The sequence below is a fragment of the Gossypium raimondii genome, chromosome 1 (genome assembly GCF_025698545.1).
Source record: "Gossypium raimondii isolate GPD5lz chromosome 1, ASM2569854v1, whole genome shotgun sequence".
In the NCBI taxonomy this organism is placed as follows: domain Eukaryota; kingdom Viridiplantae; phylum Streptophyta; class Magnoliopsida; order Malvales; family Malvaceae; genus Gossypium; species Gossypium raimondii.
This window is the reverse complement of record NC_068565.1, coordinates 8,204,845-8,276,933: the sequence shown is the minus strand read 5'-3', so window position 1 is coordinate 8,276,933 and position 72,089 is coordinate 8,204,845. Positions and strand designations below refer to the sequence as shown.

Genomic DNA, 72,089 nt, shown 5'->3' with positions numbered 1-72,089 from the left:
ATGTCAGAACTTTGCTCTTTGAATTTATTTGAAATATCGATGGATACACAGGTAGTACACTCGAAGTGTACAAAACTGTAAATCTGTCAATTCATATCTGGGGGTACTCATTAGAGCACATAATTAGGAAGCACTCTCTCGAGCCATATAACAGGAAGCTCATGTGAGCCATGTAACGGGAAGATTATCCGGGCTTAATAATAGGAAACTCATAAGAGTTTGAAACAGAAAGCTTATGTGAGCTTAACAGGTAACTCCGAAAAACTTTTATTAGGAAGCTCCGGATAGTCATATATCAGGAAGTTCAAGCGAGCCATATCAGGAAGCTCATTAAAAGCCTTATATCGGGACGCTCATAAAGAGCTGCGGTATGTCCTTAATATATGCAGGATCAATATCGATCATATAACAGGACGCTCATAAAGAGTTGCAGTATATTCGCAACACATGCAAGATCAATACCGATCGGGATGCTCACAGGAACCATGTAACAGGATGCTCGAGAGGCTTATAACAGAACGCTCTTCTGAGCTATGGTGTGTCCACAACATATTCAAAACCACAACCAATACGGAAAATCCTGTATCCATCGAATTTCATTTATTCAAACGAGACTTATTATTTATAGGGCATAATCGGACATGTGATCAATTTCATATATAAGACATTTATACAATTCACATATAAAACATTCAATTCAAGCATATAAATATACACAATTTAGTTACACGAACTTACCTCGACACTTTTTCGTATACGAGAATCTATTAATCCGATACTTTTTCTTTTCCTCGATCTAACTCCTTATTTAATCTTTTCAGATCTATATAAATGAATTTAACATCAATTTAACACATTTCATATCCAATTCAATCCAATTTACATCTTATACAAAAGTACCATTTTGCTCCTATACTTTTTATTGATTAATTCCAATTTCATCCCTAGGCTCGGAAAATGAAATTCATGCAATTTAATCCTTATTCCAAGCCTAACCAAAATTTTCATATAATATTTACAGCCCATGTATTTCAAAAATTTAGAAATTTTCCATGAATTTTACATCTTTTAATTTAGTCCTAAAATCACAATTTCATGAAAATTTCCTTTACAAAAGTTGTTTATCTATCAATCACCTTTCATTTTCTACCATGAATTTCAAAATTTCAGCATACTCATCCATGGAAAAAATTTTATACTTTGATAACTTTGCAAATTGATCCCCCAAAATAGATAGATTAGGTTATTATGATCTCGAGAATATAAAAATTACTAAAAACGGGATAAGAATTCATACCTAATTGAGCCAAAAAAACTTGCTTGAACTCACTTTCTCTTAGCTAGAGTTTTCATGTTTTTTTTTTGGGAAGATAATGAAAATAAGATGATATTAACTTATTTCCATCTTTAATTAATTTAATTTCTAATTTAGTCCTTTTCTTTTCTAATTTTTCTTGGATGAGTCATCATAAATATCTACTAACTCTATTTAATGGTCTAATTGCCATATAAGGACCTCAAATTTTGAATTCTATAGCTATTTAATCCTTTTAGCTACTAGAACTCAACTTTTGCATTTTATACAATTTGGTCCTTTCATTATTAAACATGTAATCGGTAAAATTTTCGCAACAAAATTTTCATACGTTATTTCTATCATATTGTAGACCATGCAATAATATAAAAATAATTTTTCTTTCTAACTCGAATTTGTGGTTCCGAAACTACTGTTACGATTTCACTGAAAACGAGCTGTTATAGAAAGTAAATTGATTAATTATAAATGTTATACGAAAACATTATTATTTGTCAGTGAAAGCTTTAGTTGCATACCGTTTGCCCTAACCATTCATGAAAAGATTTTGTGAATAACTTATGAATCTCTCGATGTTGTAATCTTCGGGAGCGTGAATGAGATCTCAAGACTTGTTTGTACTCACTATGTTAAAAAGTGGATTACTTGGTTAAAAGATAAACAAATTAAAAAGATGAATATTTATCAAATTCTAAAACTTACTTGCGTAATGGTTCAATTGAATCGTGGTGAAAAAGAACATATCGATGTGCTTGTACCCAAGATCTATCATCTAAGTGTGCAATTTCAACTTTACCGATTGGTTCTCCATAACTTCAAAATAGATAAGTTTCGGCTAAGTTATGATTAGTGAGCCCAACATTTGTACTTGGTCTATTCAGTCTTGTTTCAACATCTTCTAAATATCTAGAGCAGAAAGTCATACACTCATCTGCCAAGTAACCTTCAGCAATTGATCTTTCTTGATAACGCTTATTTCGAAAATAAGACTTCAATTTGCATAGGAACCTAAACACGATATACAATATTCGCAAAAGTTGTAACTAAAGGTATATTCATGAATGAATGAAAACTTTACAAATAAATTAGCACCTCTCTATAGGATACATCCACCGATAGAAAACCGGTCCACCAAGTTTTGCTTCATGAGGGAGATGAATTAGCAAGTGCACTATAATTGTGAAGAAGGAGGGTGGAAAAATCTTCTCCAAATTGCATAAAGTCAAGGCGGCTCGATCTTGTACTTTTTCAAGTTCTTCAACAATCAAAACTTTGCCACAAATAGCTTTCATTATATTGGATAGTTCAATTATAAGACGTCACCTTTTTTTACATACAACACCGTAAAGCAACTAGCAGTAAATCTTGCATCAAGATGTGATAATCATGTGATTTTAGGGAATATAGTCTTCGATCTTTAAGACTCACACATTGAGATATACTTGATGCATACGCATTTGGGACATTTATATCCTTCAACACCGTGCAAAACACTTCTTTTTCTTTCTTCGACATTGCAAAAATAGAAGGCAGCAACTGAGATTTTCCATTCAAAAGTAATTGGGGATGAAGATCACACCGAATTCCTATGTCAACTAGATTAAGTCGACTCTAAAGATTGTCTTTCGATTTTCTATAACATTCAGAATTGTCCCAATGATGTTCTCGCAAACATTTTTTTTCAATATGCATGACATCAAGATTGTGTCGCAAAATGTGATGCTCTCAATAAGGCAACTAAAAAAAAATTCTTTTGTTCCACAAGTCCGCCTCATTAGGATCATCCTCTTCATCAGATTCATCATCAATCTATCGGTCAACATCGTCAACATACACCTCCCTCGGTCTTCTATTTGTTTACGTGTTGGGTGGTTATTCATCTTCCCATAACTGAAATTGATATCTTTTAACATGAACAAGATTTTAGATCCAATGGTCTGTTCAGGAGCTTCTCTGAACTCTTCAGTACCATCAAATAGAGTCCTCTGAAATCTAAATCTATGATTTTTATCTAACCACCGGCAATGCCCCATATAAGAGAACTTCTTCCTATTATATAACTACTTCGAACATGTTTGTGCTGCACAATAAGGACAAGCATTACGTCCTTTAGTACTCCAACCAGATAAATTGGCATAAGACAGGAAATCATTAATAGTCCACAACAAAACTGCACGTAAATAAAAGTTCTCCGTTCGCAAGACATCATATGTTTCAACACCCGCCCATAATTGTTTCAACTCTTCAATAAATGACTACATATAAATGTCAATATCATTTCCGAAACCTTTCTCTCAAGGGATAATCATAGATAGGATAAAATAATATTGTTTCATACAAATCCACGGAGACAAATTGTAAGGAACAAGCACTATAGGCCAAGTACTGTACGAAGTACTCATGATTTTAAAAGGATTAAATCTATCAAATGCTAGCCCAAGCCTCACATTCCAAGGACCACTTGCAAAGCTTGAAAATTTACTGTCAAATGATTTCCATGCTAAAGAATCCGTAAGATGCCTTAATAATCCATCATCGGTTCATTGATCATGATGCCTCTTATAGACTCGACTGTCTTTGACGACATGAAAAGCCTTTAAAGCCTTGGTATTAGTGGAAAATATCGCAAAATATTTATTGGCTTCTTTCTTGACTATGCCTCACCTTCATCCTTGTTCACATCTTCTGTATTCCTATTCATCCAACGAGATTTACCGCAAACATGACAAGACTGTTGGTTTTTTCGATCACCCCAATACAACATGCAGCCATTTGGGCAACTATGAATTATATGAATGAGGATTTTTGTAAATGGAAACATATCTCTCAAAAAATCTAACAATAGTGTCAAAGGGTTTCCGGTCTACCCTCCCAAACATTTTAAGTGAAAAAGACGAATGTAGAAGGACAATTTTGAAAATTTTGATCCCTCATAAAGTTCTTCATTCATTTCATTAAGTAACTCTTCATCATGTACACTTCTTCCCGTTTCGGTAAAAGTATTTCCACCAATATCACAATTATCGAATGCAATAATTTCATGTGGAAATGATTACAAACCATGACTACGCATATTAAATGCATCTCGTAACATACCTTCCATGTCATCTTCTCTAATAGACTGATGGTAAGCATTATGAGGATAAGCCAGATTAACGTTGAAGAGGTTCTACGAGGTGTACACTCTCCATGGAAAATCTATTTTTTATACCCCCAAATAAAGCCATCAACAATTAAATGTTCGTATACAACTTCACGAATATGCCAATTAATGTTGCCACACTTCTTACACGGGTAAAGAATCATATTCTCTTAGCTTGCATTTTGAAATACAAAATTTAGAAAATTTTGTACTCCATTTCAATAGTCGTTGCTTACCCTTGACAAATTCATCCAACTCTTATCCATTTCGTAGTTCTTGAAGTCTAAAGTTAACAATAAATTACGGTTACTTAAGTGTACTAAATTGATTTAAATCATGCCATTATACTAAAATAGATAATACATATCAAGTATCAAGTATCAAGTATCTAATGGGTGTAAACTAATTCGTAAGTTGTTTATTTATAAGTATAATCAAGAATAGGGAAAAACAATAGTGTTGCCCAAATTTCTATGACTTTTATATATTTTGATCCAAAGTTTTATGTAAGTTATGTAAGTTATGATATGATATATATTTATGTATTATGTAAGTTATGTAAGTTATGATCCAAAGTTTTTTTTTGTTCTTTAAATGTTTATGTAAGTTATGATTATCATCTTTAAATTTTAACTTTAAATTTTAACCCTTTAATTATACTCTTTTAATTTTTAAATTCGTGTTTTTATTACCTTTATGTTTACTATGCTTAAAAGACAAAAATTAATAAATTTGTTATAAAATAAAGAGAGATGGAGAACAAAGAAAATATGAAAGCAATAGAAAATGTACTTTATTGATCAAAAGGGTGATTACAATGCTTAATCAATGTCTCTATTTATAGGTATAAGAAGTAGAAAAGAAGTAGAAATTTAATTCTAATAACTATTACAATTTAAAGTACATTAAAACTTTATCTTGATCATGATGGACATCCACTTAATAAAATATTCATAACACTCCCCCTTGGATGTCCATTGGTAGATAATGTGCCTTGTTAAAACCTTATTAGGAAAAACCATGTGGGATAAAAACCTAATGAAGGAAAAAGAGTACACAATCTGTAATACGCATAATATGCTGCCTTATTAAAAACCTTACTAGGAAAACCCAATGGGACAAAATCTCAGTTAAGGAAAAAAGAGTGCAACACATATTTACTCCCTCTCATGAAAACATCACATATTTTCTCATATTCTACGTATTCAATCTTGAATATTAGTTTTTCAAATGACTATTTGAATGTATTTGATAAACATTTGTATTAACATTCTTTTAAAACTCATAAGTGAAGGAAAATTTTGGGAAATATATTTTGATCTCTTCAGAGTTTCAACAATAATCATAGTAAACTTTAAACATGATCCTTCTATAAAAATACAAATAGGTATTTTGGATCATTTTATAATCCTCTTTCAACTATTATTGACTAAGTCAAATTTACCACATATGTTCAATTATTTCAATTCATATAAATGATTAATTCGAGAATTTCAATATGCTTCTAGCATTCTAAATCCTTTAAGGATTTTAATATAAACTTTACCATGTAATGATTTATAAAGGTTGTAACAACAACCATTAGACGCAAGTTAAATCTTTTATGAATTGTCAATTTAATAATATATCTAAAGGTTATTACATCCACCACAAAATAACATTATATCTTTTCATAATCAATACCATTACTTAGCGAAAAACTTCATATTTTTATTCCGCTTTTGCAAAACTACTTCATTTGCACCCTTACTGACTTTATACCTTTAGATATTTGGACTACTGGTCCAAAAACTCCAGGAATTTAATTTTACTTGAGTTGCGTCTTTTTATTTTGATAAATTTATTCCATATCTATATTTCTTAATAGATTTATTCAAGATCCTCCTTTTATTTCATTATTTCAATAATAATATTGCATGCAAAATCATTGTCAACTACTTTTATTATTTAGTTCCACATTTTCTCGAATTGACATAACTTATTGAGATATCTTATTTTCATTATTTTAAAATTTAGTTTCAGGTACCTGAATCTCTTTTGGAGTTCTACTTATTAGTTATGTCTTGGGTTTCTTCTGGAACCCCCGCCTCCACTATACGACCATCTTGAATGTTTGCTCCTTTACTTTTACGAGAATTTTTATCTTTGGAACCGATCAGTCTTCCACGCTTCAAGCATGTCTTACTTTCTTTTACACTAAAAGTTTTCCCTATTAGGACATCAATTCGTATTGGAGCATTTTCAGCTAGTATGTGAGATTTAATGAATCTGGCAGTTGATTTGTAAAACGAATCATCTGTTGAACTTTTGGTTCACATTGATTTGTACGAGGATCTTAGACATTGATAATTCGTTTCAAATACTTTATTAATCCTGCTTTTTATTCTCTCCCCCTAATGTTGGGAAAACTGACAACTTATGTCATAACCAAATATCGAATTAATAGCTCAAAAATATTATAAGGAGACTCATATAAATATAGATTCCCAATCTCTTATGATGACCCATCTTTGTGCGTTGTGGTGCAGCAGTTGGAACATATACCGCACATCCAAAAATTATAAGATGGAAAATATTTGGTTCTTGACCAAAACTCAATTATAATGGGGAGTATTTATAATTTATTGGTTTGATGCGTACAACATGTAAATTAGTACAATCTCATGCTGAAATAGAAAGTTTTGTTATCATAAGTAATGATTTAGCTATTAGTTGGAGGCATTTGATAAACAATTCAGCTAAATTATTTTGTGTGAGAACATGAGCTACAGGATGTTCAAATTTTATCCCAATTGACATGCAATAATCATTGAAAACTTGGGATGTAAACTCACCAACATTAGCAAGATGAATTGTTTTAATTGCATAATCTGAAATTAATCATTTAAACAAGCAATCTCGCAAACGACAGGTTGCAAGTTGATAACGCATGTGATTATTTTGTAGATGCATCTACCAAAATCATAGAATATCAAAATCATCCACATGGTGGATGAATTGACACATATTCATTTCAGAAATGTAAGACATTAAATCTCAACTTTAGCTAGTGAGTTTCTAAGAATCAATTTTTATTGAGAACAAGCAACAAATGAGAATTTTTTTAATTTAAAGAATCTTCTGGTTCTTTAATGAATGTCCATATGAATTCTCAATTAATTTTCGCATCATATATGATCCGAATTATCTAACTGGTCACGCCAAGTAGTAAATGCATTTGTATTAGTAAACTTCTAGTTTACTTTAACATGTGTTTCAATTGTACTGAATTGTAATAAATTGATAATTTTATTATCATTCCTTTTAATTTGTATCCACATATAAGTACTATTGTGACATTTACTACTGGAAATATGTAAATCAATGTGAAGTCTAAAATGCCACTAAGTCAATAAATATAATTTCCAAACAATTATATGTAGTATTCGCTTCAGGGAATATGCCAAAATCTTCAAATGCCCAAAAATTTATTAATATCAAACTTTGAAAGTGGATCTTATTTTCCAGGTGTACAACAGGTACATAACCAATGACTTTTCATACAAAAGTTTTCTCTCTTGCAAGTTCTCATCAGTAATATTTTACCACGTAATTTTAATTGAGAACTTATTTCGAATACTGTAGAGTTATACTCACAGTTTTTAAAAAACTTGTAACTTTAGGTGCATCCAACTATAATAAGCTTTAGATAGAATTATCATATTCTATTACTCATAAGTAAATCTTTCACAGTCAAATATTTTTCTTTCAACCATTTAATGGGGATGATGACAAAAGAAGATCACAAATATTATAAAATAAATATAAATTAATAACTCAATCCTTTTTTATTTATATGAAATATAATATTTTCCTCATTTACAATCTCAATATGAGATCCATTACAAATATCTTTTAAAAGTAATGCATTAACCATCACAAATTTTGTGCTTTTTAGATAGTGATATATTAGCTCTTCCGGAGCTTTCAACTAATTTTGTACTATCAAATATTGGAATAATATTTGTTTGTTTCAGTACCAAATAGGATAAATATTTTCTATCTGTAATAATAAAATTCATTACTACATTTTCATATTATTCCTCAAAGAATATTAATGAAACAAAATATTTGAGCATACGCTACATATGTGCCAATAATCTTTCATATCACATTGATAACATAAGTTACTTTACCCTTTGAAAAGTTATATTGAGAACTTTCATTGTTCTCTTATTTATTACCATGTTCCCACTTTTAGTGGTCCATGAGTATATATTTTATTTTCTTTATGTTTACATTCACTTCGGGGAATGCAATAGATTTACTAAGACGAACTTATAAATGTCTCAATAGATTTTTTATTTCATAATCACTATCGCAAACATGCGTGGATTTTAAATTAGGATCTATCTATTCATGTTGTCATGATTAGTCTCCAATTATAATAAACATGATATAATAAATAAAATATAGTAAAATATCCTGAAGATCTTTAACATCATCGTCATCACCTTGACAAATCTATTCTTTACCCATGCTTGTACAATTATAAATCAAAGATCGGGAATAAGAACCACAATCTATTCTGAGATTGAATCTTTCAACATCCTGAAGATGAAGTTGTAAGGGAGAAAGTTTAAGGAGAAAAGGAATTTGATTTGTGGACGACTTTGAAAGATTTTGAAAAAATAGAGAATCATCGTGCTGATAACGTGTTATAAAATAAAGAGAGATGGAGAGAATAAAGAACAAAGAAAATATGAAAGCAATAGAGAATGTACTTTATTGATCAAAAGAGGTGATTACAATGCTCCATCAGAGTCTCTATTTATAGGCATAAGGAGTAGAAAAGAAGTAGAAATCTAATTTTAATAACTATTAGAATTTAAAGTATATTAAAACTTTATCTTTATCATGATGGACATCCACCTAATAAGATATTCATAACAAAATTAATAATTATATGTTAATAAAGTTAATATTAGTTAATCTTTCATCTATTTTGAGTTAACATTTAAATTAAATTTCCATGAACTTTTTAACTTTATACTACACATTAAAATCAATCAATTTATTTTTATGATAATATTTATGAAAAATATTAAATTAACTTTCACATTAAGATAAATATTATTTTCCTTTAAAAAATTTATTTTAATTAAATAATATTTATTTTTATAATAAATATTATATTATGTTTTATTTTTGAAATTTGAACTTTAAACTATATACTTTAGGCTAATTTACCAAAAAAAGCCTATTTTTTAAAAAAATTACAGAAATGGGCTGGTTTTTTAATTATTTACCGGAATGGGCCATTTTTCGAGAAATCGCGTCCATGTCGGTGTGATGCCAGTGCGTGACGGACATCGCGTCCACGTCGGCCATGACCTGCCGACGTGGGCGCGGCGTCCGTCACGCACTCGACATCACGCCGACGTGACGCGATTTTGACGCCGATACTCGCTTGGGTTTTCTGGCTTTTAGGGTTTAGGGTGCAGGCTTTTTAGGGGTTAGGGGTCCTGGAAAATTTTTTTTCGAGTTGACGTATCTGGTCAAATAGTGGGAAATCGCTTCTACTAGGATGCTATTTGAGAAGAAATTGTGAAATCGTGGCATCGTGGATGCGATTTCGCTATAGTGGTCATGTAAGAAATAATTTTTTTTGACGTTTTCTTAGCAAATAGTATAAAATCGCTGATACCAGGATGCTATATGAGAAGAAATTGTGAAATCGCGCCCTCGTGGACGCGATTTTGCTACAATTGGTCATGTAGGAAATAAATTTTTTTGACATTTTTGAGCAAATAGTGCCAAATCGCGCCCTCGTGAACGCGATTTTGCTACAGTAGCAAGTTTGGGCTGAGGCCATAAATTAGGCAGAAAATGTTCTTAGAATGCATAACTCACAGCAGAAACATTTTAGAGAGGCTAAGAAACTTAGAGTTTCAAAATGAGTGAACGTATTAGTGCTGTTATTTACTACGATGGTGAGGTTTGCCACACCGAGAATGGTGTTGTTTTTTTGTCGGAGAATACTGTGCGATTGTCATTTAGCCAAAACATAGATTTGACAGAACTTCGTAAAAGAATTAGGCGTAAAATCTTCGGAACGACGCCAATGAAAGTTCTGTCAATGACGTATCAATTTTGTTCTTCTGTTGATCCGGTGACATATGACTCGTTCGACATAAAAGGTGCTCGTAGCTTGGAGGCAATGGTGCAGACTCATCTTGCTAGCGGAGCAACTTATATTGAGTTATATGTACAATTTACGTCGCCAACTGATGTACTTTCGTCCAATTAAATTAGGTTAGGGTTTTTAACTAAATTAGGTTAGGGTTAGGGTTTTTAATTAAATTAAATGAGGTTAGGGTTTTTAACTAAATTAGGTTAGGGTTTTAATTAAATTAAATTAGGTTAGGGTTTTTAATTAAATTAAACTAGGTTAGGGTTTTTAATTAGGTTAAGTTAGGGTTTTTAATTAAAATAGGTTAGGTTAGGGTTTTTAATTAAGTTAAATTAGGTTAGGGTTAGGGTTTTTAATTAAATTAAATTAGGTTAGGGTTTTTAACTAAATTAGGTTAGGATTTTTAATCAAATAATGTCAAAATAACTCGGAAAAATTTCTATGTGTATTACATCGTCATAAACTTCTATTTTATTACATCAAATGGTTCCACTAGGCCTAAATGCAAGGAAATTCCACATATAAGGGCTAGGAAACATACCTGGCATCATAGGGAAAGGCGATTACGTGGGTATCATCTGTTGAATTGCTACGTCAGGTGACTGCGTCGATGCTCTCGTTGGGGACGGTGATTGCATGGCCGCTGATGATGAGCCGGGTGAATGTCTGGGCCTCGTTGATGGGTTGCCCTGATACTCTTGTCCCCTTGGATTTAGAGGCTCGCGCATTTCCCTTTCGACACGTATTTGCCGTTGCCTCTCCTCTGACGTAAGTAGATACGGCTTCCCATGGATCCTAAACCATGGCATGTATTCTGGAACGCACGCTAACTCGGGAACGATGATTTGTTCCCGAGTAGGTAGATATTCATGTCGATTTTCCTACATTTCCGTGTACTCTGACCAGTATCTAGGCCAATCCGTACCTAATAGCCGAAGGTCGATTTTGTGGTGCTCGTCAAACACCTCAGGGTCCGCAGGAATCGGTTGTCTACATCCAAACTGTCGTAGGACTTTGTCTGTCTGGTGGGGCTCCACGGTTGCATAGTTGATCAACACCACTTTCACGTGCCAAGCATTCGGATTTTGTAAAAACTCTTCCGGGATTACTTCCCAGATTGCCGGATCCTCGTATGGTGTCCATTGAAACTACAATACTTACTTTTGCTTCCGACCGTTGGTCCAATAGAAACCGTATATCTTCAAGTTCAGACGGTAATCCACGATAACTCGCCGGATGGTTCCACCTAATTAAATAAATTTTTAGCATGCTTTTATTCTTACAAAATCTACATAACAATTTCAAAATATAATATAAAATTTACCTCGTTACGAGTGGGAATGTATATGGATGGTTCACTCGAGGACGTAGAAATGGAAAGCGAAACCGTGCCCATGATTGCAGTAGTGACAGGCATCCTCTGATTTTTGCTCTCCTCGGTTTGGTCGCCTTGCACATCTCCCGATATAATGTTGCCAAGACGGCTGACCCCCAACTAAATTCACCGGCTGCTCTAAAATCAATGAGTTTTAGCAGCCACCTTAGATGTACACGGCTCCGTGACGTGTCGGCCATGAGATAGCCTCCAATTGTTTGAAGAATGTATGATCGAGCATATCGTATTCTTTCAATTTCAGTTGAATTTTCATTCAGATCGGGGAAGGTGGCACGTAACCAGCCCATCTCCACCTTACCTCCATCCATTTTATCCTAACAGCGCCAAAAGCTCAGAGCACACCGCCTCCCAATTGCTAGATTGGGCAGACCTGGTCACTGGGTGCCCGTCCATCGGCAATCCCAAATGCAGATGGACATCTTCTAGAGTGATAGTGCACTCTCCACATGGAAGATGAAATGTGTGCGTCTCAGGTTTCCACCTCTCGATCAACGCACTGATCAGTTTCGGCTCCAACTTGCATCCCCGGCCTACCGTCGCCACGTGCCAAAATCCCGCTTCCCGCATGTAGTTCTCTACTAACGGTGATGGAGGAGCATGCATATTCCTAATATTGCATTCCAATACCCGATCTTTAGCCTTTTATAATAAAAAACAATTTAATAAATATCTAAAAATACATAAATAAAAATATCTTAAATAAAATTTAAATTTTAAATTTAATACTTACCATGTTCATTTGCTCCACCGATATGTGATTCTTATCAAGATGAATCAATGATCCCGCCATTGTTGAAAATATTAAAAATTTTAAAATTATTTTTAAAAAAATAAAAAAAATTAAAATTTGCTTAAAATAATGAAATTTAATGGAAAAAGAAATTTAATATGGATTTGGAGATTTTTTGAAGGAAATTGAGAGGATTTTGGAAGGAATTTGAGAGTTTGAGAGAATTTTGGAAGGAATTTGAGAGAATTTTTGAAGGAAATTGATATTGAATTTGTTTGTGAAAATAAAAGGGGTGGGGGGTTTATATAGTAAAAAAAATTTGACCGTTGAGCCTTTGTTCACTGTGGCGTCCACATAGCGTCCCACGTCGGTAGCGACCTGGCGATGTGGACGCGATGTCTATCACGTACTCGACATCGCACGACGTGGACGCGATTTCGCGAAAAATGGTACATTCCGGTAAATAATTAAAAAACCGGCCCATTTCCGTAATTTTTTTAAAAAATGGGCTTTTTTTGGTAAATTAGCCTATACTTTAAGGATAAATAAAAAAATTAACTTTAAAACTAAATATAAAATTAATGAATTTAAATTTAGAATTTAAATTAATAAATTAATAACACGATTAAAATCCAAAAGTTAGAACTCAAGTTATATTAAATTTTAAAATAAAAATAAAAATTTAGAATCAAAACTAAAATAAATAATAAAATTGGATTAAATATAAAGGTATCAATAAAATTGATTATTCTATTTTTTATTAAAGATATTAAAGATTTGTTATTTCTTTTGTTTACTTCTTTTCATTTTGTTTATTATAATAATATTAATCATAATTTAAAATAATGATATTCCAGTAATTTAATTATTAAATTAATTAAAATTTTAATTTTACATCGATAGAAGTGGATATTTTTTATATACATTTTAGATAGTAAATTATATAAATCGATTCAGTGTTGAGTTTATTTCTTTACCAATTTTATTTAAACAATAAAGTAGGAAAATGCATTTTATAATTTAAAAATAAATCCAAGCGATGTCAAACACAAATTTTATTATTAGTATACAATACATGCCAAAACTTGAGATAAAAAAAATATTTTAAGGTAGAATAGATTTCCAAATTGGGATTCGCTTATTTAGGCTTTAAAAGGAAAAGTTTTAAAGAGAATCAAGTTCGGCTTTTAACACTTTTCCAAATCGCTTTTAAACCCAAAATGATTTCTTCTATTTCAATTTCCCAAATTCTTTTTAACAAAAATTGATTTATTTTTTCAAAAACAACATCCAAATATCCACCTCTTCCATCCCTAAAATGTCATCAATTAAAGAATGACTTTAAAAATATGTACATATCAATAACTAACCACAGTTCACTCTACAATATTTTAAATATAATTTTGACAATTTGTGGTGATGCAATGCTCCCCAGTTAACCATAGCTTCTTTACTAACTTAAAACTTCTGTGTTTTAAATCACTATCACATGAACTTATAAAAAGCTCAATAAATACTTAAGGCTCAAGTTATCTTATTCTTTTATTAATTTTGAGTCTCATAATTATGTCTATTCAAATTTATTATAATGTATATCGTATTATGTTTTGGTACCCAAAACATTCAGACAAACAGTTTGCAAGTATAGGACTAACGAAACAATAAAAAATTTCACAAACACATCTAAATGTCGCTATTTTAATCACATAATAAACTAAATAAGTGAACTGAAAACCAGTTACACCAAAGCTGTCACGACAACCAGCATAATAACACAATGTACTTAATTGAAACATCAATGAAAACCCAGAATTTAGATAAGAAAATTAAAAACAAAGAAAGAAAGGAAGCAGAACTGTCTTATCTGAGACAATGTGGATTGAAGCTATGCAAACACACCAAAAAACTATCTTCAGCTAAAATAGAAGAACAAGGTCTGTGAAAAAACTGAGAAAGAAAAGGGACAGGATTTTGTTAAATGAAATAATAAAAATTGAGCTAATAGAGACAAAATCAGAAAATAAAGGACTTCTAAATGCAATACTTCTAAACAAGAAAGCTGGATGGCAGATAAGAGATAACCGTGTAAATGTGCTTCTAGTAAAACACCTTGTTACATTTAACTATTTCCTATTTATGCTGCACAGAAAACTAAATATTCAAATACAACACTTCTAAACTTCTGATTATTTTAGTCAATATGGAAATGAAACTCTTCACTCAAGCATTAACAATGACAGTAAACAATTCAATGACCAATATTTGAAATGACAACCTTGCTGTAATTGAACACGATGTTAAGCTCACAAACAACATTCTAGAAGCATTTGTCCAACGTTTCACATTCATTTGGTATACTATATGATGATGAAAAGATTAAGAAAATATGAGCATTCAGAATCAATCAAGAATTTAACCCCATTATAGATATGGTAAACCCCTTGACTTAAAAGTTAATTAGACATATGCTTTCCATGCACGTTTGGGATTAAAAATAATTGTTTTCATATCCTATCTTTTCAAACTTTGAACCACCAAAAATAATGTTAGGACTAAATTTCTTCAAGGCATAGAAAAGCAACTAAAGGTAAAAAGAAAATCACCCCAAAAGAAAAATCTCTTTCTATGCGTTACTTTTCAAAACATCAAGTCCTTTGTTCATATGAACATCAAATCAATCTTACCACAATTATTCATCATTTAATAATATGAATATTCCCATTATTATTAACTTATATTTAAAAATAATAATTTATTTAAAAAACGAATCAAGGGTTTATAAAGCATCTTTGTATTATACATTTTTTGGTGATTTAATTCTACTATATGATTATTTCTAATCCTAGAAATGATAATTTACCAAATATAATTTTATCATTATTTCAATTTATAATTTCATAGAGACTATGTTTTTGGGGTCAAGACCCTTGTATCTACCCTCAAAAATTAAGTTTTGGGTATTACTAGAAATGTTCTTTTAAATCTCAATTAATGTCGAAGCAAATCACCTTTAAATCATCATGACCAAAGGGTTCTCATGTAATGATACCAAATAAGTTTTCATCCTCCTCATTTAACACTTTATGCATATTCTGCCTTGGGAGTAAAGCACAAAATCCATACAAAATAATATTATTATTATTAAAACAAAAAATAATTGAAAATAGTATTATTACGCTACATTTGGAAGTCAACAAACGACGAAACTATCCATATAATAACGAAAAAAACTGGAAGTCATATCAATTTCATAAACCCTAATTTGAGAAATATGGAAGAGACAAGAGGGAAAGTGGCATGTAAACGAAAGGAAAAAGTTTTAATGAACAAAAATAAAGTTAAACGATTAAGGGAAAAATAAAGAATAGAATATTTTACCTTTTGAAGCGGCGGCGGAGAGAAAGAGGCGAAGAATTTCCAGCCAAAAATTAGGCTCAAACAAAAAGTTAAATGATTTTGATAATTTGGAGGGATTGGGGAAGAAATAAAGGGATTTGGGAAATTGGGAATTTTGATCAGAAAGGGATTTGGGAAGTTGGGAAATTGGGGAAGAATAACTTAGGGATTTCGATCAGAAAGGGATTTGGGAAAAATTACTTAGGAATTTTGGGGAAATCTGATTTGGGGAAAAACTAAAGGAATTTCGGGGCTAACAAAATGACGCCTGTTGACACCATTTTTTTGATGAAAACGGGGTCGACTTGGATTTTGAAGAAAGAATGAAAACGGGAGTCGCCACCAATCTTTTTTGATGAGGTGTGATCGGGTCACCTCGAAAAGTGGTTGTTTTTAATAAACGATTTAATTTTTATTAAAACAACGATTTTGGTCTACCAAATTCAGAAAACGGGTTCGGGAGTCGGTTACGCACGAGGAAGGATTAGCACCCTCGATACGCCCAAAATTGGTACCTAGTTGATTAATTAGTGTCTTAGTGTCGAAAATTGAAAATTTAAAGAGTTTTAAAAAATACGATCCTTAAAAGAAACTCTGATCACGTGAATTGAAATATAAGATTCTCTTGTTTCGAAGGAATATCACATCCAGCACGTTAGGACACGACACTTTAAACCATCGAAACCAAGATCACCTTATAGTTTAACGAAACCATACTTTGAAGTTTTAAGAGGGTATTTGGCCATTTAGTCGAACAAGAAATCGAAACCAGCACGTTAGGGCACGTTTTCTTGATTTTTCAAACGCGAAATATTGCCTTATTTTAAAAGTTTAAAAAGGATATTTGGCTATTTGGTCGAACGAGAAATCGAAACCCAGCATGTTAGGGCATGTTTTCTCGATTTTCCAAACGCGAAATATTGCCTTATTTAGAAAAAACCTTCCTTTTGATGTTTGGTGTTAATGCATGACAAAACAATAACGAATACGACAAGGTAAGCATAATAATGTGAGTAACAACAATACAATAGGCAAAATGAAATGACGAGGCGATTACATAAACAAAGCAAACGAATAAATAAATAGAACTAACATTTTAGAAAAGTAAAAGTGTACATGAATAAATAAATAAATAAACACCAAATAACAATGATAATAAATGAAATAAATACAATTATGTAAAAATATGTATGCATGTATAATTTTAAGTTATGAAAATAAGAAATGCATATAAATTATAGAGTATAAAATGTATATAAATATATATATATATATTAAAAATCTGTAAGTATTATAAAATAAAAATGTAAGTATGTGTGTGTATATATATTTACAAATTGTAATAATATAAGAATATATGTATGTGAATTATAAAAAAATATTTTGAGAATATAAAGAATATATATAAGTATGTATATGAAGTAAAATATGTATACATATATGTAAGTATATAAGAATTATGAAATATGAAAATATATCTAAATATGTACAAGTACACACATATATATATATATGAATTAAAATGTGTATATTTATACCTATATCTATGTAAATGAAAATATGAAATATAAAATATAAATAGTATATATTTATAATAAATGAAAAGTGTGTACGTAAATATATATTATAAAATGTATGAACAATTTGAGATTGTTAATATTAAAATATTTTAACATAGATAATAATATATAAGATGATAATATATAAATTTAAACCAAATAAAAATAAAATAAGATAAAAACTTGAGATAAATACTAGTCAATCTAAAATGGTTTAAAATAAAACAATATACAAAAGAAAATCTTAAACAATAAAAGAAACAGTTTTTTTTAATATATAAAAATTTTAATTCAAAACAATTTCAAATAAATAATAAATATAAAGACTTAAAACAAATAATGATAAAATAGCATATAAAAAAATTAAAGTATTAAGGACGTGGTTGAAACAGAAAAAAAAAAAAAGGGTCTTAAACTACAAATATATGAAATAGGTGGTAAAGGGGTTGAAATAAAAGGCGCTGAGGACATGGGGGACCAATTGCGCAATATTCCCCGTCCCATATGCGCATTGATTTGCGCGGGACCAAATTGGAAAAGACGCGAAATTATATGGCCAAAATCGAGTAAAATAAAAAGTGCATTGAATGTGCCACAGAACTGGAGGGACTAATTGCGTAAGATACCCATTAGGGCAATAGTTTCAGCTCTCCAAGCTTTCAAACGGCACAGTTTAGAATCTTAGATAAATAGAAAAAATAAAACCCTAAAAAAGAGAAATCAGCCCCCATTTCTTTCTTAGGATCCCAAATCCCCTTAACCCCTTTTCTCAGCCGCTCCTAATCGCCGCCATGGCCGGTGGCGGCGTCATGTGACAGTATCTCCGATCCAGCGCATTTGAGGCATATTCAGCTTTGAACTTTGAAAAGGGAAGTCGAGGAGAAAACAAGCTCTTTGGCCCCCTCTCGAGCTCGAATCCGACAACGGCAAAGGACCATTGCCGGCCGGTCCAAGGGCCGATTCAGGTACTCTTTTCCTTTCTCTTTTTAATATTTATTTAATATGCGAAAATAAAATAAAAAAATCAAACAGAAAAAGAAAAGAAAAAAAATGAAATTTTCACCTTTGAAAATCGGTGTGTTTCTTTTTATTATTATTAATGTTTTGTCGAAAGCCGAAGAAGAAGATACAATTGCCTTATTTGGCCTTTTATAGCCGATTACAAAACGTTTAATCTCTGCCTCCTTTGTCATTTTCTATTTGTTTTCTCTATTTGTTGTTCTGTTGGTTGTCTTTTGCAGGTGGTGTCAGAGAGCGTCAGACGCATGGGTGGCCGGCGTGCGTTGGAGGCGTGGCAGACAAGGAGGTGGAGCGGCACACATGCGGCGCTTGGAGGCTAGGGTTTCCCTTGATAGCTGAAAAATTTTTAAGTTTTGTGGGTTAGGGTTTTTCTAATTTTGGGCCAGATTTTGGGTTTGGGCCACTGCTGTAAGGGACTGTTTTATTTTGGATTTTGGGTCTCTATTTTGCTGGTATGGGCCCAGGCAAAATTTGGGCCTTACAACGCCGTTTAAGTCAACTTTAATTAAAATTTGCAGTGTTTATGAAAAACGCCACTAATGTATAACCTTTGCGGTGTTTTAGTCCAAACGCCACTAAAAATGCTGCTGAAAACAACACCATTTTGTAAGATTTTAATATATATTCACGGCATTTTTGGTGCAAACGCCGCCATTGCGTTTGCACCATTTATAATAAAAACACCTCTATAACTCTAACATTTTGCGGCGTTTCCCAATTAGCGCCACTAATGTATAACTTTTGTGGCGTTTTTGGTCTAAACGCCGCTAAAACCTTAATTTCCTATAGTGAATACACCCCAAAGCTATCCTTAATGAAGACTTACATTATTTTACTTTGTACTTGGGTAGATAAGAGTGAATTAATAAGGGTAAAATTATATATTCTCACTACACCAATTACTAGCTTCTCCATTTGGTTGGATAAGCAATTCTTGAAAGTGCTTTTAGTTGAAAAAGAAATCTATTTGAGATTGTTGGTATTTTATCAGAAAAGAAAATTGAACAGATGAAGAAAGCTTAACTAATAAATATTATTCAGCAAGGTTCACAATTTATACTAAGTGAAAACAATAACCCACTAACAATATGTTCCTAAACTTAATCATCAAACATAAATTCAAATAACAAAACACCTAAAAATAGCAAACATTAAAAATAGCAAACACTCAAAATAGGAGTCCTAAACACATCAACTAACACTCTTCCTTGCTTTAGGAGCTGCAAACACCAAGTGTTGTTCTCAAAACTTCAAATTTGCTTACTGGGAGCGGCTTGGTGAAGATATCTGCAACCTGCTTCTCTGTTTTATAATGAACCAATATAATGTTACCTTCTTTTTGTACTTCCTTCAAAAAGAAAAGCTTAATGTTAAAATGCTTAATCTTTCCATGAAATACTAGATTGTGAGAAATTGCAATGGCAGCTTGATTATCAACAAAAAATCTTTGTGCTTTCCTTTTGTTCAAGGTTAAGATCACTTAATAATTTTTTAAACCACAAAGCTTGATTAACAACAGCTGCTACAACAACAAATTCTGCTTTAATAATGGATTGAGTCACAGTTTCTTGCTTCTTCGAGCTCCATGAGAAGACATCAGATCCAAAAGTAAAACAATAGCTTAATGTACTCCTTTTGTCATCAATGGAACCCCCCCAATCACTATCAGAGAAGCCAACAAGCTTGAACTCCTTGCTTCTTGTAAGTTTAACACCAAAATTACTCGTGCCTTTGATATAACGAACTAGTCTCTTGGCAGCCCTAAGATGCAATTCATTGGCACAATGCATAAATCGTGAGAAAATACTTATAGCATTTAAAATATCAGGATGTGTTGCTGTAAGATACATTAAGCAACCAATCAAACTTCTAAAATATCACTCATCAACTTTATCAGCTCCATCTTCTTTACACAACTTCTCCTTTTGATTCATAAAAGTACTCACTTCCTTACATTCTTCAAGTTTGAATTTCTTCAAGATTTCCTTGGCATACTTCTTCTGGTAGATGAATACTTCATGCTCAGCCTGTTTAATTTCCATTTAGAGAAAAAAAGACATCAATCCAAGATTTATCATCTAAAAAACCTTCATCATTTCCTACTTGAATGCCTCAAGCAACCGTGTATCATTTCCCATCATCAAAAGATCATCAACATAAAGAGAGACTATCAAAATATCATTATTCTGACATTTGACATAAAGAGTGGTCTTAGACATATTTTTTTCAAAACCCAAGCTCGAAAAATAATCATCTATCTTACTGTACCAAGCTCTTGGAGTTTGTTTCAGCCCATAAAGAGCCTTCTTGAGAAGAAACATCTTGTCTTCCTCTCCTTTCTTCACAAAACCTTCAGGCTGCTCAACGTAAATTTCTTCCTACAAAGTGCCATTTAAAAAAGATGATTTTACATTAAGCCGATACACTTTCTAATTGATTTGAGCAACTACAGCAAGTAAAAGTCTTATGGTGTCCAAACGAGCAACTGGTGCGAAGGTGTCTGAATAGTCCACGCCAAAAAATTGTGCATAATGTTTGACCACAAGTCTTGCTTTGTGCTTCTTGACTGAGCCATCAACATTAAGCTTGGTTCTATACACCCAATTGACTCCAATCACCTTCCTTTCATAGGGTCGATCAACCAACTCCCATGTTTTGTTTTTCTCAATCACGAACAACTCCTCCTTCATTGCAGCCACCCATTTTATGTCCTTCAGTGCCATGACAAAATCTGCAGGTTCACTTATAGCTATATTACATCTTGTATAAATGCTAGTGAGCAACCTAGTACCCCTTATTGGAGCATCAGCCACCAACTCATTCAGCCAATTTTTGTCTTTATATGTGGTTGAAACAGTAAACTTAAGCTTCAGATCTGTTGTGCTTTGGTCACTTTTCTCATCCTAGTTCCATTCTTCATCTTCCACGAAATGAACATCTCTGCTTGTAACGATTTTCCCAGACTGCAGTTGGAAAAATTTATAAGCTTTTGCAACAGTGCTATAGCCGATAAAGACTCTTGGAAGTGCCTTTTTGTCTAACTTGTCTATTTTGATCTGTGGAATGTGAGTGAAGCACAAACAACCAAAAATTTTGAGAAAATTTAAAGATGGTTTATGACCATACGAAGCCTCATAGGGTGTTTGATCCTTGACCACTTTTGTAGGCAGTCTATTCTACAGGAAAACTGTTGTATGAGTTGTTTCTGCCCAAAACTTTTTTGGTAAATTTTTCTAATGCAACATTCATCTAGTCATGTCTAAGATTTATTTGTTTCGCCTTTCACTAACTCCATTCTGTTGCAGAGTATAGGGAGCTGTTAACTGATGCTCAATGCCAGCTTCTTCACAAAATGCATTAAAATTTTCTAATGTATACTCGTTGATATTATCAAACCTTAATATTTGAATGTCATTACCACTTTGATTTTCCACAGTCTTCTTGAATTTTCAAAATACTCCAGCCACTTTTGACTTGAATTTTAAGAAGAAAACCCAACACATTTTTGTAAAATCATCGATAAAAGTAGCATAATATCAGCTACCCGTTAATAAAGAAGTTCTTTGAGGTCTAGAAATGTCTGTGTGAATCAATTGCAACTTACAAGTGGCTCTCCATGATGTCTTGGGAAATGACTTTCTATTTTGTTTTCCAAATTGACAAGCTTTACATGTCGGTATGTGATCAACAAATTTTGGAAAATCAATTGTAATCCTTTTAGACTTCATCTACAGAATCCTCTGATGGTGATTGTATTAGAGCCTTTTATGCCACAGTATTGTGATGTTTTCTTTGACTAGAAAAGCTTATTGCTCCTCGTACAATTGGATTGAGGGAAAAACTCATTCCTGTCATCTTAACTTCGAACATTTTTTGTCTTGTAGCATTCTCTATCACACATGTCTTTTCCATGAATTTCACTTTGAATCCCTTCTCTACTAATTGACCAACACTAGGTAGGTTTTGATCAATATCAGGTACGTAGAAACATCAGTAATGAACTTGGTATGTGAACAGCTTGTAATGGCTATAGTGCCATTTCTTTTAACTACAATGTAGTATTGTTCCCACTTCTGACCTTCTTGGACTCGGTACTTTTCAGTTCTTTGAACAACTCTTTTTCATGTGTCATATGATTAGTGCAACCACTGTCAATAAGCCAGCTTTCACCTATTTCGTGACTAATGAAACAAGTTGCAACAAAAAGCTGATTTCCTCTTCTTGATCTGCCACTTGCGCTTCATCTACTTGCTGCAGATTTTTGTACTTACAAATAATAGCTTCATGTCCCATTTGGTTACACTTACTACACTTTGCATCTGGTCTTCTCCAGCACTTGAAAGGAGGGTGACCTTTCTTGCCGCAATGTTGACATGGAGGATAATCCTTATTTACTCCTAATCTTCTATTTCTAGTTTTACTTTTGTTCCCAAATGTAGAGCTTTCTCCACTCGCAGTGTGAATCCTTTTGTTCTTTGGCCTTCTGTTATTTCCATCATCTTGATGTTTAACTAGTAGAGCACCTTCGACGGCCCCTTATTCCTCATTACACGCCTTTGCTCTTGTGCTTGTAAAGCACTTAAGAGTTCTACCAAAGTAATTTTTGACATATCCTTCGTGTTCTCTAAGGTGGTGATGGCAGCCTCAAACCTTTTAGGTACTGTTACAAGGATTTTCTCCACAATCCTTAAATATGCTTGAGATGAACCTAGCAATCTGACCTTCTTGGCTATGTTAAGGAGCCCTTCAGAATAGTCCTTGACTATCTCAGTCTCCTTTATCTTCTGTAGCTCAAAATCACATACAATATTCAATACTTGCATCCCGCGAATTCTCTCATCTCCCTCGTACTCAGTCTTGAGATAATGTCATATCTCCTTTGCTGACTTTAGAGACATAATTTGCGTGAAAATAGTTGATGAAACTACAACAAACAAACAGGATTTTGCCTTTGATTTCTTTATCTTTTTTTTCTTTGTGTTTTAATCTGTGCCACGGTGGGGTTGGTAGGCAATGTAGGAACCTCGTAGTCTTCTTCCATTGCTTCCTAAAGATCTATAGCCTCCAGGTAAATCTCCATTCGCACTGCCCAAATCTAATAATTATCTCCATAAAAAATAGGTGGTGCAATCGAAGAGAAATTAATTTCAGTTTCCATAATGTAGAAAACACTAACACAGGACCCTTAAGAAAAAAGCTTTGATACCAATTGTTGGTATTTTATCAAAAAAAAAAAAGAAAACTGAACTAATGAATATTATTCAGCAAGGTTCACAATTTATACTAAGGGTGAGTTTGGATGGGCGGTGCGTTTACTTGCGATTAGTGTAAAAACAGCGGTGGCGGTGAGATTAGATACTGTAGCGATACTGTAGCATGAGACAAAAAGTAAACTAAACACACCGCACCGCACCCAATCGCTCATCCAAACCCGCCCTAAGTGAAAACAACAACCCACTAACAATACGTTCCTAAACTTAAGCACCAAACATAAATTCAAATAACAAAACACTTAAAAATAGCAAACACTAAAAATAGCAGTCCTAAACACATCAACTAATAGAGATTGCTTTTCCCATCTAAAAGTGCTTTTAAACTTCTAAAAGCATTCTCGAATGGGCCCTAAGTCAGAGGCGAATTTAGGGGGGTTGGCAGGGGGCACAGCCTCCCTTAAAATGGAAATTTTACCATTTTGGCCCTTTAAATTTTAAAAAATTTTAAATTAATAAAAGTAAAATTACACTTTAGCCCCTTAAAATGATAAAAATTTAATTTAATTATTTAAAAACTATAAAGACAGACAATTTAATTTCAGCCCCCTTAATTTTTTTTCCTAGCTTCACCCCTGCCTTAAGTATGAGTTCTCTATGGTGGTGGAAAACTACTTTCAAGTCAAAAGTGTTTTTCCATCGCAGAAGTAATGAAGAACACATGGCTTTTAGAATTAAAAGTGTGTTTAAGAAGTATTTTTTCACCCAAATGCAAAAGTTGAAATTTAAATGCTTTTGACTTTTATATTTGGGAGTGAAAATTATTAAAATGCCTTATTTATATGAACTATATAAAATTTATATAAAAATTAGATTAATGTATATTTTATATACAATTATTTAAATTTTCATATATGATTAAATGAAATTATTTAAATATAGTTTATCATTATTTTAAATTATTTAAATCTCATTTATTATTATATTTAATTTTTAAAATATTTTATATATTATTAATTTTATAAATAATTTATATTAATTAATTACTTAAAATGTTTTTACACTTTGTATTTCATATATCATTATATTAAATATTTTAAATATCACATAACTAAATTTTTAGTTTCTACTATTATGTACTAATCGGTTTTTGGGGTTTTGGTTTAGTCGGGCAGGGTGGACTGGTCAGTCAACATAAGAACACTTCAATTGTTACAGAATAGTGGTTGCGTTGGATATTATAATAGAAAATACAGAAACGAACTTCATCTGTCAAAGTTTCTAACAGGACCCATTGCTCGTTCTTGCTATCTATCGTAATATATCTAGCTCTACGATGAGGTCTATAAAGATCCAAAAGGACCTAAAGTCGGAAGCCATCAACTTTCATCTTCAACTCTAAAGCTCCACCAAAAAGGTTATTGGACCTCTCCATAATACACTAGGCTTGCAATATGCATAGCGAAAATGGAGAAGAAGAAAATTTATCTAAGTTAGTCTCCAAAGACATATCTTTCAACACCACAACTTGGCATTCAAAAAACCAAGGACAACCTCTAAGCACCTTGTTTTTATCATCACATTTCTCAAACTTGATAGGGAATATAAGTTCGACTGTAAATCAATAGAAGGAAATTTTCCTTTGAGCTTCCAAAGTCTCTTTATACTATTTTTGAAGGCATCCCTAAGATAGTTTTTTATGAACCCATACCAAACAAAAGAGGAATAACCCTTCACCATCTTTAACCTACGAAAGTACTTCTATTGGTTCCATTGCAAGACAATCCAATTCCTCCTCCAACAACCTTCCCATGTCATGATCTGCCATAGAGAGAGAGAGAGGAGAAGAAACAAAGACATAGAAAATTAAAAAAAAAAAAAAAACCTACCAACCACTCTAGTCGCACCCCACCTCTGATAGTCAAAACAACCTTTAGAGCACCGAAACATACTTTGAAAAAGAAGAGTTTTAGTAGGGTTTTTTTTCATGAATCTCTCGAACATACTAAGACAACACTTAACCTTTGTTAGATAAGCCCAAATTTAAATAAAAATTTATCATACTGATAATATATAAAAATATATATATATTTCAATAGCAAAGATCTTTTTAAATAGTAAAAGATGGGAAGGTAGGATTGTTAGAACTTTAATTAGAATTTCTATCATATTAAAAATGTGAATCAATTGGGTTAACGTTGTAGTCTGCAACAAAAAAGTTATTCCAGTCAATAATTGCAGTTAGATTAATGAAAATACTACTGGGGTTAACTCAATATGATTCTGACCTTGATTCCTTTGGTTTGGTAAATAATGTTGGTGACTCTATTACAAACTTTTATGCAGCTTTATTACACTCGTGATACGAAAATAATTACCCAAAATGTGTTCAATTTGGGGATAAATTAATCTCCTTTATAAACAGCAAAAATTGAAGATTGATATCTTCAGACATGACAGGAAATCTTCCCATTGAAACTAATTGCCTTTGCCAGTTTTAATTTTGCTTTTTTTTTTCTCTCATTACCAAAGCAAAGGAAGTTACAACGTCATCTCGTCTATGTCTGTGGCTTTGTCTGAAATCTGAATACTTTTTCAAACCCTAGTTTCACTGGTTAACTCCTTACGCGATTTCCAGAAACAGGAAACAATTTTTTTTTAAAAGACAAAAGGTTTGGAGTTCCATCATCAATGGGAGCCCCAGTTTGAGTTTGCAGCTCCATACAAAAATAACATAAAATCGCTCTCATTCGAGTACAATGATCCGAACTTTAATATATATTGAACATATCCTTCTACCCGACGGCTACTTCATTTTGAAAGCTTACATTTGCAGAAATATATAATCCAACACTTAAAATTCCATGAACAAAGCAAAGTATCCCTCCAACAAATAGAAAATGGTGATGCAAAACCAGGCATGACCCTTTTAATTTGGCATTCTCCATCATTCCTACTACCAGTGATGGAAATCCGACTGCTACTACAATCCTGATAAATCACCACCATAACCCACATTTAATAATGGGATACTCTAAATAGACATGAGAATACCAACCAAGCATTTTAATGGCAGTCCAGAAGCTTAAACAAAAAAAAAAAAAAAGCACATACCAGGAAAGAACGAGACAGCCGAACCAGAATTTCCTGCTAGCAGATGACGTTTCAAGCTTTTCAGTACAGCACATACACAAACAGCCACCAAGCAATTTTGAAAAGATATGGGATGAAGCTAGTAGAACAACTGCTATCAACCCAAGCTTGAAGGCTTTATTATTTGGCTGTTCACACTCGAATCTCAACATTTAGTAAATTGTGATGAACTCAAATATCAAAGAAATGCATATGCATGTATGTACCTTGTCTTTGGTAATGTGTGCTTGGATGCTGAGAAAACCAGCAACAAAATCTAGAGTAACAATCAGCAGACAAACAAAAGCACCAGCTTTTGCCATTTTCCCACCTCTAATTAACCAAAGAGCAATGAGGATATCAGAAGGCCTTTATAGAAAATTTTGAATGAACGAGTTCACATGTAAAAAGGGGAGCTTAGAAGGGTAAAGTACTTAACTTCCCTTTCATCGCATGAAAATGGACTTAAGCGACGACAAAAGAATACCAACTTACTTTCCAACAGTTATATATTCTCTTCTTTGAACTATTGAATTTATTATCAGAAGAAAAACATAATATCTCCAACCTTATTACCAAAAAAGGTAATGTATTGTCTATTGATGACCTTGCACTCGTTCATTGTTTGGTCGTTATAATTTTTAGAAGCTGAGAAAATTTCTGTCACTGATTGTCCGAATTTGTTTGGACTTTAAGACTCTTCTGCACATGTAAATTTGGACCTTGATATATATCAACTCTGCTTTTTAAATCCCGAAACAGTCTGTCTCACACATGTGACTTCAATCATCACATCCTATTTTTCTTGGTAATGTAATGAGTGTTTAAAATATGAATAAATGCTTATTTAGTTCATCACTACTAAAATTGTTGTAATAAGGTTAAAATATGTTATTAGTCCCTATACTTGTATAGAATTTAAGATTTGGTCTATGTATTTTAAAAGATAAAAATTCAATCATTTTTAGTCCATTCATTCTCGTCATTAGTAGTTTCTATTAAAACTATCGATTTAACATGTTATTTTCATCAATCATATGCTATGTCCTATATTATGAAAATAGCCTAATCAAAATTCTAAGTTTGACAAATTTTAACAAAAATATTATTACTATTTTAATGCCTTGACTGATACTTTTAAATAAAAAAATAAGATTTAATTTTTAATTTTAAGCACAAAGATTAAATCTCAAATTCCATCTAAGTACATGGATTAATAACTTATTTTAACCTTATTAAAATAATTGCAATAACATTTATACCAAAAAAAAATAGAAACAGATTTGATAGCAATCATAACTCATGAGTGAACCTGTAGACTAACTCTTCAAAAAAATATATCACTTAGAAAATACAAAATTCAAATGGATTAAGTATAGATTTGCAAATAAAATTAAAGTAAAAGTAATTAATTAATATAATATATTTTCTGTTCGTGAATATTATGAAATTTATCATTTATAAATGGTATAATGATTTATTTGATCTTTCAATTTTATAAAATAAAAGTCATTTTAGCTCTCCGTTTAATTTTTCATTTCTTTTAGCCCTTAAACTTGTTTTATTTGTCAAATCACCCCAAAATGAATGAAAAAATTAACATCTGTTAACTTTGCTGATGTAACCTCGACGTGTATGCCCGTTAGCAATTAATTAATTTTTTAAAATTAAAAATATTCTTTATAATTCTTATAATTTTTTAATAATTTTAATTTTAATTTTTTTTAAATTAACCAATTGATGATGTGGCATCGATGTGTATGCCACGTCAGCAAAGTTAATAGATGTTAACTTTTCCATCCATTTAGGGGATGATTTGATAAATACCACAAGTTTAAGAGCAAAAGATATATTTACCAAATACATTATTTTTATATTCTTGTGAATAATTTTAATTCAAAAATATTTTTAAATGATAATATTTCATAAAATAAAATATTTTATAAAATGTAATTTTATAAGAATAAAAACTTTTAAAAAGAAATTGAAAATTATTATAAAATTAAAAATCAAAGAAGAAATAAAACTTATTGATGAAAAATAATGTTAATTTAAATTTTTTATCAAAAACACTTATGGAAATATAAAATGAACATGTAATTGCTTTTTTTCATGCTCATTAGTTAACTTATTTTATTATATTATTATTTACACAAACTAAAATACATTTTTTTCTCTAAAATGTTGGGCCTGAATTCAAACAAGATAGAGCCCAATTTTGAAGAATGAAATTGGGTTTAAGTCTTTAATTATGGGCCTTTTGGTTGAATCCTTTACATATTGGGAGTGAATGAATTTATTATGATTATTCAATTAACTCAATGGAATTAAAACAGAATAATGGACAATAATAAATCTGATTTGTATTTATTTTTAATAATTTGAATTTGATTCAAACTATTATATTTTTATGGTTACTGACTGCTGTCTGTTTTTGTCTTATTTTCTTTTTAATTCAGCCCTTAAATACTTATATTTGAATTTGCAATTTATGGTGAGTCAATGTTGTAATTAAAAAGGAATAATAACTTATTTGGCAATCGACAAATAATTTAAAATTTAAAAAAATTATCTATTTTAAGATAATTTAACAAAAAAAAACAAGAATTTAAGATAAAACTAAAATAATGTTTAATAAAAATGGAAAATGAAATAAATAATATAAGTGTAGGGCAAAATTAAAGCATGGTAATGGCATGTGCCAGCATTAAACACAGACCGACGCCTTAACCATTGACTTCTCTTTCCGTGGCTTTGCCTCACACATTATTTAGTTTTAAAAAAATAATAATAAGAAAAGAAACTCATTTTTTTAGAAAAAGAAAACTGGTATTTGGTGCCTCTTTTTCACAATCGAAAAGTTGCATAGAGATTAGTGTCCAAAGGTAATTATGAGTTACTCTCTTTTCTCAAAAATAATGCTATTACCAATACCAAACAATTGTATTTATAATGTAAATAATAATTATCATTAAAAAGCTTCTAGATTTCTGTAAAAAAGTTTCTACATTTAATATACCTAAATTTATTTTATTTTATAAAAGCCTTTAAAATAAAATTAATATTATTCTAAACTATGACTAAGATTGCATAACATTAATTACCAATCACCATAAAATCATTCAATTCCAGCCCCAAACTTTTTCCTTTTTACAAGTAAGTCCGTCGTTTAAAATTCATACTTACTTTTTGATATATAAAATTTTGTATGTACGTATCATCAATATTTTAAGTTTTATTTGATTATAAATATCATTTGCTAAAATGTTTCCATACGCTATTCATTAATTAATATTCTTTTATAAAAGATGTTTTTTAAACAAAATTCTCAAATAAAAAATTATAATCACAATCACATTTAATATATCCTATAATTATTATTAAAATGGATAAATAAATTAATTAAAATTAAAAAATCCCAACTTGAAATAGGTTAAATTATATTTCAAGTTTCCAACTATAAATTACTATACTGCTTATCAACTTATAATGCAAGAGTAATAATTACTATAAAAATAATTGCATAAGACTTACTTCTCATGTACCCAAATATTTCTAAATCTTATTACTTACTTCCAATCCATAACAAAACTTGATTATATTTCCTCAAATATAACATTATATTATATATTCATTCCTAAGCATGTCCATTATTATTCATGTTTAAAGTTTGTGATTATCCCCAATAACCTTATCTCTAAGGTTTGAATCTTAGTTCTCCCTTGATAATACAATGCGTATATTATCATTGCACCTAACTACTTACTATTATTATGTTAAAATTTTAATTTTTGTTTATTCAGCTTTTGACAATTTTAAAAATAAAAGATATATATGATTTTTTTTTGTCATTTTAATACATCAGTATCATTTTGTTATTAAGAATTATAGAGTTTGTTAGTATTCTTCGTAATGTTAGTAATTTGATATTTTCCAAGATCGTTTGATAATATAATGATCTAATTTATCAACTTAATTCATTTAGATGGATAAATTATTTTAACATGACATTTGGGAATGATGTCACATTAGTGGACATATAAAGGAGGTTTCTTAGGAAAATCCAAAATGAAAATACTAATAGGACATCCAATATGAAGTATAAATTGTGAGGTTCAGTAGAAAAGGTGTTTAGTATATGCAGTGGCTCTTAATAATGCTGATGTCGTGACAATGGTATTTGGACGCTGCCAAAGTGGTTTATCTTGCAGTTGAACTATTAGTGGATATTGAATCTGTACGATGGATATGGATTTTCTTTATTATTGTTCAAGCGATCAATAATCCTGATGATACAATATTCCCTCAATCTTTGTGAGGTTAATATTTAAGAATAGATTATGCTTGTATTACAGGAGTTGTGATGATGATGGATTCATCACTATTGAGCAAATTTTATTTGGTTGTAGCGTACCATCAAATATGCCTATAACTTCTGGTAAGAGATTGTCTTCCATAAAGTAAGTCCAAAATAAAATCGAGTCGTCTACTTGGGGTAAGATGTACTCTCCATTTGATTCATTCTGAGAAATGTCATGATGATGAAGTTGAAGAAATAAAAAATTTCACTAAATTACCTAAAGTCGAAGCCGATGTTGAAGCTGAGCTAAAGATGACATTGATTTTGGGGGGAAGGGCATTCCACCAATTGTCCCATTAAAGCACTATCTTCTTACATAGCAATCCTCAATATGTTACCAAATCATCGATATTAATATGACTCAAGGACATGAATTTCTCGAATATGCCCATGAAATGTTGGATTTGAATTTCCTTCCAGTTGAATTCATAGGTGAGCTCTTGGTTAGTTAATAATTTTCATCAAAAAAAGGTTATAGCTAGAAAAATCAAGGATTGAAATATTTGAGAGTCAGTAGATTACAAAATCATTGAATCTACGTCGATTATCTGTGGGGAAATGTATAAAATTTTGTGACAACTTCGAACATCATATTTAAAGAAGAAAAATATTTAAGAAATTTGTAAATATAATGGTTCACATACATGCACCATTACAAATATATCGTAGAAGTGTTTTAATTTGGGTTGCAACTTAATGTACAACTGTATCATTAAATTGGTAGAAGCAAATCTAGCGATATTCGATTCAAGTTTTGATGGTCGAAAATCATTCTAATTATCAATTTTTTTGTCTCATCCAATAAAGCATTGAAGGTGAAGTAAAAGGTAGTCGTACTACTCTTTGAAGATTGGGATAGATTATATAATGACCAGCTTAGGGGAAACACAGGCGAATTTAGGGGGCTGGCAGGGGCCTGGCCCCCCTAAAATGAAAATTTTCAATTTAGGCCATTTAAATTTTTTTAGTAAAGGTAAAATTGTACTTTGGTCCCCCTTAAAATTATAAAAATTTGATTTAACCTTTTAAAAATTATAAAAATATAAACTATAAAAAATTAAAATTTCATTCGACCCCTAAAAAATTGTTCTAGCTTCGCGCCTGGGAAACACATACTCTGTTGGCTATTATAAACAAAGTCGAAGGGTTTTCATATTACAATCTAATTGTTTAAGAAAATGTAACTTTTCTCCCACCTTTTGTTCTATTATTTCCAGCTTTCAGCAAGTAGACAAAACTTTGAACCTCATGCTTTCTCTCCAATCAAATCATTGGGAAAACTTTGTGGAGTGTTAGTAACTCTATTGAAATGAATAACAAAGAACAAAATGAGAAAAATTGAAATCACTGAAATGTTGCTTAGTATATTATCTACCTGGATGAGTACACTGATAGGATTTTTATACTTGTACAACTGCTGTTAACCATAATACTAACAACATACTAGATTGAGTAATAGATTAGTAACAAACTAATAGACTCTATATTCTAACATTCATCCATCTTTTCAATAGGTAAGACCAGAAGTAAAGTTTAAAATCGAGCAAAAGTGGAAACGGACAATGGTTTCGTGAGGATATCAGTGACTTGGTCACAGGCCGGCACTTCACCAACAATTAGGGAACCACAAGCTACCTTTTCGCGAACAAAAATTAAACAAGCTCGACATGTTTGAATTTGGAGTGTAAGACCGGATTGGTGGCAACTGCTACTGCACTGGAATTGTCACACCAAATAGCAGGTGGATCGAGAGAACAAATTTGTAATTCCGTTAGAAGAGAAACCAACCAAGTAATATCACTAGTAGCTGTAGCTAAGCTCAGATATTCAGCCTCAGTCGTGGATCGAGAAACAACTTGTTGCTTCTTAGAACACCATGAGACAAGTGTATGACCAAAGAAAACACAATAGCCTGTCGTAGATTAGCGGTCATCAAAATCTAGTCCCCAATTGGCATCAGCATAACCAACTAAAGATAGTCTGTTGGATGGACAAAAAGTTAACCCATGATTAATAGTACCATGTAAGTATTGTAATATTCGTTTTAACGCTACCATATGTACTGTAGTGGGTGTATGCATGAATTAACACACACGATTTACGGCATAAGCAATATCCGACCGAGTTAAGACCACATATTGAAAAGCACCGGCAAGGCTTCTATATTCAGTAGGATCAGCAAGACGATCTCCCTCATCTTTGGACAAAGCAGATGAACTGACCATTGGCGTGTGAACACTCTTTGCATTAGTCTAGGAACTCTTGTCAAGAAGATCCCAAATATATTTACGCTGGCATAAGTGGAGACTTCTAGTAGATGATCAAGTGACTTCAATACCTAAAAAATAATGAAGGTCGCCCATGTCTTTAAGAGAAAACTCGTTATGTAGTTGCTGAATAAAACTGTTTATTTTGTCAACAGAACTTTTAGTAACAATAATATCATCCACATAGACCAGAACTTAAATAATGGATTTGGTCGTAACTCGAACAAATAAGGACGCATCAGATTTAGGTAAAACAAAACTAGTGGAAGTAAGGAACTGTTTCAATTTGTCAAACCAGGCACGTGGAGCTTGCCATAATTCGTATAATGCCTGTCTAAAATGACACACTAAGGGTTTACTATTCGGTCCATACTGAACATATCCAGGAGGTTACTGCATGAATTCTTCGTCAGTGATATCACCATTTAAAAAAGTATTATTTACATCTACCTGACGGAGTTGCCAACCGTTCGAGATAGCAACAGATAATATGGTTCAGATAGTAGCAGGTTTGACCACTGGACTAAATGTTTCCTTGAAGTCACACTTGGGTACCTGTGAACAACCCTTTTCTACTAACCATACCTTACGCCGAACAATCGTTCCATCTGGATTTTTCTTGATTTTGAAAAGCCATTTGCACCCAATCATTTTTTGACCCGGAGGTAAAGGAACAAGATCCCAGGTAGAGTTCGCCATTAAAGCATGAAATTTTGCTTGGACAACTAAGTTTCATTCCTTATTAGCAAGTGTCTTCTCAACTGTGCGTGGTTCAAAGTCGATAGTTTCAATAGACAAAGCTTTAGGTTTAAAAATACCAGCCTTAGACCAAGTAACCATAGGATGAATATTCCCTGGGGGAATAGACGAAACATCTGAAGAAATAATGTTCGAACCAAATTGACTAGTCTTATCTGATGAGGTTAAAAGACGATGCTCTCTATGATCCGATCCTAACCCAGTCGACGAACTAATAGAGACAAACTGTATGGGACTAGAAGTAGCCGGTGGTTCAACTGATACAAACTGCAGAGGACTGTAATTTGGAGTAGAAGGTAAAGTTACAGTGGGCGAATGCACATTTGTTCTACTAGGTGCTGTTGTGGATCGGGAAGATGAAAGCTAAATGATAGGAATATATGTGGTGATATATAGACATGACTAAACAGTATCCGAAGTAGGTAAAGAAAATAAGAATCGACATTCATCAAAAACAACATTTCAAGAGACAATAATCTTACCATCTAGTGTGAGACAATGATAGCCTTTATGTTGGGAGCTGTACCCCAAAAATGTACATGGTTGTGAATGGAAATCTAACTTGTGACGCACAAATAGGCGCAAATACGAAAAACAACAACAACTGAACACCCTCAAGTGATCATATATAGGTTCACGACCATGACGGACTTGATACGGAGATTGACATTTCAGAACTGGAGTAGGTAGACGATTTATGAGATGAACGACATTGCAGAATGCATAACCCTAATAATCCATAGGTGGGTTGGCTTGGGCCAAGAGTGTAAGACCAGTCTCAACAATATGTCTGTGTTTACGCTCAGTAACACCGTTCTGTTTGGATGTATGTGGGCAAAAAAGTCGATGAAGAATCCTATGACTAGCCAGTATTGATGCAAAGGCACGAAATTCACCACCCAATCACTTTGAAATTTTTTAATATCCTTTCCAAACTGAGTTTTGACCATCTTTTGAAACTGAATAAAACACTCAACTACCTGAAATTTACGTCGAATCAGATAAATCCAAGTAAACCGACTACGCATGTCAATAAATGAAACATAATACAGAATTACTCCCACAGACAACAGAAGTTGGTCCCTATAAACCAGAAACAACCAAGTCAAAAAAATCCATATAATTAGTAGTAGAGTGTGAAAAAGACAATTTATGTGATTTACCTTTCTGACATGCAATACAGATATTATCAAGACATTTTTTATTTGAAACAATTTGACATTTATCAAGAACAAGTTTAACAACTGAGGCAGTCAGACGGATGACCAAGTCTTTTATGCCACAATGTAAAAACATCATCTTCTGAATGACAATCATGGATCTTGGTGTTGTGAGCAAAAGAAGCTATATGAGATGGAAGAGACGAACCGACTGAAAATTGATAGAGACCATCACGAGCTTAGCCCCGCAACAAAATTTCCTGTGTTTGGATGTCCTTAATAACATAATAAGATGGATGGAATTTAAAAAATACATTATTGTTATTAGTAAACTGAGAGACAGACATAAGATTCTTTCAGATACTTGGCACGCATAGGACATTAGACAAATGTAATAGTTTCTTCTTTGTAGGTAAAACAAAATTCCCAATAGACGAAATTTTAGTGGAGGCTCCATTACCCATAAAAAGAGAATATGTACCTGAGTATGGAACGGACTCATTTAAGCTAGAGGTATTTTAACAAACATGATGAGTAGCCCCTAAATCTGGATACCAGGACGAGGTCCCAACAGGCACAGGAACATAGGAATCATTATTATTAGAATTGGACCCATACTGCGTGGTATTAGTATTGGACCCAAAAGCAGCCGAAAAATCAGATGCATAAAAATTAGGAATACGGGGCAACCCAATACACGGTGAGGACTCAAAATTAATAACATGTGCTCATGGTTTAGTTAACCACGAAACCCCAGATCCATTATTTGGCATAGCAGCAGTGTGACCAAAACCTTGATCAGGTCCAAAAGAATCCTCAAGGTCAACAAAGTTAGCAGTTGACCCAAGAGAGTTTTGTCAATATTAGGACCAGCAGTGGCTTGCCCACCAGGAATAGGTAGCTCAATATTTTGACCTGCACCAAACGGCCTGTGAACACTAGTAGAAGGCCCAAGAGGATGCCGGCCAATATTGTATTGCATGGGTTGTCTGCCATATGGACTATAATATAGACCTGGTCCATCAGCAGACCCAATCTTATCACCTTATGGGCCACCAGTAGATCCAAATATATGACCAGCCTTATCAATGTTATTCGGAACAAAAGGATTTGGAGCCCTAGCTTGCGGCAGAGGGAAGCCAAAATTTTGTACTTGTGGCCACCTTCCTCACGAAGAGCCACTGGGAAATTGCGTTGGTACTGCTCCCGTCGAGCTAGCATGCTGCCCAGGCCTACCGAAACCAGCGAATCGCTAAAACATATCACCGTGCGTCCCCTGTCCATCATGAGCATAGGAGAATTAGGCCATGACCGGAGCAGATAGACTGTCGTAGTCGCGATTAACACGGTAGAAGCAACACTGCACCAGATGGCCATAACGACTGCAGATCTGACATTGTATCCAAGGTTAAAACCACGCCCACGTGAACTGCATGCAGAACAACCACCACGATCAGAGTCGGCCACTGTTGTAGTCGTAGAAACCTCAACCATATTGGCATGCAACGGCTCATCATGCACCGTACGTGTTTGACAATTTTTGAATTCCAAGAGAACATCGACTATTTTTTTGGAACGGAAGAGTTTCTGATGAAAACGATGCCAAAGTTATCACTTCATCATAGTCCGATGAGAGACCGACAAGAATAATCTCTACTTTTTCGACCTCCAAAACGATAGATCCAAATGCCTAGAGCAATGCACAGGTATTCTGTATCTTGGCAATGTATTCTTTGATAGTTAACGCTCCTTTCTTGATGGAGTGTAGATCATGCTTCATTCGAGACAGTTTAGTACCAGTGGCAGCAGCGAAGAGCCGATTCGCATTGCTCCACACTTCACAAGCTATTTTGGCAGTTGTAAAACAATATAGTAACGAGGCACTAATCGTAGAAAGTAACCAATAGGTGAGTAACTTATCTTGTTGAATAAAGAGAGACGCATCAGGATTCGGAGTCAAACTCCATCTGGAGATACCACAAAACGAGGCGGAACAAGTAATGTACCCTCTAAAAATCCTTACAGTTCATAACCTTTAATGATCAATCATACATATTGCTGTCATTGCACAAAATTTCTGTCATCTAACTTTATTGTATCATGATGAGGAAACGACTGAATCAAACGAGAGCTGGAAAAAGAAGCAGCGGAAGTAGAATCGATGGAATTTTCCATGAAAACGATAGAGGAAGCAGGTCCCAGGAAATCAGACAACTGATGCCATGTTAGTAACTCTATTGAAATGAATAACAAAGAAAAAAAATGAGAAAAACTGAAATCACTGAAATATTACTTAGTATATTATCTACCTGGATGAGTACACTGGTAGGATTTTTATACTTGTACAACTGCTAATAACCATAATACTAACAACATACCAGACGGAGTAACAGATTAGTAACAAACTAACAGACTCTATATTCTAACATGGAGCCAAGGTCTGACAAGATTAAACATTGTTAAAGTCGATACTTGAGATGTAGAAGGTGCAAACTTTCGAAAACTTATCCATCGACCAAATTTAACTATGGATGTATCCAATTCATCGCATTTGGGTTTAGTAGCAGGGGCATGAAAATGACAATAGGTTAGGCTAACTGGTGCAAATACAACATAAAAAGGGTAGTTAAAAAAGGCTATAAACTCTTTGGCAATGGTCTCCTAATTAAGAATTGGGTTAGGGTTTTTGAAGGTTAGAGGTGAAAGTAGTGGTGTCACAAGTGCAATATTTGAGATTTTGAGAGGAGGTAGTGTTGAAGGAATGTTGCTTTGAAGGAATGAAATGAGACTAGACAGATTCTAGAGATGAAATTGATGGCGTTTCCATTGAGTGATGGAAAGTGGAAAGTGCGTCGACCATACCTTGAACATTTTCCAACTGGCACACCAGACTCGACACTTTTGCTTCTACTGTCAACAAGCTCATCTTTTCCTCAAACTCTTTATTTTTTCCTTTCTTGTCTACTCTCTAAAACTTTTGTTTAATTCTTGGTTTATATATATATACATATATATATATATATATTGGTTGAAATTTTTGTGGGTATTGTTGAATTTCTAAGTTGAACAATTTGTAGGTTTAATTCTGTTACTGTCACTAGTTTTAACCATTAAAATGGGTTCTTTATTTATTGGGGATTATTGTGGAGTAAATGGAGCAATGAAGATGAGATAATGATGAAATTTTATTTGTTTAATGAAAAATTTGAGATAGTTGATGAGAAAAGAAAAAATAGTTGAAAATTTTAATTTTATTTTCATAATTTTGAATTTTAATGTATATTTTATTTATTGAAATATTTGTTTTATATTTTATAAATTGTTTACAATTTTTTATAAATTTATTTAATTTTTTGATGATGATGTCATTATGATCATGTGTTACAATCTTATACTGTCACTTACCCTAAACTCAACAGTGTTATAAAAAATTATCAAAATAGTTAACATAAAAAAGGTTCAAGTACCAATCTAAAAGAAAAAAAACATTAAAGGTCTATTTAGCTCGATGAATCTTAGATTATGTTTCGTAATAGGATTATGAGAATATAAGATTACAAGTGGAATGTGAGATTATATTGTTTAGTTTATTTGACTGGAATCTAAGATTTATGTGTTTGGTTGACAAATTGTACAATTACTTAGAAGTACATTTTACTCAATTGTTCTTATTATAGAATTTATTTTTTAACAAGCTTAAATTATAATTATAATCATAATTAATATATTAATAAATAAATTATTAAATAAAATGTAGTAATTGTAATTGTAATGTATGACATTTACTAGTTCATATTTAATAAAATATATATTTTTGTTTTAAGTAGTCTTAAATTTTATTTAAGAAACAAAATTTAAATTGATTAAAATAATAAAACAAAGGAAAAATTGATCTAAAATTTAAGATTACATCTCTAATCTAATATAACCTAAAAAAATGGGTCATAATGTGATCACACATTATATTACAATATTTTGACACTATCCCGTAATGTGAGATTAAAGGATGACTGGAATGATGGCAATCCAAACACCGTAATCTCATTTCGGAACGACGAATCAAATGCCCCCTAAGTATCATCTAGGAGGAAGTGCCAAGTTCATACGCCAAAAATGAATTTAAGCTTAAATAAGTTATGGTTAATTTTTTTTTAAATAGACCTCGATATTCATGGGATTAAAATATAGTTAAAATTTTTTAAAATATCTTTAACCTCGAAAAATTGAGTATTTAAAATGGAGATAGATTTGAATAATTTTTTACAAAAATGCATATTTTTAAGAAATAATCTCAAAACTACTTTAAATTTTTTTTAAAAGTTATTAAAAATATAATATTGCAATAATTCCACTAAATATTATCTTACTAATAGTGTGGTATATTTTGATAAGTTAAAAGGAAGTATATGCTCATTTTATTAAAAAATTGATTAAAAAATTAATTTGAAATGAGTCACGAGATGTATAGTAGAAGTGCTCTTACAATTAAATTAGGGGCCACTGACTTGGATTGGAAACCTTGAAATTTTCAAATTGGCCGCTTCCATTGAAATTATACTACTCTAAATATGTTCTGTTAGAGACCTTGTTTTAGTTTTCTTAATTTATAATTATAGCATATTAAGAAATAATGTCAACTCTAGGCAAACAATGTGAACATAATAGGTCTAAATATTTTAGATTGTTAGTTGTAAGCGTAAGAAGATCTACAATTTGATTGAAAACCATTTTCTAACCACTTTAATTTTAATTTAACATATCCATGTGTATTTGGACCAAATATAATTGTATTCTTTTTTGCATTTTAATAATTTATTTTAATTACATTTATAATTGTAATTATATAACAAAAAAATACAACTTGGAAACTTCAACATTAAAAGATAGAATTTGTTTAATTTTTCTTTTTAGTGTGTGATTAATTATATATATAAATATATATTACTAATCCTTGGCCTAGTGCTCATTGTTTTTTTTTTTTTTGTCTTGTTTTCCTCTTCTTACACGGACAACCAATTAATCAGAAAAAGCTGAAAAACATATTTTCATGGAATGATGGTTAGTGATGAGCTGAGTTTTCATGTAAGAACTACCATACAACAGCATGGTACATTAAGTGTTCGATTTATTTATTTATTCTTGTTTTTATTATTTAATCTGGGTGTTGTTTTGCAGTTCTATTTTTGATGATGCTTTTCTTCCACAGGACATTTTTCAGCTGTTGAGTTTATTTCGTTCCAAATATGGTAATGAAATTGCTGTCAATGCGAGTAAAAATACAAAGCTAGAAGAAACCCAACTTTTCATGGCCAAAAGTAAAGGTGGATTGCTAAAGAAGAAAGGTTGATTTTTTTTTGAAGAAGAAGAAGAAGAAAGAAGAGGAAACAAAAAAAAAAAAAACAATGCCAACAGTTTGGTTTTCATTGAAGAGATCTTTACACTGCAAATCAGAGCCATCAGATGTTCATGACCCAAAAACCAGGAAGCAATTGAGTACAATATTGACAAGGAAAGCAGGGAGGTCTGGTTGTTCAAGGTCTATAGCAAACCTCAAGGATGTCATTCATGGAAGCAAGAGACATTTAGAGAAGCCACCCAGTTGTAGTCCTAGATCCATTGGGAGCAGTGAGTTCCTTAACCCTATTACCCATGAAGTTATTCTTAGCAACTCTAGGTGTGAGCTCAAAATCACTGGTTTTGGAGGCTTCCAAGATAGTCTCACTAATGGAGGTAACATGGATGCTAATGGCGGCGGCGGTGGTGGTGGGAGCGGTGGGGGCTCAACTTTTGTTGGTACTTTAAGGCCTGGAACACCAGGGCCTGGAGGTCACCCAACAATGCATTATTTTAACCCTTCTTTTAAGAATTCTTCCACTACTACTCCTCCAAGGAAATCACCTTTCCTTGTATCAGAAAGGAAAGGCAGTGGTGGAAATGGGCATTCAAGCAATAGAGTTCCACTTGACGCAGACTCTAATGGAAGTTGTACAGTCACTTGTCACAAATGTGGAGAACAATTCAACAAATGGGAAGCTGCTGAAACTCACCATCTATCTAAGCATGCTGGTAATTTCATTTTTGGATTCCATTTTTGTTTTTCTCTCAATTTCTTCAAAGATGCAACCTTTCCATTTATCGTAAAATCTCTTCTTTGCTTTTCCTCCATTGTTTTCTTATCTTCTTGGTACTTTTTATCATCCACTTTCCTCTGACCACACATCCTAGCATTATTTTGGTTACAAGATCCAAGTTTAAGTGCCCTTTTTTTGTTGTTGGTAGTTTGATTGGATATGGCCATACTTTCTTGAATAAAATAATTCAAGCAGATAAGATCCAGTGTGGGGTTTTGTTTTTCATAATTAACTTTTCATTATCAGTTGTTAAACATTCTCCATCTTTGGCAGTTACTGAACTTGTGGAAGGCGACTCATCTAGGAAGATTGTTGAAATCATATGCCGAACAAGTTGGTTAAAGTCTGAGAACCATTGTGGCCGGATTGAAAGGGTTTTGAAGGTCCACAACATGCAAAAGACTCTGGCTCGATTCGAAGATTATAGAGAAATTGTGAAGATTAAAGCAAGCAAACTTCCCAAGAAACATCCTCGGTGCATTGCTGATGGAAATGAGCTGTTGAGGTTCTATGGCACAACCGTGGCATGTTCTCTTGGTCTAAATGGCTCCTCAAGTCTTTGTATATCCGAAAAATGTTGTGTATGTCGGATTATTAGGAATGGATTCTCTGCCAAGAAAGAGCTCAAGGAAGGACTTGGTGTTTTTACAACTTCCACAAGTGGACGAGCTTTCGAGTCCATTCAAATTCTCGAAGACGATCCATCTATAAGGAAAGCTTTAATAGTTTGCAGGGTAATAGCTGGACGAGTTCATAGACCTTTGGAGAATATACAAGAAATGGCAGGCCAAACCGGGTTTGATTCGTTGGCCGGGAAAGTCGGTCTATATTCGAACATCGAAGAACTTTATCTGCTCAATCCCAGAGCTCTACTTCCTTGTTTTGTGGTAATCTGCAAACCTTAGAAGACACAAGTTGTGACTTTATGAAAGTTATGTGAATCCCTTTTTCCTTGGTAGAGTTTTTCTTTTTTGGAAAGAATTCTCATTCTTCTTGCAATATTCTTGTTAATTGCTGATATGTTCTGGTTTTTCATGCAATTATATTGCTTCTTTTGTGTTTAGGAACTGTATTGTAGATGAAAGATGTGTGGCAAAATTTATATTTCATCAACCATGATTGAATATTTCAAGCTTCATTACAGTTTTTTCAAATATATGCACTTAATACCTTTGTCAGCCTTTTGGATAAGAGATCCAGATATTGACATAGATAGAGACAAATCCAGGATTTGAAAGATAGATATAATTCTGTAATCAATGGAATCTTTTTGTTTTCCCTCTCTTTTGAGAAAGGTACAATAATTTGATTATTGATTAAGCATTCCAACCAGTTACATGATTGCTTACATATGTCTGTGTCAATAGGGGTTAGAGAACAAGTTAAATTGTTGTCTTGTTGATTTCATTTTATAAAGTTGTTAATCCATTCAAGAAACATGTAAGGGACAAGTTTACTAATTAATGAAGCATGGACCATGTTTAGATTCAAACTCAATGGAAATTAGTGATTTAAGAACATGGGACTCTTCTAAGCATGTTTTAGTGTTTTCTGGTATGGCTCTCTTAGGAAAGACAATGAACAGAAAATAATAATGAATGTTAATGTCCACTAGCTAATATCAAAACATGAATAGACATGTGGTCCTGGCTGGACGAGGTAAGGCTCAAATAATTTTTTAATCCATTCCAACAGGACAAATACCTTGAAAAGACTGCATCTTAGACGTGGTCTTGCAATCCTAAATTTAATTACATTGGTTTTAAGATTTGAATGTCACTGTCTGTAAAAAAATAAACACCCTTCTTTGTTTCCCTCTCTTGAATTTGAAACTATAAATTTTACTGGTTACCTGGAAGGATTTTTTTACAGCTTCTATATGAGTATGGATTTTAATTATGTCATCTTCTTACTGCAACATCAGTACAGCTTTTAAAAGCTCTCTGGCACATGCATCTCATAAATGAATGCAAACCCTCTTTTCTCTTCTCTGGAAAAAAGAAAGAAAAGAAAAAACATAAATTCTAGGCATCGAATTCCATTAAATAATGTCTTAAATATTGGATTGGGGGTAGTTTGGAAGCAGATGAAAACAAATGGAAGATATTTATTTCCTCCATTTTAAAATTGAACTCCAATTCCAGAACTGATTTAGACTCTTCATCATCATGTGGGCTGTCACCTTCCTGAGCTATTCGCAGTTGAAGTCAATATTTTTGATAGGTTAAACTAAAATTTATTATTCATTCAGATTTTGTACTGTCAATATTTTCTGTTTCAGGAGTAATTATTAGAAAAAATACTTTGAAATCATCACTCAAGAAAAATCCAAATAGCCCTACTAGAATCAAGTCTAGTCTATAAACATTTAAACTTAGAATAAGTTATGCTATGTATTTGCAGGATCATTGGAAGATTATATCCTTGTATACATATCCGAATATTATGAGTATCGATAAAGAGTCGAAGCTACATTGGTTTAATTACTACTCCCTTAGCTTCTGCTTCCAGGAATCAACTAACCATGTTAAAAGGTGGCTGTTCTTTTGTTTGACTGCAATGGCATGGCTAGTTATTGACTCAACAGGATTAAAAAAAATGCACAACTTTAGAGTTCATTTTATGGCAAGCTGGGTGTTTTGAGTTCATAATACCATTTGGATACCAATGTGATCCCTTGAAGCTACTTTTGCCATTGGTCAGAAAATTGAAGTTAGCCTAGAATGGGCCCCAAATCAAGCAAAGTGGGATAGAATAATCTTATAACCAACCCTGGACCATTAATGGAAAGAAGTTGGTTGAGTTAGTTGAAGAATTAGCTTTTGCATTAAATATGTAGATTATGTATACATTCTGCAACAATTTCCAATCCAATGGAAAGTTGAATGGTACCAAGAAGCAAATACATCTGTCTTTATATTTATTTTTTGGGGCCCAAGTCTCAAGTTCCCTCAGTAAGTTGTGTTTTAGACTACTTAGCCTTCATCAGTCTATATGTACATGATTTCTTACCATCTCAATTAATTGCCATTGTGACAATAAGTTAGACTAAATCTGGTATAAGAATACAGGGCAAGTTTGGTGCCGCAATAGACGCCGTTCGATTCATGCGGTCATGTTTCAGTAAACTAGGTCCGCATTGTCACTTTCATTAATAAATGCTATGAACTTTGATTACTAGGATGCTAGGAAAGTAGGAACAAAACATATGCCTCTAGATCTTCAGAAACCCATAATCTACACATGCGGTGATTGTTTGATGAATTATATCTTCTATTCCATGCTTGTAAGTGAAGCCTAAATCTTTTAACTTCCTTGAAGAAATCTCTGGAGGTTTTGTACTTTTTTCCCCAGCCTCCAACCTGGGAACATAGAAATACCAAAGGGGAAACCAATCAGATTACCGAATTTCAGAACAACCAAATATACCTTCATGTAAAACCTTACCTCTGAATATCTAAACTCGGATTCTCTTGAGCAAGGTGATTAATCAGTTCATACATGGGAGAGCTGCAGGCACAGCATATGTATTTACCTTCTGCTCTGTCATGCTCCATTAGAAAAATGTGGGCACTGCATATATCTTCAATGTGAACTAAAGCAATCGACCCCATTCTTGCCTTTACAGCAGACAGTATTGACAAGTACTTGGGATCACCTATATGAATACAAACATTTAGCTAATAAACCAAAATGTAGATAACCTATATGATATGACATTTTAGGCACCTATATGCTAGCATTTTGCTGGTAACCTGTGATTGGTGACAAGAGCACTTGAATGCTTGAGGGAATGGTGGTTGTGAGGAAAGGACCGGCTACAGTCGTGGTTATCACTGAAACAAGGTCAATAGCATTCTCGTTTGCAAACTTGAATGCTGCTTCTTCAGTCAAAAGCTTGGAGAGCACATAAACCTGTTGAATACCAGGAATATATATATACATATTTAAGTTCCATTGCAAGAGGAACTAATTGGTTGGAGCATAGGTAGAATAGAAGATGAAGCAGAATGCTTTGTACCCATCCACTTGCTTTTGCATTCAAGACAGGATCAATTGTGGTCTGGCAAGATTCATCCACAACAGATCTCCAATTTCCATTGCTGTCTTTGGCAGTGATAGTACTTATGGAGGATGTGAAAACAACCCTTTTCACTGTCTTGGATTTCAAGCAAGATTTGAGGAGGTTTTCAGTGCCTTTGATTGCAGGGTTAATAATGTTTGATCTAACATATGATTCTTCAAAAATCAAGTAAAATTGTGAATGAAAATGCTTTGAAATAACTGATATAAGTTACATGATGCTTGAAGGTAATGCAGAATTTACCAATATTTTCGTTTGTATTGGCATCGAATTCCATTGAAGCTGCCACATGAAATACACCGTTGCAGCCCTTGACAGCTTCATCAAAGCTCCCTTCTTCGAGCAAATCAGCTTTGAATAATCTCAGTCGGTCACCTCCATTCCATAGTTGTAATAGATGTAAAGCCTTTTCTGAGATTGAATTAGGCTTCATTTTAGGTTTTACTATAAACCATTCAACAAAACAAGCCAGGTTCTGATTTAATCCTATCACTACATATTTTTTGGGGGTGTAATGGATGATTTAGAAGTCTAAAAATATATATATATATTTGTGCTCATGATCTATTCGAGTTAAATTAAAAAAAAAAAAACTCAAAATCATCTTAATTTTTGTCAAGTGGCACTCGGACAACTTAATTTACCCAAGTCTTGATACACTTAAGTAACTTAAAAATAATAAAGTACAAAATCATGTATAAACAGACTTAATCAAAGACTAATCCAGCAAGTTGAAGAGTAATAAGAGATTGCTCAAATCCAATTTCAAATGAAACCTTGGAAAGTGAATTATTGTTACATTAAATGGAAACAAATATATAACATAACTTCATTACTAATTATATGTATATTTAAAGTGATTCATAACAAATAAACATGCATGCATGTCTAAGATTTTTCTCCAAATAATTTAATCCTCTCTTATAGCCTTCGATTTAATTCTTAATATTACATGTAAATATTGAAGAAATAAGATGAAAGAAACCTGGATTTCTCACTGTGGCATGAACTTTATAACCTCTTTCAAGAAGAAGCTTCACCAACCATGACCCGATGTAACCGGTGGCGCCGGTGACGCAACACGTAGGAGACGCTGCCACTTCCGTCTTCTCCTCCGGAGCACTAAGATCACCCTCCATCCTCGCTCTATATAAAAGCTAGCATACCCCACTGAAAACCAATTTATGGAAAATTATAAATTCTTATTTTGTTTGTCTTTCACTTTATATTAAAATAATAATTAAGAGTTAATGTAACAACTCACCATATATTTATTATATTAAATCGCCATAATGTGGTGCCTTGTCTTTATAGAAACTAACGAAGTATCGTGTACTTTGATATTCTTGATTGATGCAAAACTCTAAATGACTATTTAATAACAAAATAGTACAAATAATTATTTTTTTTCTTTACTTGAAAATAGCCTGCATGTGAGTTTTTCCTTACTTTTTAACCTAAAAGGTTAGCACGGGGGAAAAAGCACTTGCGATAATGGACTTTCCTATAAGGGAAGAACTGAATTCCAAAATAACTTATATTTACAGAGAAAAGGTGAAGATCCAAGAGAAAAAAAAGTTGAATTTCGAGGCTTGTATTCGACGTGTCACTCAACAATGGACCAAAACATGGGCATTCAATGAAAGCTCTCGGTGGGGTTTAAACTACCTCTAAATTCTCAATCACACAATGAATTATCTATGAGCAACATTTACTAAAAATCAGCTTCCATTCAAAACCGAAAGCTTAGGCAAGCTTTTTTTTTTCCCCTTTGTCTCTACTCATTGAAGGTTCTATTAACTCTAACACTTCAACAAGACAAACCACACAAATATTCAATCAACAATCAGTCAATAACTTATTCTAAACAGTCACAAACATAAGCCTTAAGCTACATTCTCTTCTAACCAAAATCTTTAGCATGACAAACTTAAAATTGGAATAACTCAGTCTACATTTAATTTTTTCGTAAGAAAAAAGTTACATTCATCTACGACTAATTCTCAATCTTTAAACTACACAAAACTACATGTTTTAAGGTATCTAAATTTTTCGACAAGTTTCGACCATAATAACGAAAATTCAATAAAAACACGGTAAACTCTTAATGAAACTTCAAAGTAACTTTGAAAACCTTCTAAGTTAAAATAAGTTAAAAAAAACACTTTAAAACCAAATTTCAATCCACAAACCCAAAATTCAGTATTAACAACCAATTTTTTTGCTTTTATCTAAAACATGCATTTTAATGGCTAGAAATGCAATTTAAAAGTCTAGATAACATTTAAAATTATTAGGAAGATGATTGATTAACTTAAATACAAGAAAAACGAACTTTGGCGAAATTTTGGAAAATCCACTCTTGAAGAAGATGAAATTAAATAGATTTTTGGATGTTTTCTTGGTTTCAATGGAGATTTATAGTTCAAATGATATTGTAAATCCAAAAGTAATTAGGATTTGGAAGTAAAAATTGACTGGGAGGGTAAAGTAAACAAAGGGACGACAAGAACACAATGGGGGGAAAGTTTCTATCGTGAAATAGTTTGGAGAATAGGGGTTTTTAGGTTGATTTTAAAATTTTAGGTAAATTTCTTCAAAAAAGCTACAGTTTTAACTCTTTTACAAATTAGTCCTATTTTCAAAATTAAAGGTATTTAAAACTTATTTTCAAAAATTGACTTAATTTTCTAATAGCCATTGTCGAAAACATTATCGAATACTAACCTTATAAAATTTCGAGTACATATAGGCTAAAATTCTTAAAATACCCATAAACCTCCTATGCCCTATTTTGGGGTGTTATAGTTGGGAGGAGCATTTGTCGTTATTAGAGTTTGTATATAATACTAGCTTTTAATCGAGCATTCAGATGGCACCTTATGAGGCATTGTATGGTCATAGGTGTAGGACACCTCTGTGTTGGACCAAGTTAGGTGAAAGAAAAGTGTTCGGTCTAAATTTAGTTCAAGAGATTGAGAGTATTGTTAAGTTGATTCAGGATAGATTGAGAGCGGCATCGGATCGACAAAATCCTACGTTGATTTGAGGAGGAAAGATATAGAGTATAGTGTTGGGGATTAGGTAATCCTTAAGGTATCGCCGTGAAAGAAGTTCAGAGATTTGTTCAGAAGGGCAAGTTGAGGCCAATGTTTATTAGACCTTATAGAATCCTTAAGAGTATTGGACCAGTGGCTTATAAGTTGGAGTTACCTTCGGAACTGGACAGTATCCATTACGTGTTCCATGTTTCTATACTGAGACGATACCGATCTGATCTATCTCGTCTGCTTTCTATTGAGAAGATCGAGGTGAGACGAGATTTATCGTTTGATGAGGAGCCAGTCCAAATCTTGGATCATAAGGTTAGAGTATTAAGGAAAAGCAGATTCCAATAGAAAAAATGTTATGGAAAAATCATGGAACTAAGAAAGATACTTGGGAACCTGAAGACTTGATTTGTCGATAATATCCCCATCTGTTCTGATCATGTAAATTTTGAGGACAAAATTATTTTTAATGACGGTAGAGTTGCCACACCCCATTTAAATTTAGTTATTGACAATTCTTAGTCAAGTGAGCATTCTAATCTAGTGCTTGAAAAACAAGATAAATTTCTAAGTGGCCCAAGTTCAATTCCCCACTCCACCTTATTTTTTTAAAGATTTTTACAATTAAATTCTTGTTCAAACACCCTATTATTGTCCCCTCCTAGTTGCATTATAAGGAAGATTCTTTCCTCCCTTATATTGATCCACTTTCCCTTATTATTTCTTTTTCCACTCTTTTTGTCCCCCTCCTTGATCCACTTTTCACTCCCTTGTCTCCCTTTCTTTCCAATTGTAGGCTAGCTTGTCCAATCCTTGTAGCCTATGAACTCATTTTTTTGTTTTCATTCTGCAAAACTCTCTATTTTCTCCTCCCTATCATCCACCTTGTGTTGCCTCTATTTGGTTGTTCTCTACCACCTTTTTGCTTATTTTTCTTTTATTTTGTGTGTCCATCATCTATACCACCACCATACGCCACTCCTCCACCTTTGAGTCACCCTTGCACCACCCCTCTTAGCCACTACCACCTTTTAAAGCCACCGTCTCCATCACCCTTTTACCACTGTTTTTTCCTCTCTTCTCTTCTCATTTCTTCACTCCATTATTTCCCCTTTCTTTCTCATTGTATATTGTTCTATTTCTATGGAGTTTATTTTTGTTTTAAACTCTAAAGAAAAGAATCTTATTTGGATAATTATAGGAGTTAGTGGGTAGTTTTTAAAACCAAAGTATAGGAGAGATTATCTCCTAAAATTTCTCCTACTCTCTTTCTCTCTTTCCCAATTTTGCAGTCCATTTTCCCTATAGCTTTCACGTTTTTCATTTTTGTTTCTTCTTTATTTTGTTGTCATAGTTTTGTCGTTTTTCGCTCTCTTCTAATTTTTCCCCTATTATTTTCTTTTAGATTTTTCTCACATCCTTACTAATCACATTTATTATTTGTTGTCACCCTCCTATTCGTTTTTGTTTTCTTTACGGTCCTCTACTTATTCATGTTGTCAATTCTTTGTCAATTCGCTATTCTATTTCAAGTAAGTGTTCGTATTCATTTAGTAAAGATTTGGTATTGTTCTCTTTTCGTGATGAGGTAAGAGGGTGAGTTGACTATTTGGATTGAATTAGTTCTGGTAAGTTTCTATGAATTTGTTAAGCGAATATTCTAGAGCTGTAATACCCCGAAAATTTTTACAGTAAGATATTATCTTTGATATAGTAAGGAAATAAAGTGACAAAAAGGAGAATTTTGAGTTATGACAACATTGGGAAGTATATTATGACATATTAATTAAAGAAAGGATTAAATTGCAAAAGTGAGAAAAGTTTTGTTACCCAAGAGTAAACACTCAAAATTTGAGGGGTTAAAGTGTAAATATGAAAAATTTAAAGGACCAATAGTGTAAATATTTTAAGGGTGGAATAATCTAGAAACTAAGGAAAATGGATGAATTGGGACCAAATTGAACAGATGAAGAATTATGAGGGACTAAATCGTAATTTTATCAAATTAAGTGATGACTCAAGGATGAAATTTTAAAAGATCTAAAGGGCAAAATGGTCAATTAGAAGAAAGAGAAATCTAGAAAATAATGACGATGTTGGAGATATTTTAGATTGAATAAATAAATATTAGTGTATTAATAATTTAATTTAATTTTTAAATGATATTTATTATTTTATTTAGTATATATATATGGAAGAAAAGATGAAGAATCATCATCTTCTCCCATGCATTCCGACGTATGAAGAGAAAAGAAATAAAGAAACTTTCTTTTCTTTACAATTTGGTCCTCTCACTAAAAATTCACCATTTTCACTTAGAAATCAAAGAAATTTCCATAGCCACCAAGAGAGAAAATTGATAAGGAGACCATGAAGAGCTAGAATATCAAGTTAGATTCAAGAAATAGAGGCTGGAGGAGAGAGAAAATCAAGTTAAAGATTGAAATCAATAGAGCAAGGTAAGAACATCAAGATTTCAATATATTTTTGAGTTTAATATTATTGAAAAAGTATGAAATTGATGTTAATGTAGGGTTTTATTATATAAGGTTCTATGTTATTGATATGTTAGTGAAGGGAAACAAGAGGAATTGATAGAAAATATTGTAGAGAAAGGAAATGAGGGTGTTATAAATTTGATTATCAACATCTTGTAAAACAATTTTGGACAGCAGCGGTAGGTTAACTTTGAAAAATCACCATAAATCGTAGAAATTGAATTATAGGATGAAAAAAATGGAATTAAAGCTTATTTATTCTAGTTTCTCATAGAAGAAACAGTGTGAGCAATGGAATTGTAAATCATGAGTTATAATAAATTTTGTGAGATAAGGTCAGAATGATTTTGGGTTCCCCTGTTCTAAATTAGGAAAATCATCAAAAATTAGAGAAAAATAATTAGGGGCTTAAATTTATATGTTTAAAATCTTGAATGAGTCTATTTTCAATAGAAATAGACGGGAACATTATCTGAATTTTGTACGAGGAGATAATTAATTTTTAGTGAAGAAGGGTCAAAACTGTCGGACATCGAATAAGGATGAATTTAAAGAATAAACTGTACTTATTGGTTAAACCAAAATTCTAAATATTTTATAATAAGAATAAATTTGATTCTAGTTTCATAAAAATTAACGGATCTCAATTTTGAGTTACGTAGCTCAAGATATAAATAATTTTGTGACTATGACTCAAGTGGACAGCTTTGAATGAACAAATAAGTAAATAATGAAATTATATATAATGTTACATATAAGCATGTTATATACATTTAAGGATGTGGAATGGACAGGAGGAAAACATATGATTATTCAAATAGCATGAGTTTTCATTAAAATGGCTAATTTGCATGTTTTAGGTTAGGGACTAAATTCAATAAAAGTAAAATTTTAAGGGTAAATTTGTAAAATGTAAAAAGTGACCAAATTGCATGAAATGAATTGTTTTATTATTTAAATTAATAAATTGAATGAAATATTAATTTAGATCAAGATTGGGTGGAAATTCCAGGAAAATAGAAAATTACCAAAATGTCCCTGAATTTTGGTATTTCTGCAATCTAGCCTGGTAAGTTCGTATGAACTATATTTTGTATAATTTTAGTTAAAGTTAATGTTATTTGGTGATAAATATTATATAAAAATGTATTTTATTATTGGAATTGAATTATTATTGGTAATATGTATAATTATTAGATGCATTGAAATGATTATCGGAAGCTCGATTGGATTGGAAGCTTGTCGGATATATATCACACTATCCATTGGTTTTATCAATAATTTTGGATGATTTGATTCTGGTTATAATGGCATAATAAGTTAAATTGGCCAGCGTTAGCTAATGAAATGTTTGTAAATTAATTTGTAAACTCCGGTAATGCCCTATAACCCTATTCTGGCGATGGATATGGGTTAGGGGTGTTACAAGAGTCGAGAATTTGTCAGTGAGCTAAGTATGGTTTAGGGCTACTTTTATTTGCAAGGGTAAGTGACCAAACATTAAAGTTAAAGGCTATTCATTAATTAATTTTGTGTCGAATACTTATTTCGGTATCGATACTTGGTTTTTAATCGATGTGATTTAATATTGTATGTAGGATTTGGAGTGAGATATTTCTGTGGGTTATTAGAATTATCATTATATGTGTGAAACTAACCCGAAAACTCGTCTAGAACTCAGAAAAACCCAAAAAACAATGGTTGTTTCAAAAATTGCACTACGTCACATGGCCGTATGGTTGGCCATGTGACAGTCCGTGTACACCACAAAGGCATGTGGTTAATCATGTGGAGCACATGGGCGTGTGTAATTACACGGGCAATTTAAGTAGGCCGTATGGAGTACACGGACGTGTGTGATTGCACAGTTTGAACAAGTAGGTCATGTGGGCCACATAGGCTGGCTTGTTGGGCCGTATGGGACCATTTTTCTAAAAATTTCACCTAGGCTCATTTAACACTAAAATTCGTAATTAAACTTTTCGTGGAGTCCATTTGACTTAAATAAGACTCGAAATGTGACATTTGTCAATATGTGTCAGTTTGTGATGTAGTTAAAGTAAGTGAAAAACTTATGTACGATCTATGTTCTGATAACTTTGAAAGCATAATTACGTGTAAGAACATACATGACACCTGTATGTAGAATAATTGTTAGTATAAGCAATATGATATGTTCTGATATGTAAAAAAATATGTTTAGGTATGCATGTCATACCTTTCATGTGATACGTATGTATGTTATTATGATAATGCATGTGCATTAGGTGGGTTGATATGATGGAGGAAGTGTTTTCTGGCAGTATTATTGCAATTCTAGTGGTTAAACCGCAATATCTGTCTGGCAGCTCAGCAACACCGCAATATTTGGTAGGATTTGTTCTGATTTGATATAACATTCTGATCTAATATATGTTTATGAAAATATGACATTCTAATCTGATATATGTTTTTGGAAATATGACATTTTGATATGATATATGTTTCTGGTAATGTGACATTCTGATATGATATTCGTATATGTGCATGTTATAAGTAAAAATTTTGTTTATTGGATGAGTCACACATTGGGCTTCTAGCTCACTCGTTTGTTTAATATGTTTTAAGTGATCTTCAAACTTAGGATCGGACAGCTTGCGGGAGCTCAGATTGGTTTTCCACATAAGATGGTTTAAGACTTTTGGACTTTTGATTTTTGGACTATGTTTCAGATTTGGTTTTGTTTTTGGGTTTTGGTCTGTTTGTCGGTTTTTGGGTGTTCTTAAACATAAAACTGCAAAATTATACGAATTTGACAAATTGGAATTCAGTTTTCAAAACTTAAAAACTCTAAAAATAGCTGCTGCAAAATAAGTATCAAACTAAATGTTTTTCTGTAAAATGAGTAAATTCTGCATATGAGTTTTTTTTCTAAATAACAATGTAAGAGTTTTGCCAAAAGTTAATATTTTCAAATCATTTTATTACTAAAGTTAGAGTGAAATTTCTAAAAGTTTCTGCTATTTTTATAAGCAAATTTTTAAGAGATCATGCTATGAAAAAGATGTTTTCAAACTTGAGAAGTTCCTAAAACTCGTATGAGCTTAGCTAAATTAAGATTTCAGTTCACAAGATTTGAAAGCTAGATTTTTAGTTTTTCAAACGAGTTAATGTAACTTCCTCAGATTTGACCATAACATCTAGGCCAGGTTTGGGGTGTTACAGTTTATATTTCAGTTGTTGCTGTTTAAGTTTGTTCACTGAGAGGGACAAGCTAGGAGTATGCTAGAAAAACGGCGAATAGGGAAAACTATGCATACAACGGACCTGTTTGGACAAGTGGCGTATTGTAGGATTACGCCATATGAGTCTATTTTATTAAACTTATGTATTGTAATAAATTTTTATAAATATGATGTATGATGTTTAAAAATATTTCCTTATTTCTTTAATAATGAATTATGGTAAATGTTAAGGAAAATGTTTTGAGTTAAATGTATAAGAAGGATGTTTAGTAATTTTGTTAAGTGAATTGTGTAAAAACACCCAAGATTTAGACTCGGAGAATCGGGTCGGGTTGAGGGCATTACAAACTAGACCCTCTGAACTTCTCTCGAATTCCAAACAAATATTGGATGTGCCCCTCAAATACCTGAAAATCCACTTAACTGCTTGCTAGTGTAATTTTTCAAGTCTAACCATGTATCTACTTACAATACTAACAGCCTGTGAATTATCGTGTCACATCCCAAAATTCAAACAATATTCCTACTATTGATTCACACTCAGACATACCCTAATCTTGTTCTGTACTCATATCCGTACTAATAATTCACTGTGTATAACATCCAAATGAACTCTGTATCATGTTTTATCATAATTTCATAATTCAAAATTACATTAACTTATATTCAAAATAATTTAGAAGAAGATGCGATGCCCCCTTACTTTTTATACTTACAGATCATCAGAACATATACCCTTCTTGACAAACCAATACACATATCTTTTTCATGGAAAACCCTTAAGACTTTATTCAACTCTTATTCCAAAGTATATCATCTTGGTTATACTTGTTAACGAACTACTAGAACTTACTAATATCTTACCATAGAGACAAACATTCAGATTCATAGCTTACCAGATATTCCTGACAGTTCACGCTACATAGACTTAGCAGAATAAACCATACAGACAATCAAAGAGAACACGTCACTAAGGCAATCCACTTAGAATTTTCCACAAAGGCATCCCTTTCAGAGTTCGCCACACGGGCTATTCTTTTCAGAGTTTACCACACAAGCTATTCTTTTCATAGTTCGACACATAGGTTATTTTTTTCATGGTTTGCCACACAGGCTATTCTTTTCAGAGTTCGCCACAAAATATATTCTTTTCATAATTCGCTACAAAGGCTATTCTTAATTGTCATGTTTACGATATGGATTTGTCTAAACTCACATTATGTGAGGTTTGCTCATCATCATCTTAGGATAAGCAGAAAACCCTATTGGATAATCATCATTCCTTAATTCTTACTCAGAGGATGTCATGGCCATGGACTTTTCCTTCAGAGTTCATATCAGAATTCATGTTTTCAGTCTTGATGGGCTCCATTAGACACCACCGCGGTGAACAAACATAGACATTTCATGCATTTACATAATCTACATTTGACCTTTTACATCAATAACTTATACCCAATCAGAACACTCACATATCTTATAACATATTTTTCAGACATATACGTACTTCCTATCATAGTCATACTATACATTTCATGGTTTAGGATTCCTAGTTTCGATCACTTTCTTATCGGCCTACTTCAGTATGAACAATATTCATGCAAGAGATAGAGTAAATACTCACATGATACCCACGTACAATAGCTTGAACTCCAGATTCAAACTTCCATCATGAGACCGCAACAACCATTACTTACAAAACATAGGAACATCATTACTACTCTTATACATACAAGTTGTTTATTATTTCAATCGTTGTTAATCCCATGTAGAAACTTTATACTTACAATTTCACTTTTCAGTTACCAAATGCAGATTTACATATTTAGAACTTAACATGCAGAGCTGAAATACCTACCCTGATTTGAAGTAACTACTGGTTATAAAAGAACCTTAAACTTTAGATCATTGAGGTAGGATACAGTCAGATTTAAGGAAGGTTTCAATAGATACCACTTAAAGAAGAGAAAAAAAAAAAGAAACCCTTTCAAAACACATTCTCACATATAAATATGAGTCATCTTGCTTAGTGGAATTTAAAAAGTGTCATAAGTATCAGAACTTGACTTCTTATTAGCCTACAATTTCTGAGTAAAGTATAAATAGGTTCCCTTTATCAAACTTATTAGGTTGAACTATACAATTGGTTTCTAACTAGATTGCTTAAAGTTTAACCAACACAATATTCCATACAAATCAGGCGTACTAAACCTTTGGCGAATACTCATCATATATTTCACTTTTATCCCTTAACACAAACGTTGCCTTAATATAGTCGAATATCATGAAATTAAATTCTTACCGACTCAAGTGGTCGTTACTATACGCCCACACATGTACGCCAAAATGGTCATTTGGACGGATAACACTACGCTAGACAAATTGTTTACTTCTATATGCCTAAAATTTTAGACCCGCTAGAACTGGGATGTTACTTGAACCATACCAATATCAATTATCTTACAGGCTGAATAGTTCTCCACAAGCACAACTCCACCTTCAACTAGACTATACGTGGAGAACCAGTCCTTGTTGGGACACATGTTAAAAACACCCTAAATCTAGGATCCACTTGGACATAAGCTTAGACTTTTCGGTCGTAGACACCAGCAACAAATCATCTCCTTTGTTTTTTGCCACTCTAGCATCGGTTACCTTAGCCTTCTACTTTCCTGTCTCATTGTTTTCGGTAACCCTTCTATTTTTATTTTGGAGTTCATAACATTATGCTTTAATGTGACCTAACTTCTTGCAGTAGCCACATTGTTTGTCTTGGTTTTATGACTTTGGTATTGACCTAGGCCTATTCTGATATGACTTTTTGGACTATTGGCTGCCCATCGCAACCAAAATTGGGGCTTGCCCGTCTGTCTTACTATTAAAACCTAACTCGATGTCGAGTTTATCTTTACTTACCAAGTTTTTCTTCACATCCTCGAACGAGAGTTTATCTCTTCCATAAATTAGGGTATCCTTAAAAGTTTTATATGAAAGGGGTAAGGAGCACAATAATAGCATAGTCTGATCTTCATCATATGTATTTGCCTCGACTTTCTTCAGATAATTCAAGAGTGTCACAAAATCACTGATGTGAGCCCTAATTGATGCACCTTTGGCCATACGGAACGTGTCGATTGCGGAATTTGAACTAAGCTCTAATATCAATTTGTTGGGGATGAACCTGCATAAACAACGAACAAGAAAAAATTGGAAAGATCAAATACACAAATTTTACGTGGAAAAACTTATCAAATCAAGAGGGTATAAAACCAAGGGCAAAAAAAGACTTCACTAATGAGAAAGTAATCTAAAAAGTACAATATGGAGATAATCAAACCCTGAACCCCGAATACAAAGCCCTTTGACTAAAACACAAAATTTTCTTAAAGCTTTGTTAAAGCTATTTCTTAATTGTGTTATGTTGTGTTGTTGCATAAACTTTTCCAACGTTACTAAGACCCTTTTATAGGCCAAATTCGAAGCTAATATGACTAAAATATCCTAGATTAATCACAGTTCGACTGGAAAAATTAATTAGAGTTTAACTAGAAGAAGAAACCCGATTTATGTCGGAACACGTCACCACGTCGTATGTCGCATCGTCAGGACGTCAAGTGCCGCGTCATCAAGACGTCGATTTCTTTTCATCGGGATGTCGAGTGTTACATCGTCAACTCTGTATTGTCTGAAAATATGAGGCACACTCCACATTTTAAAAATAAAAAAAATTTCACTTTGTGAGCTAAATTTATTATTATTATTTTTAAATTTTATTAAATGAAAACTATAATTTAATTTATTAAATGAAAAATTTTGTAAATCTTTGAAGGCTAAAATTGTTGAATTTTTATATTTAGAATCAAATTGATAGAATATGTAAAAATTAATAAGCTAAATTTGTTATTAAACCAATAAAAAACTCAAATCAACACTTCTATCAAATTTCAAACCACTTTTAAAATTGATTGAATTAAAAAATTAAATTAAAAAAAGCATAGTATCTTTACCAAAAAATAAAATAAAATCAAGAGCCAGAGAAGAAAATTGCGACGTTGTATTAGCCATTGATATCCCACTTTTACTATCCTCTATTTCATACAGTTTTTAGGCTTCGAGAGTGAGCGGAAGCAGAAAATAAAAGGTTTCTTAACCTTTCCAGCTGACACAAGAGGATAGAAGAGGGCTATTATCTATTGAAATGGCTGCGGTGAGAGAAGCTTTGCTAAAGCGCCTGAGGGTGAACGCAACATCCCTGTCGCTGCTCCGTAACCCTAAACCTAGCCTTAACGGTCTCTTTGCTCTCACCTTCAACGCCGTCCATCGTCGTTTTTCCGACGACGTCATGGGCTCATTTCTCGACAAATCTGAGGTCACCGATCGCGTCGTCTCCGTCGTCAAAAACTTCCAGAAAGTAGATCCTTCCAAGGTATTTTCTTTTTCATTTCAGTCTTTTCTTTCTATTTTCTTTTTTACTTTTTCTTGAACTCTTTTGGGTGCGGTTTATTTGTTTATTATATAGTTTGGGGGAAATTAAACAGAACATGTGTCTTTTTAAATACATTATAATATTAGGGTATTGATTTATTTCCTTCTTCCTCATAAGCCAGTAAGTTCGTTTAAGTTTGCCATTCTATTTTTAGACTTGTTTAATACATAGTGATTTGATTCTATCTGTGGTACTGGAAAACATGGGTTTACGTTTTGGATTGCTTGGCATACTTTATTTAATATTCGTCAGCTCAGGTGTCTAGGAGTTGTATTTCATCGAAATCAAACCAACCCTTCAATTTTTGGCTATAAGTTTCTTTCTTCTTCTTTTTTTGCTTTGATATGATAAGCGGAGATCAAAGAAAATAAGTCCTTTTTCTCGCTGTAGTTAGATGCCTTCAAATTTATGTCTTGAGTGAAATCAATATGAAATTGACAAACCTGCCCATAAGAAATTGTTGGAAAATTTTGTTTGGTCTACGATGTAGTTTCGTCTCTTTAGAGCTGATTTCTGAATTCTGCTTGGTTCGTTTGATGTGGATGTGAAGCTTTTGTCCTTTGAAACTATGCTATTTGAGGTGATTTGGTCAGGCATCGCTTAACTATTTTTTTTTAATGGCTAAAATAATAATTTTGGGTGCTTAAATGAACGATACACAGTTGGTTATTCAAATTCTTTCGGTGGAGGAATAGGAAATAGGTCTGTTGTAGGGTGGAGCTGGTTTTGGTTGTGTATTTGATATCTAATTGAAACAGTGAAATAGCTTTGGCTGCATTGTTAGTCTATGTTATTGCAATATTTGTGTTTGTCTATCACGTGATTGATATGCAAATAAGAATTGTATAGGCATTAGAGTAACTTAAATGTAGTTGAAGTGTGATTTTATGTCTACCTGGAAAGAGGCTTTTGTAACATACAAGTGGGTCATTGTAAAGAAGACACCTATGGCTGTTGCGTATTTCTACTAAGCTTTAGGGTTTAAATCGAGGGAAACTGAATGTTCTTTTACGTCCCTATATTTTCAGGGTTCCAACTTTCTAACACATTTTTCAGCCTTATTTCTTTCGACTATTGCTGTTTTTCACTAAGCCAGTCCGATTTTTACATCAAAGGGTGATTAGACCCTAGGGCTTATATCAGGGTTTGCTTTTAAGCCATGGTTTGATGCGATAGAGGTCTAGAAACAGAATTTGCTGCAATACGATTTGCAATTGAAGAATTGTCATCTGCAATTTATTCTTGGCTGTGACAGGAACATTTGAGAACCTTGATGGAGATTCTAGAAGGTGCCCACAATCAGTTTGACATACCAGAAGGTCGTCGCTGATAACTCTGTTTATGTGAAAACCCCTCTCATGATGCTTGGATATCGAAACCTGATGGGAAGAGGTGGGTTGCAGGAATGGTTGGTTCATGCCTTTGAATTAAACAAGGGTGGAATTGATGTTGGTGTTGCTGATTTCCTTGGCAAGATGCGCGTGGGACAGCAAGAGTGTGATCTCTTAGATTCTATTTATGATGAGTATCCCAAAGAAAGTGAAGATGTTTGAGTCGGATTTTTTGTAAAGTGTTAACAACAGCTGGAGGTGAAGAGGAGCCTAACATTGGGGTAGATGCGCTTATCTTCACTGTTAAAAGCACCAAGTGGTCAAGTGAAGGGTTTTGAAGAAGTTAGGTATCAATTCAAAATGACCTTTATTTCATCCCAAACAAACTCAAGAAATGTTTTTTTAACCCTACTTTTTCTACAGTTCCAACTTCTTTCTAAACTTGTTGTCCAGCCTTGTTTCTTTCTACTACTATTATTTTCTCCCTAAAACAGCACTCCTGGATTTGGAAGATATCAACCCTAATCTTAATTTAGACCAGCTTCCTAGGTTTTTATTTGTTATAAAACTAATAAAGCACTATAACATTCTTTGGGATTTCACTCTGAATACATCTTTTGCTCGAAGAGGCCTGGATAATGACACCAAATACGAGTATGACTTGACAGGACACAGTGACATGGGAATTTTAAAAGAACTAGGAGAGGATGAAACAATAAAAAATATTTTATATAAAATATTAAATGTAAATGTAAATATTGTTTCTTTTCTTTAGTATATAGCGGATCATTTTTCACATATTTATATCCTCGTTGAATAAATAATCAATTACAAAATCAATATGAAAGTACAAAACATTTCATTTACTAAATTTTTTATATTTTTACGGTAGTCATTGTCTACCATGCTTAAATCCTTTCATCAACCTCTCCCCTGCTCTCTTGTCTGTTACTTTCTTCTGTTCTTCCTTAAACCCTGACCACTCATTCCTTTGCCTACCATGCTTTTCTATTATGATTTCTTCTAGTTGCATATGCATCTTATTTCTCCCATCCTCTTTCCTGTTGCTGTCTTTTCTGCATTGCCGGAATTAGGAAGTGATGAGCCACTAGTTTTTTTCCATGTCCATCCAGTAGACAAATACGACTTGATCATTTCAATACAGTTTTTTTCCTGCCGTGTCCCAGTATATCCCAACATATTTTGTCGTGTTGGTAGTAGATCAAACACCCATACAAGGGGATTACTGTGTAGTTGCTTCATAGCTTTTGCTTGGTATGTCCTTTTGAGAGGACAATTTTGGCTTGATCTGCGCTAGTTTGTTTGTTTGTTTTTCCTTTTTAGCTAAATATATTTTGGAATGACAAAAGGTATAATTTGTTAAGCAAGTTATTACGAGTGCAACTTCTAGCAAAGATCTTGTGTTCTATTTATTCCGACTCAAGTGTAAGTGTTGGATATGGGTATGAATTTCTAAAAAGCGTTTTAATGCATTTGAAGGGTTTTTGGATAGTCATTTCATTATATCCATGTCCGATTATGCTTGGAAATCGGTACTTCAAAAAAAAAAAAAATGAAAATGAAGAGGTAGTAATATACCTTTGGTAGCATGTACAATTTGGTTCTTCTAAGTGTTTCATGGTGCTTAGTTTTCTAATTTATCCATTTTGCAGGTTACCCCAAATGCCCATTTTCAAAATGATCTCGGGTTAGATAGTTTGGACACTGTGGAGGTAGTCATGGCCCTTGAAGAAGAATTTGGGTTTGAGATACCTGATAATGAGGCAGACAAGATCAGCACTATCAATCATGCTGTTGAGTTCATTGCTTCTCACCCTCAGGCAAAGTAGAGTGAAAAGTATAAACTCTTTTTCTTTGCTTTCACTTTGCTCATGTGAGACATGGAAACTACATTGGATAATTCCCTAACCTCCACGCCTGGTCAAATATGCCTGTAGTGTCCTCTGAGTGTGTTATTGAGGAGGATTAGGATTGTTTTGTATATTTACTGCTTCAATGGTATTGTTCCAATTCATAAAATGCAACACATTTTGGTGAGAAATGCTTTTTCTTTTATTTGCCTTGATAATATTTCATTTTAAAGTAATAAATTTATATAATTGGGCTAAGAAAATGATTGTTCTAGATCGCAGCTTCGTTAGTTTGGCATTGCTTGATTTCCAATAGGAGGAAACTTGGACTTGCAAAATTGTATAGTAGATTGGCAATCCTCAAATATATTTGGTATTTTTATTTATTTGTATCATGGGTAATACAACCATAGTAACAACATATCAATGAAGATAAAAGGTAAAATCTAAAATTAGAATAGAAATTATCCCATTTTAGGGTCTCCTTGTACAACCAGTTTAAGGTCTCCTTGTGCAATGGATTTCCGATTTTCTCGACTATCAAGGAACATCTTGATCTAGAAAATGAGTCTTGATCTAGAAAATGAAGTTTGCAAATGTCTTCTATTCAGGGTGAATATTTCTAGTGCCAATTGCCCTTTTCATTATGTAGGTTGAGACAACTTTATGTTTGAGTATATTTGCAGCGAGCAGAAACCTTCCTAACAATATGCAGCTTAGCACTAGCACAACAATGAATGTATTGCAAAATTGCCTTAAGTACCTGCTACAACAGTCCATGATCGAGAACAACTTGATCTAGAAAATGAAGCTTACAAATGTCTTTTATTCAAGATGAATATTTTCTGTGCCAATTGCCATTTTCATTCTGTAGTAGACGTAACAAACTTTATCTTTATTCAGGTGGTGACACAACTTTATGTTGAGTGTATTTGCAACAAGCAGAAACCTCATTAACAATATGTAGCTTAGCACTAACACCATCTATTATGAGCGTATTGCAAAATTATTGTAAGTACCTACTAGTGTCACGGGACTAGATTTTTCGTCTCGCGATCCGTGCAGCCTTAGGCGATCCATTCGTTCAAATTCGCCTAAGTCAGCCTTTACTTAAGTGAGGACTCCTTTAGAAGTCCTCCAAGGCACCAATTTGTATAACAGAAGCAATTTATGCCAAAAGAAGCAACAAAAGAACAATAGAAAGAACGCACACAAAGTGTTTGAGTAAATGCTCTCAATACTCTCTTATTTACAAAGAATAATGAAACAATGAATGGAGTGAGTACAAATGAGGGGGAGACTCTCTATTTATACTTGAGCTGCCCCAAAACCGACGGTTAAGATACATTCACATCGACAGACGAGATTAACTATATCCCTTGATTTTAGGGATTTACAAGATATGCCATATCTAATCTAATCTAATCTAATCTAATCTTTACAAGATATGATTCTATCAATCTTCTAAGATTAGTTACCAAAATAGCCTAAGTTGCCATATCTCCGTTATCGGGTCAACCAGGCTTCAATCTGACAGGCTTCTCCAATAGCTTACCGAATCGGGTCAATTCTTGCTGCCCAAATGATCCCCATCTACACAATAGACCTCCATCGGATGCATTTGATGCGATGGTCATGGGTTTTGAACTGCGACCAGTGACACTAGAGCAATCCATGATAAAAAAAAAAAGCACCAAAACCAATAGCTCCATTTTTCCAAGTAATGAAACTAGCATGATCCAAGCATATATCTTGCGATGAGCCAATGACATTGAAGTCAAGTCCTTGAGGATAAAACTTGATTCTTGAGAAAGCTCGAACACTAGTGATTTGCCAAGTTTTTAGCTGATCATAATGCTTACATGGGGTTCACACTTTTACCTTAAAAGATGACATTATTTCTTTGCAACCATATACTTCATAGACCTGCAATTGCCATAGGTCATGGATCAAAACTTGTGACTAATGTGCATAGAATCGTCCAAAAAGGTCAACTGATTAAATTGGACTTACTTAGCCCACTTGAACTGGCACGATTCGTGGAACAAAAAGGAAAGTCCATCTACTTGAAGCCTTGGTGGCCCAGTAAAAACACTCCAATAATTTAAAGTTACCATGGTGAATATTGCAATCCTAGAGGATAGGAATGTATAGTATTTAAATCTCTTAGAGCTCTCATATTATAGATAAACATTAATCTTAGTTGTTGATGAAATTTAAATAGTATCTTTGGATTTAGGGGAGCTCAACTATAAATAGAGGTCTTCTCCCTCATTTGTAATAATTCCATTCAAAGTAATCAAACACTTTTGAGAGCATTTACTCAAGCACCTTGTGCGCATTGCTTTCTTGTGCCATTTTCTATTCATTTCTTGCTTTTTCGCTTGAGTGTTTGCTTTCATGAAGTTTCGGTGCCTTATAAAATTTCTTTAAGAATTCTAACCGCTTCCAAAAGTGCAAATGTTTAGAGTAAAAATTGTGCAAATAAAAATCTATAAAATAAGTGCGGTATTTGCAAGCGAACATGTCAAAATGTAATATAGTTTTGTGTTACAATTGAACACTAACATGAAGTTGATCGCCTATAAACGAGTTACCGTTTATGGAATAAATATAACACCAAAAAAGTATAAGCATTGAGAACGGTAGTGTCCGCAAGTGCATGGGTTAAATTGTAATATAGTTGTACAATAAAATATCAGAAGTATTCCTAGGATTGTACCCAAGGAGGATGGACCAAATAATGAAAATACTTTTTACAGTGCTAAGTTTAAGTAGTAATAGTTAATTCCTATATTACAATGGATCATAAAATAAATTAAGATGACTAGAAATAAATAACTAACAAAAATAAAGAAAGAAAGAAAGATAAACAAATAAATTAAATTGATAAACCAATCAAGAAGATTAACTTGCTTCAAGGTTTGTAGCTAACTTCGGATTGGAGGTCTAAAGTGAATTAGTCATTGATTAAGCAATTATTACATTCTGGCTTTAATTAACTTAATCGATTGGTTGATACTCGCTTATCTCCCAACATCTCTTTCTCAACCAGGATAAATTATGATTTACTCGGTTCAACTTTATCTTCCGATCTCGTCTACCCTATGATAACTTATTCGGGTTGTCAAGCCTAATAGTTTAAGAATACATAATTTATACTGTAACACCCTATACCAGCCTGGTCGCCAAGCCCGAATAGTAGGATGCCACACTACCATCTCATGTCATACTCACAGTAAATTGTCACATTATTAAGAAATTATCCTCCTTATCAGTGATCTTATAAATTTTTAGTCAAACATATATCAATCATCATTAGAACATGCCAAACATATTTTAAATAAACTTATAATAATAATTAGACATGCATTAGGACCACTTAGCAAAATTTCCAAGACAATCACATAAGTATCGATACTAGAACATGGGTATCGATGTTTTCCTTGCACGATATCGATACAGTATGGAAAATCAATACCAAATCAGCACTCTGTTTCTCGTCTAAAATTAAAACACAAGAAAATTGTCACATCCCAAAAATTAGGTTAGTAGAAATTGGGTTAATGAACCGCAAGTGGCCACGACCAAATTTTTATTTAGATAATATTTTGCTCATTTGTTAATAAATATCAATTATAGTGATTGAGTAGTGGTGGAGCTGTACTTGATGACCTGAGTTTGAATCTCTTCGCTCCTGTTAATTTTTATTTTGTGCAAATTTATTTCAAACCCTTAGGAAATGTCATCCCATATTTTTATTTCTCTTTGCGCAAGTTTGAGAAGGAGGAAGTGAGTAGTCTAGTGGTTTATTAACTTTTTAGCTATCTTAGTAGTCCAAGGTTCAAATCCTAATGGTCACATTCTTTTATTGAATTTTTTTTACAATTTTTCCATGTGATTTAAGTGTCTGCCGTCCACCCCTTTTTCACCATAAATATGAGGATTTCTTTCCTCCAATATAGGTCAAACTTACCTTAATTTGAGGGTGCATGATCGCCTTTTTTACTCCATGTCCCCTACCTTTGCCATAACTTCACCTCTTACCTTGTTGCATGATACATTGAACCTGGCCATGGTTGACTAAGCCCTCCTCCCATGCATTGCCATCCATACCCCCTTTGCCTCTCACTTTCTTTCATTTTTCATTTTTTTTCACTATTTTTTTTCTGTTTTTTGCAAACAACCACTACCATCCTCTTAATCTTTTTCTTCCTCCACCGTGACCCAAACTTCCTTCCACCGATCACCTCTCGTGGCCGCCGCTCCTCCACTCTTCTCATCTCCCTCCTCTCATTGCCGCCGTGGTCGCCACTATGTGCCATCGTAAGTCCCCTCCTCTATTTTTATTTAAATTTATTTCTCCTACTCCTTTCTTTCCTCTTTCTATCCAAACCGTATAACTCCTCCATCGCTGGATCGCCGTCGAGCCGCCGCTGTCACCATTGCCGATGGCCAAAAAAGATCTTCCTTTTCTTTTCTTTTCTTTTCCTCTCCTTGTGCCAATTCTCACTTTTTTTTTAATCAAACTTATTCTTTCATTGTAATGAACCTTTCTAGATTGCTCGATTTTCCAACATTGCTCCTTTTTGATTCATTGATCGTTTCAAATTAATCAGGTGTAAGTAAAGATTATTTTGGGTCGTAAAAACCTTTCTCCTAGTGATTCCTTAATATGGCTGAATGGTATAGAGCCATGAATCATAGTGGTATTCTGTTATTGTTATTTATTTATGAAATATAGTACTAATACTTCTTCGTATCACTTTGAAGGACCGAGCAATAATCGTAAGGGAGACCCCTAACTTCGCAAAGGAAATCCTCTTTTCGATAATCTTAGATCGTAGGGTAAGTGATGCTAAGATTATTAGTGATAGATCCCTTAAGTGAAAAAACATTTTCAAAGATCCACACTAATACATGTTACTTATGTGATAGATCGTCTTGCAAGATAGATCGAGTGAAACTGTAAATAAGGGTTGAGGCAATTCAGATCTACAATCTAAGGTGTGGATCAATAACATTTGTTTGTGCGACATTGATATTTTATTATTAAAAAATTAATTATATTAAAATATATGAATATACTAAATATTTACAAAGAGCTGTATAACTTATCGAGATGGATACCAAGTAAGTGTTCTAACCAAGTGGATCTATGATTTACATGACAGGTGATATGCTTATAATTGTGGTTATGATATTTGTGTAGATCTCATGCTCATGATATGTGATGTATGGCTCATGTGTTGTATGTGATGATTTAAAAATGTGCGATTTATGTGTGTATATATATGACAAATCAAGATTTATGATCTATTGTGAAAAACATGTTAAACAAGTTAAAAGTGATTATTATGTGATAAATGATTATGAGGGCATGTTTAAATGCATAAGTGTATAAGTGATCTATATGTGTTATAAGTGAAAATCGCCATATCACATTCATATGGTGGGATTTTGTGAAAGGTGGAAGCAATGGTAATATATTTGCAATTTAGTGGTGGCTTGTCCACATCAGTGTTATTAGTGGCAGTTTATCTGCAAATCAGTGGCAGTTTATCTACAAATCAGTGGTGGCTTGTCCACAAACGGTGTTTTGGATGGACGAGTTCTGGGGAACTCGATATTAGTGTGTAGTGGAGACGGGTAGGAAATTTTATAAAATATGCATTGTTTTGAAAGTATGCATTGACATATTCATGCATAAGTATCAATATTGGAACTTGTGATTATCATGATGATTGATATGATGAAATTGATATTTTGATATGTATGTAATTATATTTGTGTTGATCTCACACTAGGCTCTTAAAGTTCACCCCTTTTTAATTATGACTTTTCAGATAATAATTGAGGTTAGGACGGGCTCGGCTTACGGAGGTGCTCTCATTCACTTTTAGAAAAATATAATATTTTGGTACTCAATATTTTGGGGATGTGTTTTTTTACCGTGGACTTTTGCTTGGGATTTTCTTTTGGACTTTGGATTATTTTTATTTTGGATTTTTCTGCATGATTAAAGTTTTAAAATTATCATTTAAAAGATTGTGAAATTGACAATTTATGATGGATTTTTCATAACTAAGTCAAATAAGGCCTAACAAGGATGTTTTCAAAATTCAATACTTTGTTTTCGAAACTCAACACTATTTGCTCAAAAAATTGATATTTTATGAAATATATATTATATCTAAGTTTTGAAAATGATAAACGAGTTTTAGATATGCAAATTATCAGTTGCGATGTTTTAATTGAAGTATGATACTTTCTAAAAAAATAAAAAATCAAACTTGAGTTTTCTAAAGATAAACAATTTCAAACAAAATTTGGTTTTCTCAACAAGGACATTTTTAGCAACGGCGATTTTTAAGAGAAAATAGATAAATGATTTTTTGAGCTATCAATATGACCAATGTGATTTTCCAGATTCAATCATAACGTCTAGGCCGGGTTTAAGGGGTTACAAAAATATCAGTACAATTGAAAAAGTATCGATAGAATTACCCCGAGTATCGATACTTGTGATTAGGTATTGATCCAAATTTAAGATTCTGACTTCCTTTACATTTCAAAATCATAGAGGTATCATTTTTACTAAAAGAATATCAATACCTCTGCTTCAGACCAAAAGAATATAACATATATAAGCATAAAAATCATTCTAACTTGTACCAATTCATCATGCTATCATATCATCATCAAACAAACATCAAAATAGCCGTAGTAATAGTCTCAAACATCGAAAGTAAGTTCGAGAAATAATCAACATAATACGAGATGAATCTCATAAACTTAGGAACAGATAGCCTATAGAGGCATCCAAAACGTCATGACAAATATCAGTAAAAGTCTACCACATTGCTTTATTCCCAAAACGAAAACAAATAACAATAACACCTACGAAGTAACGGAAAAGGACTTGCTTGGATCACCCTTCGGAACCACATCGCTCACACCAACACACTACTAATCTACAATGGTTTAAGATGGGAGTAGGTGAGCTTAACAAGTTTAGTGATTGCCTAGAACAACTACTATGCAAACAATTCATCAAGCATCAACGAAACAACCATATAGCATAACCTCAATAGTTCCAACTTTATTGTCATATTATACTTACTCGTGCATTATTTTCTAGTTCTTTTACATGGTAAACATGTTCACTTTTAAGCATATATCACATTACACATATAACCACATAACATTTAAGCATATATCACAATACTCATATAATTACATAACGTTCAAGCATATATCGCAATACTTATGTAATCACATAACATTCAAGCATATGTCACAATACTCATATAATCACATAACATTCAAGCATATATATCGCAATACTAAAAAACATCTTTATAGATAAACTAGCACTTGAGCTATGAAACGTAAAAGTGGGTACTATCACCACTCATCGGATACACGGATCTCCAACACACCACATAGAATCATAAAGTCAAACATATCCCAAAAGTGAAGCATAAAGCTAACACTCTCCAACACACAAAACATGTCCCGTTGAATAGAGCTTAGCTCACATTCCCTTATCTCTCCAACATGTCCCAAAGCTCTAACGCCCAAATCATATAATATATAAGTGAGTACTCACAATCTTATGGCATGCCAACTATATCCAACGATTTCAAGAATCATAAGGCCAAAATATCTATTATTAAGCACACATATATTACTTACCGATTTACCGTTCACTATCACTTCATATTTACATCATGAGCACATAATTATCACTGTCACTTGGCATGATTGACATGCCTATATATGCACCTTCACAACAGTAATCATGAACACATGTCACATGTAATTGCATCTCATCTTAGTTCACGTTTTTATAATAACACAAGCACATATTTCACAAATTAAACATGAGTACGAGAAAGCTTACACTCGGAAGTTAGAGTAGAGGTTTAGGCTACAACTAAATTATCAAATCACACATTGAATCATGTCCAAAAGTAATTATTCCAAACACTCACCAATATGCTTTCGTCAAAATGTCGAAAGCTCAAACTAGCCTTTCCTAGCTCGTAGATGGTCTTAGCGAATCCAAAACTTCAACACAACAATTTACACAACAATACATTCAAAAATTAGCTAAGGACTCACCATAAGCAATAAAAAAATAAGCCTAAGCTAAGTTCTCATGGAATTGAAACCTTTAACATAGCAAACTTTAAATTCAAATATCTCGGTCTATACTTAATCTTTTCACCTAAAACCAATTCCGTTCATCTTATAATTCACCTACGACTCAATCCCAACCTTTAAACTACAAAAAATCACCCAATCCATGGTATCGACTTTTTCAACATGTTTTTGGCTATTTTTCAAAAATTCATTAAAACTCAAGAAATTATTAACGAAACTTTGAAGTAAGTTTAGAAACCTTCTAATCATTTTAAAAAATTTGAAAAAAATTTTGAACCCACATTTTTACCCAAAATCCCGAAATCTACCATTAACAACCCAATTTTCAGCTTTTATTTAAAACATGCGATTTAATGGCTAACAATTTTGTTTAAAAGACCAGATATCATTCAAAGCTAATTAGGAATTGAATCGTCACTTTAGCTGACGAAAAATCGAGTGTTTGATCGAAAATCTGAAAAACTCACAAGTTTGACAATGGAGAAATCAATGGTGATTTTGGGTGTTCTTCTTGGTGTTTAATGGAGGTTTAATGTTGGAAAACTAAAAGAAATCAAGAGTATGGAGTTCGGGAATCAAAATCGATTGTAAAGTTCTTAGAGAAGTAAGGGATGGGAACAACAATAAAAGGGAAGAAGACTAATGTCAAACTTATAGGTGGGGGATGATATTAGGGTGATTTTTAAAATTTGGTTTAACTGCCTCTTAAAAACTCATAATTTTGACTTTTTTTACAAATCAGTCCAATTTTCAAAATTGAAGGTCTTTAAAACTCTTTTTCAAAAATTAATTTAATTTTCTACAAACCATCATAAAAAACATTACCAATATATCATATCGCAAAATTTTGATCACTCTAAAGCTAAAATCTCTAAAATACCCCTAAAACTCTTAGCCCTATTTTGAGGTGTTACATATACCAACTAATCCATCTCGATAAATCTCAAACCCTTTTTTAGTCACATCCTCACCCACTCATTAGTCTCCCCTAAGGGATTTAGCCACTCATGTAAGAAACACGATTGATTTTGATAAGAAAAGATATTTGAATAATTTTAGATTGAATATCGAATGGGAAATGAAGTAGCAAATCTCTCAATTGGAATAACGAAATAAAATAACCGTAACAAAAAATATAAATTAAATACTTTAATTAAATAGGCATGGAAGTTGATATTCTTTTGGAAAGAATATAATCTTTTTAATATGCTTTTCATATGTTTCTCTAAAAAAAAGAATTATTTTGTTTTTATTAGGTTAGATTAATAAAAGGAATATAATCCTTTAGTGTGTTACAGTTGCCAAAAAAGGAAAAAAAAATAAAAAAAGGGTCTAGCAGCTATTTTGAACATTCTCTCTAAAAAGTTTAAGAGAGTTTTTGCTGTTCGTTTTGACTGGGTGAACTACGTAGAGATCGAGACATTTTTGGTTGCGTCTTGGAATCAACATCGCAAAAAGAAATCAGATTCAAAAGTTATATATGTTGGAACGCCAGCACCCCTACGGTGCAGCGGAAAATTAAAACATTCGGCGATCCTAACCATGGATACAGGTATGAGAACGAATCGGGGTGAAATAAAGGTTTCGAAATTACCGAATCTTTATTCTGAGTAGACAGCAACGCCTC

General features: G+C 32.8%; 4 protein-coding genes across 7 annotated transcripts; 2 read left to right on the top strand and 2 right to left on the bottom strand.

The window, feature by feature from the left end:
• Positions 1 to 26,735: 26,735 nt before the first annotated feature.
• Positions 26,736 to 33,657, bottom strand: LOC105787190 (protein VASCULATURE COMPLEXITY AND CONNECTIVITY). The gene is made up of 5 exons (XM_052627561.1): positions 33,535 to 33,657; positions 33,221 to 33,297; positions 27,300 to 27,441; positions 27,055 to 27,230; positions 26,736 to 26,931 (listed from the first exon to the last, which is right to left on the bottom strand). The coding sequence occupies exons 1-5, from the start codon at positions 33,655 to 33,657 to the stop codon at positions 26,736 to 26,738; spliced, it is 714 nt and encodes a 237-aa protein (XP_052483521.1).
• Positions 33,658 to 40,590: 6,933 nt separating this feature from the next.
• LOC105780084 (uncharacterized) lies at positions 40,591 to 42,887 on the top strand. 3 transcript variants are annotated; one of them, XM_012604199.2, is made up of 3 exons: positions 40,591 to 40,725; positions 40,825 to 41,684; positions 42,023 to 42,887. In XM_012604199.2, the coding sequence occupies exons 2-3, from the start codon at positions 41,021 to 41,023 to the stop codon at positions 42,652 to 42,654; spliced, it is 1,296 nt and encodes a 431-aa protein (XP_012459653.1). In that variant the 5' UTR covers positions 40,591 to 40,725; positions 40,825 to 41,020; the 3' UTR covers positions 42,655 to 42,887. The 3 variants fall into 3 exon arrangements, with proteins under 3 accessions (XP_012459653.1, XP_012459662.1, XP_012459679.1); XM_012604208.2 differs by having other exon boundaries at positions 40,594 to 40,700; XM_012604225.2 differs by having other exon boundaries at positions 40,598 to 40,700; positions 40,794 to 41,684.
• A 1,748-nt stretch (positions 42,888 to 44,635) lies between these two features.
• Positions 44,636 to 47,219, bottom strand: LOC105780065 (putative anthocyanidin reductase). 2 transcript variants are annotated; one of them, XM_052631188.1, is made up of 7 exons: positions 47,098 to 47,219; positions 46,819 to 47,003; positions 46,077 to 46,244; positions 45,771 to 45,904; positions 45,505 to 45,664; positions 45,197 to 45,407; positions 44,636 to 45,111 (listed from the first exon to the last, which is right to left on the bottom strand). In XM_052631188.1, the coding sequence occupies exons 2-7, from the start codon at positions 46,970 to 46,972 to the stop codon at positions 44,964 to 44,966; spliced, it is 975 nt and encodes a 324-aa protein (XP_052487148.1). In that variant the 5' UTR covers positions 46,973 to 47,003; positions 47,098 to 47,219; the 3' UTR covers positions 44,636 to 44,963. The 2 variants fall into 2 exon arrangements, with proteins under 2 accessions (XP_052487148.1, XP_012459637.1); XM_012604183.2 differs by having other exon boundaries at positions 45,771 to 45,988; positions 47,098 to 47,217.
• An 11,424-nt stretch (positions 47,220 to 58,643) lies between these two features.
• On the top strand, positions 58,644 to 62,484 carry LOC105780055 (acyl carrier protein 2, mitochondrial). The gene is made up of 2 exons (XM_012604164.2): positions 58,644 to 59,031; positions 62,096 to 62,484. Exons 1-2 carry the CDS (start codon positions 58,804 to 58,806, stop codon positions 62,270 to 62,272), a joined length of 405 nt encoding a protein of 134 aa, XP_012459618.1. The 5' UTR covers positions 58,644 to 58,803; the 3' UTR covers positions 62,273 to 62,484.
• The last annotated feature ends 9,605 nt before the right edge of the window (positions 62,485 to 72,089 follow it).

Excerpts from the sequence above, each read along its gene's own strand:
- LOC105787190 (XM_052627561.1), bottom strand. The coding sequence starts at position 33,657 with ATGGTCAGTTCATCTGCTTTGTCCAAAGATGAGGGAGATCGTCTTGCT. Across the intron at positions 33,298-33,534 it reads GGTCGGATATTGCTTATGCC|AAGCAACAAGTTGTTTCTCG; the intron begins GTAAATCGTGTG and ends TGGTGTTCTAAG. Across the intron at positions 26,932-27,054 it reads GGCTGTCTCGTTCTTTCCTG|GATTGTAGTAGCAGTCGGAT; the intron begins GTATGTGCTTTT and ends GTGATTTATCAG.
- LOC105780084 (XM_012604199.2), top strand. The coding sequence starts at position 41,021 with ATGCCAACAGTTTGGTTTTCATTGAAGAGATCTTTACACTGCAAATCA. Across the intron at positions 41,685-42,022 it reads CCATCTATCTAAGCATGCTG|TTACTGAACTTGTGGAAGGC; the intron begins GTAATTTCATTT and ends CATCTTTGGCAG.
- LOC105780065 (XM_012604183.2), bottom strand. The coding sequence starts at position 46,972 with ATGGAGGGTGATCTTAGTGCTCCGGAGGAGAAGACGGAAGTGGCAGCG. Across the intron at positions 45,665-45,770 it reads ATGCAAAAGCAAGTGGATGG|GTTTATGTGCTCTCCAAGCT; the intron begins GTACAAAGCATT and ends GGTATTCAACAG. Across the intron at positions 45,112-45,196 it reads CCGAGTTTAGATATTCAGAG|GTTGGAGGCTGGGGAAAAAA; the intron begins GTAAGGTTTTAC and ends CTATGTTCCCAG.
- LOC105780055 (XM_012604164.2), top strand. The coding sequence starts at position 58,804 with ATGGCTGCGGTGAGAGAAGCTTTGCTAAAGCGCCTGAGGGTGAACGCA. Across the intron at positions 59,032-62,095 it reads AGAAAGTAGATCCTTCCAAG|GTTACCCCAAATGCCCATTT; the intron begins GTATTTTCTTTT and ends TCCATTTTGCAG.